Source organism: Enoplosus armatus, chromosome 7 (genome assembly GCF_043641665.1).
Source record: "Enoplosus armatus isolate fEnoArm2 chromosome 7, fEnoArm2.hap1, whole genome shotgun sequence".
In the NCBI taxonomy this organism is placed as follows: Eukaryota; Metazoa; Chordata; class Actinopteri; order Centrarchiformes; family Enoplosidae; genus Enoplosus; species Enoplosus armatus.
Genome location: NC_092186.1, coordinates 14,782,641 through 14,843,588, shown reverse-complemented (window position 1 = coordinate 14,843,588; position 60,948 = coordinate 14,782,641). Strand labels below are relative to the sequence as shown.

Sequence of the window (60,948 nt, the reverse complement as noted above, 5' to 3'; positions counted from 1 at the left end):
ATGTTCACGATGAGCACACACCCAGCACACTCAAGCGTGTTTGTGTGTCTTTTTGTATGTGTGGAAGGGGAAAGGTTATGGGAAAGATTAGAAGAGGTGGGTGACTTCGATTTAGGGCAAACGTTATAGTAGAAATAGGATTCATTTTAAATTTTAATTAGGAATAAGGTTTTATTAGGTTATGTTAAGGTTACGGTTTGAAATGACATGGTATGGTGATAAGCATGTGTGTGTGTGTGTGTGTGTGTGTGTGTGGATGTGTGTCTGATCACCGTAATCGGAGGAATAGCCTGAGGAATGTGGTCAGCTCTGTCAGCTCTCTCTCCAGCACCGTCCATCTTCATTATGGCCGTTCCCACATACTGGTCATGTGATTTACAGCTACGGGCCCCAACTCTGGTGATATAGGGCAAATTCCTGACCAGGATCAGTGAAGTTTCGTACACACAGCAGGGGTCAGGAAGAGAGGAGGAGTGGAAGGGGAGAGGAGATGAAGAGATAAGAAGCTGGAAAATAAAAGAAAGGAACAGAAATATAAAGACCTTATACATCTTTGGAAGACGTGGCATGGCGCTGCTAGCAGGAGTTGTTAGGAGGGTTAATCTGATTAATGCAGGAGATAGGTACACATTTTCTGACAACAATCAAAGGCGTCACTGGAGAAGAAAGAGTAAAAACTGAGGGGAGGTTAACAGAATGAGACAGAACAAGGGAAAAACCACACAGAGCAAGAGTCACTTCCAAGTCCAGGGTTTTCTCTGAGAGGTGTGAGGTTTTACAGTGTTTAAAATCTCCAAAGCTTTGTTGACATAAGGCCTCAGCAGAGATCGCAGGCCAGTTTCAGGGAAACAGCCACTTGAGCACCTCTGCTGTGTACTGTGGAGGCGGCGATCAGATTGAAATGTAACATATGCCATTCATGTATGCAGTTTGGCTTTTATCCAAGATGTCTTGCAGAATATTTTCACCATGGGAAGCAATGTCAAAGCCAAACCCCACTCACCATACAGATTTACAGAGCTTTACATGTAACACATGCAGCTAATTTTATACCAAACAGACGAGACGGTCAATCACACAAATAGATTATTCTTTAGCATGCGCATAAGCTGAAAAACAATGCATACAATGTAAAAGGTTTGTGAGTGGTCAGTGTGGCCCACCATGAAAAACAACACAGTCATTACCTACTTGAACAAAGAGCTGATGGGGCTTGTTACACGTGAGATAATGGAAAAGACGTGGTGTGCCATTGCCTCAAACCACTTCAAAACCAAAAGGATAAATAAGTGAGGTGGTGGAGGGAAGAATCAAAGCAGCAGCTGGTGAAACGCAGCAGTCAAAAAGGTGATATATCTGTAGTGAGAATGATGACAGCAGTTAATCATAACAAGATGATCAAATTGATTGTTACTTATGTGATAATGATAAGGGAAGGGCAGATTCTGTCACAACATTTTCTCAGATGATTAGAGTCCAGTAACAGCAACATTTTTCCATTGGCCTCCAAAGTATGCTCCCCCAACCAAACTACCTTTCCATCCTTCTCCACCCTCCACACCACCTCATCACCACCTTTCCTCCTGTTATCCCCATAGAGGTTTATTTTCTCCTGGCTGGGAAGGATGTCGGCCAAATGTGATGCAGTCGGAGAGACCTTAATCGCGGTATGATAATGATAATCATTACTGAAATGATGATGAAAGATGTGTTGCTGTGAGTAATTCAATGATGTCACTGGAAGACAATGAGAAGCTGAGGTGGGGAGAGGCAGCTGTGCACGTCCCGACCTGTAAAGTAAAGGGACGAGGCTGAGGACAGCTGGGATGAAGGAGGACTCACAAGACAGAGCAAGAAGCGCTACAGAGAAGTTCATTAAAGGAGGTATCCATGCCAATTTTTTTTATATTTATCCAGATATTAATGTAATCAGTATGAGGTCCGTTGAACTGTTGAAGGACATGTTACAGAATGATTGGGTAGAAAGGTTGTTGGGAGAGCAGGGGACATTTTCTGTGGATGAGGGCACTTTTTATTTTAAACTGACATAACTGCAACAAAATTGAGCTCATCTGGGAATTAGCGCTAAAAGGAACAATGTGTGCAAATATAACATGGCAAGCAATGATGGTTTCCATTTGACTTTGGAGTCTTCTCTGGATGCCAGATTTGAGTTTTTCTTGTTTCCAAATATCAGTTTGATTGCCCCAAACAATATGAACAACACATGAACACACATTCATTGTTAAAGGATAAGGCTGGCAAAATATATGCTATCTTTATCTTATTATCAACAAATCCCCTGAAAAGACCGAAATCAACAATGAATTCATCCTACTAACAAGTATTTTCCGCGTAGCTGAAGCCTCATGTGGCTTGTTCCACTGTCACATACCACTGTTGTCCAAAAACTATTAAAAACACCAATGAACCACAGCTTTGCACTGGGTGACATGTTCCTTCATCACATGTACTGTGGATTATCTTGAGTCAATGGCACATGCACCGTCCTGCTAGCAAAAATACTGTGAGTGTGTATTAATCCACGCCTGAAAATAGTCCCTAACAAATTCACTTTGATTTGCATTTCTATTTGAGTAACATTTGCCGAAAGGCTACAGTGCCCAGCTGTTTTAGGAAATGACTGAGTCTTTTTTAGAAGTGAAATTATTTATCTGTGATCAGTTTTTTTACATCCTCAGTCGAAACAAATTGGTTTGTGTCTGAGTGCCACAGACAGGGTAGGTTAGTCAGAAAGAACTAAGAGGCAGACGAATGCATTGTTGGTTTTGGTGTTTTTAACATATTGTAATATTAACAAAATTATATGATAACCTATAATGATATAGGATAACAGAATAGAATCAACTTTATTGTCCAGCCGAAAAGCGTCCTTTAACAACAGCCTTATCCTTTGAATTAAGTGGTAAGAACTACTTATACATAAGTGGACAATCTAGTTGAATTATTTCCAGTCAGGAACGTTACCGTTCTGTCTACAGCTGTATACCCCTTATTCCCTTCAATAGATGTCTCAGGTATTGTCTCCATTTATCATCCCTACTGTCTAATAGAGTGTGAAAATGTTAAAATGGTGGTGGATGAAGCACAAATGTCATGTTCTAATCTGTCAATCACCTCCTTTTGCCTTAAGGATTTTTTAGAACATTACATGTTTTCTAGAGTTCTTCTAAATCAGTCTTTCACTGAAAGATGAGAAGATGAGAATAAGAAGAAAAATCGGACAGAACTGAGTAGCTAAAAAAATACGACAGCATTCGTTGCTGAGGAATGCCACGACACAGACCTGTACCTGTGAATACCTGTGACCTTTAACCCAAACAAAAGTAGCTGAACACCAGCTGGACGTAGGTCATTAGTGAGGTGTATCGTTAGCAGGGAAAAGAGGCCATGGCTGATAGCAGTGATTTTGACAGAAACTGCTGGTTTCTCTTTCCAGACGTTTCAGAGCAGTTGGGTTGAAGACCTAGATACAAGTTAATCATGAAGGTGAGAGTCAGGGCTCCTCTGTTATCTCCTCAGAGTCTTTGTCCAGTATCCAAATATCAAAATTACAAACCTGGGTCAAACAATTTGTGTGAGCACAACCTGGTGCTGGGTGGGAGACTTTTACCACAAAGAAAATTACATGAAATAACAAAATGTTTAGTCTTCGGGCGCTGTTCACCTTGTCTTATACTTGTCCTGGTGTTCTGAGACCTCACCCATCTGTGTTTCATGTTTTTTGAGATAAACAATACTAAGTATTTGCAAATGCAATACATGACTCAGGTTTGTTCATTTCTGTTGCCCTCAGTTTTAATATAGTTATGTTTCCAAGGAATTTCCATTTCACATTATGTTCTTTTTTGTCCTTTTATAAATATGGTACAAATTATACAGAACATTTTGGGTTGGACGTTTTTATGAATTGAAATTGTCTTTCATGGTTTTGTTTTGCAGATTGAGGCTTTTTTTTTTTTTTTAACCAATCACTTTTCTATTCTGTTGTTAATTGTTTCAGCGGTTGACATTGTTCCTATTCACTCTGGCATGAAGAACACACCTGCACATAAAATTAAAATAAACAATTTGACCTTTATAAAGATTTCTAATTAGATTACACCAAATTAAACTTGTATGCAGTGTTCCTTTGTTTTTTACCTCCAATATTTTTCTGTTTATAAGAATAATAACCTCTGAAACTGCATCCCATTATTGTCAAACGATGACGCCAATACTCAGCGTTGGTTGGTTGTCTGGGAGGTTATGTCTTATGACCTCAGGGTCTCTTAAATACTTCCAGAGTGAAGCTATGAGAGCCTGACCTCCAGCCTGACACAACTGATGACATAGCCTCCATCTGACTTGAAGTTTGCCTGTTAATTGAGGCTGTAAACAGGTGGGTGAGAGAGGCTTTGTAGCTGACTTTATACTTGACAATCAAACTTCCTCACTTGAAGTTTAATGATGTTTACCCCCTCAGGTCCCCTTGAAGGTTGGAAATGTACCTTTCACCAACACACAAGCACACAAACACACGTCTGTACGCATACACACAAAAGCATGCAATATGAGGAATACCCTTACAGCTGGTTGTTGTATTAGGTCAAATGTTCCACAGCAGAAATTAATTAACACAAAATACACCCATTGTTCTCTTGGCACGCATAAGGTACCTGAAAATAATATTGCTTATTGTACAGTTACAGTTACACTTTTTTTGGTGGTGTTTTCTGTCAGCAGCAAAACAAATAACTCAGTCACAGAGAATATCATGCAACTTTGTATCATTTTGAGGGAAAAATTAACTGCCTTTCTTATCTGGGTTTTTGCTGTATATAATAGAGATAAAGATACTTCTAAAAGCGTGCATAATTTCAGTATAAGGTAAATTGGAAAAAGCTATAATTTTTGAAGAATAAATGAGCGTGTTCACTCTAGCTGAATGATGGTGCTTGAATTCACTGTGAGCTGCAGAACATGTTGATGTAGACAGATTGAATTAATTAATCAATTAATTAAAGGTTAGAGCTCCAAAACTGTGACTTCTATGGTTTAGACCTTTACATTGTGGGAGAAAAGATGCCTATGGGAACATTTTTATGTATAATAGCATCTGAACAATGAACACTGTGGGACTGGGAACAGTTTTATCCTTTAACTAAAAAACTAAAACATTTTCAATAAAAACACAAATTATGATATGTTTTGTATGTAAAATTTTAATTGTCAAAGTAACCAGTAACTCGTTGTCAGATAAATGTAGTGAAGTACAACGTATAATATTTCCCTCTGAAATGTAGTGGAGTAGAACTTTGCATAAAATGGAAATGTAAATAAAGTAAAGTACCTCAAAAGTATACTTAAGTACAGTACTTGTGTAAATGCACTTAGTTTCATAGGCCTACCACTGTTGGGGAAAGTGAACTGAATGTTTGACATCTGCCGATCCTGCAATGTCTGGCGCCCTCTGCTGGAATAAAGTGGTGTCATTTATTAGTCCAGCATAGGAATTAGGTCAAACCTTGAGGGAGACATCCAATTACCCCAGGAGCACCATTTGTACTGAGTGCCTCCAGTTGTTGTGTTAGCCTGGTCTCAGATAGAGTGTCTGTTAAGAAGAGGAGGCTTTGCACTGTTGTCTTTAGAGCTTAGAGCTGGAGAGTTAACTGGCTTCACTGTGGGGGTCCGAGGGAGAAGTGACACCAAAAACAACAGACACAAGAATGAGAAACAACAGTGGAGAGCTCGAGGAATGCTCAGAGAGAGAAATTGATAGAGGAAGGAACAGAGAGAGAAACGGAGAACGAGGGGAAACAAGAAAGAAAGAGGGCATGCATGTCAGAGCTTTCCAGCCATCTTCCACAGAGAGCTGAGAACAGAGGCCCTGTTGTGTTGGCAGCCACAGGGTGCCAACACAACACCTGGCAGAGGGAAGGAGAAGGGAATGACAGGGAGTGTCAAAGCTCAGAGACACCAGGGGGATATGAGACAAAAAGAGGATCTGGAGAGCTTGTGCTAAGGAGACTGTGTGTCTGTGTTTGTGCTAATGAAAGACAAATAAAGAGAATGAGAAAATCAGATGAAAAACAGGAACATCATCATGTGAGTAACCTATAAAAATGTGCCTGCATATGCTCTTGTGTGTCTGGACAAACAGCTAATGGGTATATGTGCATGTGTGCTTTAGTGCGCACTGTAATCCCCAGTCAGGGTCCTGTGAGAAAGCTTTGTGTGTGTGTGTGTGTGTGTATGTGTGTTTCCTGGGGGAGCCCCCCTGGCCCCAGCTGAAACGTGACTGTGCTCCAGCCAGGTCTTGAGCGGCTCAGCTCAGCTCAGCGGGCTCAGAGCATCCACCACTGCTGCTGCGAAGCACTGGTTTCCTGTGCACATTCCCCACCTCCCCGGCTGTGTTATTGTTGGCCCAGACAGAAGGGGTACACAGCTAAGAGCCAGGGGTCTTACAGAGGCCTCCACGGTCCCTAGTTCTCAAGGTCTGCGGAGCCTAGAGAAAGGTGGTTGGATGTGGATAGTGGACCATGTGGGGTGTATAGGGTTGTCGGGTGTAGCAGCATGGCTCTGATGGCAATGTCAGTTGGTGGGTCAGTCCACCACTTTGGTCCAGACTGAAATATCTATTAATAACTATTGGATGGATTGAAATGAAATGTGTACAGACATTCCTGGTTCCCAGATGATGAATCTTAATAACTTTGGTGATCCCCTTGACTTTTATTCCAGCACCACCATCAGGATTACATTTGTGTTTTTAAGTGAAACCTCAACAACTGTTGATGAATTGCCATTAAATTTGGTAAAGATTCATGTTCCCATCAGGATGAATGACAATAACTTTGGTAATCCCTTAAGTTTTCATCAAGCGCCATCATCAGGTCAAAAGTTTTAATTAGTCCAATACTTACCTGCTAAACTAATGACTAATGACATTGACTAATGACTAATGACTAATGACATTCTTCAGCCTCAGCTGACTTTTGTGTTAAGGGCAAATTAGCAAATGTTAGCATGCTAACATGCTGAATTAAGATGATGCACACAATAAACATACCATACCATGTTAGCATTTAGCTAAACCACCACTGTGGTGACTTTTTCCACTTTGCTAATCGTTTTCAGAGATCACACTGAGTTTGTTTGCACTGTATTTTTATCCAAATAGTTTTTGCATGTTGAAGCCCCCTTGTGGCTGCAAGCCATGCCAAGAACAAACTGCATTCAGCCAGCAGACAGCAGAGAAAGCTTTCATCACAGAGGAGAGGATGGATAAGAAAAAAGGCCAGAATCGAACAAGGTAACTAAAGAAAGCTGTGAAAGTCATTAGGAGTCTATTGGGAGCATAAGAAAAGGCAGCAGGCGTTCAATGTACATAAATAAATACATTATTTACACAGACTAGGCCATGGTCTGAAGTTGAACAAATTCAATGTGTCTTTTGTAACACTGATTAATATTTATCACCTTACTCGCTGTGCCATGTTTGTGCATCTGTTGTTGTGATTGGCTGTAAAACAGGAAATGAACTCAGTGGCTGTCATACTTGTTTGGACACCAATGCTCCGCTCATTATACCAATTATATAGCAGTTATCCAACACACACACATACCTAGTCACACACACCAACGTCCGTGAGAAAACCACTCTATAAAACCACATTTCATTTCTAAACCAACATTGCGTTCACTGTTTGCCTTACAGCTTTTTTAAAATCCATTAGATTCAATTGCTGTCTTTCTCTCTTTCTCTATTGCCTGTGTGTATGCTGACGTCCTTGTGTGTGTTTGCTTTCTACCAGCCTGATCGACTAAATGAGGTAACTTGCTATTATTCCAGACAGCCTGCATTCCACCTCTGGTGTTGAAACATAATTACGTCTCATAGATTTGCTGATGGCTTACTTTAAGGAAATTGATTAAACCCTGTGTGTGTGACAATGAAGTAAAAAAGAGGGCATGTGCATATCTGCGCATGATAGGAGTGTACATACACACCAACCAGTTCATGTCAGTACACACCTGTGGATATGCTCGTGTGAGCATACAGGAAATGGGTCATCCTACAGGTATGAGGACATAAAAAGCATATGTCTTGCAAAAGCTGGCCAACACAACAAACATGCAGTGATAACACAGGATACACACTGGGGGTTAGGATAGTGTCCCTGTCCTCACTGCAGAGATGATATCATGGCAACACAATTACACCTGTCAACCAGCGGGCTTATCAGGGTTTCTGTGGTCCAACCCAGCAGATTAATCATGACCCCCTGAAAAGAAACCTCTGACTGTAAATCACTCTCCAAAGCCTGGAGGACAGTGTGCATCTGTGTGACTCCAGTTTACTGTACACTCACTGGTTCCCACAAAATGATAGTATATAATCGACCTCCTGCAGGACCTGTCACACATATCTCAAGAATTCCAGAGGCGCAGACAGAGAAATCTCTTCATCTCTCCATCAGTCACATGTCCTGTCTGCATCACGCACAAGTCCTGCAAAGTGAAAGACATGCTTAGGACAAAAAGGAAAGTTAAGAGAAGAGTTGGTTGGTTTAGAGAAAGCATGCACAGAGAGCCGGGCATTCTTCGACATGATTAATTAAAGCAAATAGCACAAGCTCTACAGTGAAGTTTTGAATTTACTGTCTGGCATCCATAAAGACAATAACTCTGCCAGTACTCACAGATCTAGGGTTACAGATACAATTACAATATCATTCATTTAATTTCCTTCAGGCTTCAGCAGACGAAACTGCCAGTCATTGTCAGTATAGAGGTGAATAGGACGTTTTAAAAGAAAGGAGAGTTTGCATATATTATCTGCATAAAGAACTGCTGGGGTGGGTTTTTTTCTCTGTATGATTGGAATGAGAGGCTGCGTCATGTGAGCACGGCTCTAAATCTTATCAGCTTTCTTAATGTTCACTGTTGGTTGGTCAAAGATATCAGAGATAGTAAATATCTCCATACTGCCTTTCTTTCTCTGCCTGCCAATGTATCCTAAGGCCACGAGTAACACAATACATAAACTGGTGATGACAAACACGTTGTTTAAAGTTTAAATACTCAGGTAATATCCCTTATTGTCATAAAGATTTCTATTGTAAGTGTGAGATGTACCCACAGCTAAAATAATAAACTCTCTAACTGCAAAAAAGCAAATTAATTTCCCTGAATTACTTCCCATTATGTTCTTCTCTGTTCGTCTATGTTGATTATTGATTACGGCAATGAGAAACGTCCTGAAACAAATGGCACAGAACAGAAGGTCTTGTGCAGTGCAACATTGTGAGACAAAATATGACACAAACTGATGTGCTTTTAGGGGGGCTTTGTTTGTAAATGACAAGATGTTGTCACATTTGTATACCTGCGTCTCTCGACAGAAGCATGCTGTAACACTGTATCATGATGGTTGGCTCGGAGAATATGTTTTGGCTGCTAAGAAATGACGACCATATGCTTATCTCATGCAGGGTGACAGAAAACCAGCGAGAGGAGGAGGAGGAGGAGGATGGTGATGATGACAGCGCGTGCCTCCCTCCGCCCTCAGCAGGAGCAGGTTGCGTCAAACACGCTCCTCCTCTCATTTTCCGCTGTAAGCTTCTCATCCCCATCACAGGAGCGCGGACAGGTAACCGCAATGTCGCATCTATATGCTGCTATGGAGCAACAATGAGGCTTTACTGACATTTAGAGCAGATCCATGTGATGAAGGAGGCTGTTTGTTGATGGGGCTGTTCAGCTCGAGGCTGTTCGGCTGGATGGGAGAGGTGGGCTTCCTTCCTGTGGCTGCGAGCCTTCATGCGATTATTATGAATAATAAGCGGCGTGTTTGTAGAATAGAACCTGATTTGTTTGTCTCTGTAGAGAGGGAGCGTGTCTGTTGTGTTGCTGGTGGCCTCGCTGTTAATGCGCAGGGTGTCTTAGTTTGTGTGGCCAGCAGGCTGCACGGAGGCTTTAACACACGCTGTCACGCTGCGCCGCTATAATCAATATTCAAATCAATGTGACGCTGAAGGAAGCAGCTTTTAAACTCGGATCGATCCGCTTTGAGCATGTCATTCCATAATCGCAGGAAGAGATGTGTGTTTATATGTTTGTGTCTGCGTGTTTATGAATGTGTTGACGTGTGTGTGCGTTTGTGTGTGGGTGTGTGTCTGCGCGCGTGTCTGCGTTTTTGATAGTTGAAGCCTAGCGTGCATCAAGGCTGCGTTGTTCAGGTTTTGATGGGATACATGCAGAGACTCGTGCTTAGATCGAGGCCCACTGAGGTGTTTTGTTGTTGTTTTTTTATTTATGTGTTGTTGTGCACTATATTGTCATATACTGCTGTATTGGTGGTTGTTGTTGTTGTTGTTTCCTGGACAAACCAATAACTGTGTGGTGCAGAGCTAAAACAAGCTGCAACTATTTTGATAATAGGTTAGTTGTTTCTGTCATTTTTCAAGCAAATATGTCAAACCTCCTCTGTTCCAGCTTCTGTAATGTGATGATTTGCTGCTTTTTCTTTGTCATATAAGATCGTAAACTGAATATCTTTGGGTTTTGGTCGGATACACAAAGGAATTTGAAGATGCCACCTTGGGCTCTGGGAAATTTAAATAGCATTTTTACCCTATATTCTGATATTGTATAGAATTAATTAAGATCAAGTTAAGTGTGAACATGCCAGACGCTTTGCTCCCTCTGTCTTTTAATGTCTACTCTTGAGGGTCTCAGCTGCTGTTTGACTTAAATATGAATAAAGAATTAATGTTTTAACAGGTCAGGTCTGCTTGGGAGCAAACACTCACATGAAACACGGCTCTGCTCTCCTCTCCTCAGGATGGAGGCCCTGTTAAATGAATGGCTGTGGCAGGAGGAGTTCTGGCTTCCTCCCGGTACCCGCTGGCAGGACATTGAGACGAAGGAGGACGAGGGCCGCTTTCCTCTACCCAGGGATCTCATCTACACCTTGCCACTGGCCTTTGCCTTTATAGCCCTCCGATATGTCTTTGAGAGGTGAGACACACCTGCCTCCACCACAGCTGGACCATGAAATCACAGATGCAAGATCTTCTTTTTCATTGTTGTCATTAACTTTGACATCTGCTGTGCTTGACTCACTGGAGCAGTAAGTTTTCAATATTTATGGTGGACTGTGATCTTAAACCATGTGTAATTGATTGAATGTGTTCCGTCAGTTTCAAGAAAACAGTTAAGCATGATGGTGACTTCTTTGAGTCTGAATCCAGGTGAGAGCAAATGTTTAAACAAACTGGCTGGCTGGCAGTCGGGTTGGTTTGCTGCCTGCGTGGCTCAGGATAATGGCTCCTTTACCCTTCGTTAGTGCTCCCAGTAGATGGAGGGTGTAGATCAGACATGCAGTGGGAGGCAGGCTTCATGAGTAGACAGTTTTTAGCTGCTGACTGTGTGAAAGCCCTCTCTCTTCCCAGAGCGGGCTGGGTTCGGCCTTACCTAATGTGATTTATATGTTGGAGGGAAAGGAGGATATGGCGATGATGGTGGTGGTTTCTTGAACTGAACTTTCTAATGTTGAATGGCTACTGATGCTGTGCTTATTCACTGTACTAATTGCTGTAGAAACTAATAGCCTCTGTAACCTCTTGTAGGGTGGAAAAAAATGCAACTTTAATGTAAATCCCCAACAGTATGTTGTTCTTATTATGAGAATCCTAGAGACTTCTTAGATAAAGTCTGAACACCTCTGTGGCCACGACGAGGGAATTTCATCTTATCTTGTTCAGACACTTGATGAAAACAAAAATGGCATTCAAGTATGAGATCAGTATGTGTTAACCGAACAACCTTTCACACTACCATTTTTCTGCACCAGTGTAACAACAAAAGACGATGTAATATTATGGACAATAAATTTGGACATTATGAATCGCTTACTGACCTTAATTTACACATATCATAGTTTTTAAGAAAATGTTATAATGTCATATAACCAGAGAGTCCAGAAACCCAGAATCTGGTGACATTGTATAATTAAACAAATCAGAAATGAGACAACATGAGGAAGGAAATACTATACACTGGTGTGTTAAAAACATTTTGCTGGTAGCAGGACAGGAATTGAGAGTGACAGCAAGTGGCTGCAGAGATGTGGGATGGATGAACAGATAGGAGGCCTGTTTTTGCATGCTTTACCTTATCAGCTGCTGTATTACCTGTCCTGAAGTTGAAAAACTATGTGAGCTAGCTCGGCGTGGACTGTGTAAGATTAGCACCATTGTTTTCTCTAAAGCCTTGTTTGTACCTTCATCAGGTATTTATTAGCAGAGGAGGGGTCAGTGAAGTGTAGCTTATGTTGAATACCAGCATGTACCTGTGTCTTCGGTGGTCCAACTGTGTGTTCGTTGTTGTGGTGGACAGTGAGGTATTAAGGTGTTACTTACGTCTGAGGCGCTGTCAGTCAGCTGGAAGGTGAAAAGGTGTGTCTTCATTTGATCATCCCGGGCTGCAGCTGTTTCCTGCATTGAGATAGGTTTGTGTGTGTGTGTGTGTGTGTGTGTGTGTGTGTGTGTGTGTGTGTGTTAGAGGTTCCTGTAACCAGAGACCATGTTTGTCTCTGTGTAAAGCTGTCCTGACCTTCTCATACTCTCTGATCTCTCCCTCACTGCCCACTTATCTCTAGCTAGAGTTACACACATGTGATTATGCATGTTCACACACACACACACACACACACGTTTATCAAAATCATCTCTCCGGTGCTTATACACTCACATTGTCCTTATTCTTTGCTCTGACTGTCTCCATCTCCCTGTAACACACACACACACACACACACACACATGCAGATCAAGTGTCTCTTGATGCCATATCAGCTAATGACAAAGGCCGTCTAGCCAAATGTCACAATGCGCCCATGGGAGCGGCTCTACAGGCTGTCAGGAGCAACATAATGAGCTATCTTGTTGCCATTACTCTGTACTGTACTGCGGTACACATTAGCCAGCTGTCGATGTCTTCTCACATTAATCCCTTGGGAATAATAATCCAGTTTGGTGTACTATATGGAAAAAAAACATGTTTTCTTTTCTCTCCTGTTCTCTGTCCTCTCAGGCTTGTCGCCGTCCCATTAAGCAAACGTTTAGGGGTGAAGGACCGGATTCGGATTCGAGCCGCTTCTGTCCCAAAGCTGGAGAGCTTCTACCAACAGAACAGCCGGCAACCATCGCAAGTTCGTATTCCTGTTCTGCCTTCCCTTTTTCTGGCAGAAAATCTCTCATGCCTCTAATCAATCATTTCCAAATCCTACTTTAGTTCCCCCTACTTTTACATCTTCAGTTTGGTTTACTCACTAAAATCTCCCAACAGTGTCGCCTCCAGTTATTACCATGCGTTCACAGCAATAAGTTTTTACGAGCAGCTTTGTGGATTTCACTCTCGGGCTTCATACAGGCTGCTCTAACCCTGTTGTGGCTGTATGCAGCCTGAGAGGAGGACCTGCAGACTTAGGGCTGAAAAAAGTACTGGCACCTCCTCTGTGTGTTTTTCAGGTAAAACACAACATTTTATCTATATTTTGATTAGTTAATATTCTCCCAAAAAAGACACTAGAACTAAACATAAATCAGTAAAAAGGCAGTAAAGGGCAATGCTCTTTTTAGTTATGATGCAAATGTATCTATTTATTTATATTAAATTTATTTATTATTTATTTAAGTAAAGGACAGTAATAAACATTTCTGTAAATGCTCCTGAGGTAGCCAAAAGTATATTTATCACTAGTAGTCCCTGAACAGATGATACAAAGTCATCCTAAAAAAAAAGACATCTTTATACTATTATAAAAGTATTTTTATTACACTAACAACACATCAGTTTACAGAGCAATTCAAATGTTTTGTGAGATGACCATTACTATCAAAAGCATGATAACCAGTTTTATCATAAGGTATTATTTGCTGGATTCATATAAATGTATATTTTCTTGATCCTTGATGTCATTATGTCAAACCTGGTTAGAGAGGGAGGAGATTCAAAGTAGTTCTTTATATCAAACTAGTGCATGTCTCCACAGATCTGCTGTATAACCCTGTAGAGTGGATGCAAAGCTTAATGGGAGTTGTCACCATGAGCCACCCACAATTCTCAGTGCGTTTGAAATAGTCAGGAACACTGAGGAGAAAATGTGTAATCTGCTAATCCTAGCATGCAGAGGTTTGCATACATTTACAAACCAAAGTGCAGACAGTGAAAAGATGTGCCAGCACAGTTTTATACATGTAGTTGGTGCGTTGTGTGTGGTTGCATCTTGGCTGAAAAGCATCATTGTTTGGAAGTTTTATTTGGATGAGTTGTCGGCTGTCTCAGAACAAGGAGCTGTTTAAGTAGTCCGGAAGTCCCTAGAGAGATTCACCAAATTCACATGAGTCACTCTGAAGTGGTAGATGTGTTAAAAATCGACAATAATTAGTCATGATACAAGAAAATGTTTTGTGTTAGGTGTGTTACTTCCTTTAAACAGCTCCACCATCACTATGCGTGTCTGCTGTCCTTAGTTATCAGTATCCCCTTTTGTTGACATCATTTCATTTTGTGAAGCTACTGATCAGAAATGTTACTTAACCTCTGCATCAAATCAAATAGCACAGCCACCATGTAATTACTGTATAATTGCAATTGTTCCTTTGTGCAGAGAACATTTTATTATTTTCCTTTAATCAGTGAGCAGGTGCACACAGGTTACAGAGTCGTTTATGGTCACATGGAAATTCTCCGCCCTCCTTTAGGTGGAGCACAGTTCTGTGTTGTGTGTGTCTGTGTATGTGCATGCATGTATGTTCGTTCATGTTTGCCTGTGTGCCCTAACTTATTTGCCAGGCCAAATTTCCACATGACCTGCACTAGAAACAGTCAGGGGGAAATCAAATGTCTTCAAATGTTAGTAGAGTGCTACACATAGCCAGTGAAAGATGTGAACGTTGTTGTTTTTCCTTTGACTATTCTCAACACAGTAATTAAGTTTCTCCGAGCACAAGGACCTGACAGTAACACAGTAACACGGTAACACAGTAACACAACCCAGTGCAAAGTATCAGGATGCAGAAAGAGAGAGCAGGGAACCTCAGACAAACAGTACTCTTGTTACAGACACAAATGGTTGGACAAAGCATATTTATTATTGTATTAAATATGCAGCTTGTATGATCTGCATTTTCCCATAATGAAGTAGTAACACAGCGGTCAGGTTGATCAGCAAGGAGTTCTGGTAATAGTATCACACGTGAAACATTGCATCTCAGCCAGCAGCAGGCAGCATAAAACGTCTTCATCATTGTCTCGAGTGCAAAGTTAAGCCTAACCCTGTATGTGTGAATATGTGTTTGTGTGTGTGTTCAGAGTGAAGTGGCAAGCTTGGGGAAGCAGTGTGGACTCTCCCAGAGAAAGATCCAGACCTGGTTCAGGCACAGAAGGAACCAGGACCGACCCAGCAACACCAAAAAGTTCTGCGAGGCCTCGTGAGTTAATATTTACTTTGTATGTCTGTCCATTAAAGGCACCAATCTTGTCAACCAAGGGCCTCTGAGATGCTGTAGATTTGCACTATTTGGCAAACTGCAGGTGTGTTGTGTGAGTGAAGTGCAAACTGTCAACTGAACATCAGCGAGTGCTTTGTTTAAAGGAAACTGCTTCCCTTTAGGTTACTGATGTCGTGCTACATGATGTAAAGTTTGCTTGCCTGCTGTTGCTTACTCTGTCATCGGTGTGCAAGTTGCCTGATACAGGTTTCACATCACAGAGTGATGCAAATTATATCTAAAGTGTCATGATTGGATGTAAAATGCCTTATTTCGAATTGTTATGTTTTAAGTCTGAGCCATGTTCCAAAACATCAATGCAATTCAGCATGTTGGAATGAAACACTGCCGTACAACATGCCTCTTTGACATTTCTACAATTTGTTCCTGATAAAAACTAATTCACAAACTTGATCTAGACCGTAGCCTCTAACAACTGTTGGTGCTTGTTTTTTTATTCTGTGCAGCTGGCGTTTCGTCTTCTACCTCGTAGCGTTCACTGCAGGGCTCGGCTCTTTAATTAATGTAAGTCACTTGTATTCCTTTTAAAAGAGAAGCAGGCCTTCATTACAGATACAACATGTAGGAATAGCAATGTTGTTACAATTTTCTGTGTATTATTTGGTGTGAGCTATAATACAAGTGAGCAGCAATACATATTCTTTTCATAATCCCTCGTGGTGTCGTAGTCACAGACTGCATCATTTTATTTGCTTACGAGGCTACAAGGAGTTAATATTCTGGCTGACGCTTGTATCTTGTGGAGACTCTGCTGACGATTGTTTGATCTTCCAGACTCCCTGGTTCTGGGATCACAGAGAGTGTTGGAGGGGTTATCCCAAACAGGTGAGCAGGAAATAGCTAAATGATTTGAAAAGAAAGTGTTGATGTTGAAAAACATTGTCAGGCAGCACTTCAAGGAAACAATCTAACATTATATGCTTTTCTTTCATTTCAGAAATGCCTACAAGATTATTTTAGTGGCTTGATATCTTGTTGTCTTTTAATTTACGTACAACTGAATTGTAGAAAGTTTTGATAATCGATTAATTGATCAAGCAAAAATGCCAAACGTCCAGCTTCTCAAATGTGAGGTTTTGCCTCTTTTCTTCATTTTATATGATTGTAAGCTGAATATCTTTGACTTTGGACTGTTGGTTGGACAAAACAAGACATTTAAAAACCTCAGCATGGGCTATTTGAACTTGCACTATTTCCTGAAAGACATGAGTAGAAAAAACAAAGGCTGGGAGGGATCCAACAAAACTAAGTCTTTAGTCTGTGTAGAAGGATTCAGTCTCAGAAGACTTTGGGTTTATAACACAGTTTGGTCAGAACATTTTCCTTAATAGCTGGTCTGAATGCTTTTTGTGTTTCCAGATTTGTTTTTTGAAAAGCTAATATCTCTGCTGTGTTGAGGACAGTTAGTTAGTTGATGGCAGTTAGTTATGCTTGCAGGTCAACATTCCTCTGGGGAAGACAGCCCTTCCAACAGAAAACACTAGAAAAAATGCAAAGCTCTCTGTATCTGCAGTTTGACTGATTACAGCTCCTGCAGGCAACACTGCCTCTTCTTCTTCTTTTTTTTTTTTCTGAGGTCTCGTGGCCTCTGACAGAGAGAGATAGGATGTGTTTTTAAGGGTTAAATGCCTCTGTCAACTTCCTACCATTGTGGTGCTGCAGACTTGGAATGTTTTTATTTGAGATAGTACACCACCACTTTCTTTGAATACAAACACTTCCTCTTTATGAAAGCGGGTTGTTAATATACAGTATGTTCTTTATGGGAACGTGAAGGAGTTCCTATATGAGCTTTGGAAACACTTGCACTTGCTCAGGGCTTACAGGGAGAAGCTGTAAATGCTCAGTCATGTGGAATCCTGGGTAGTTTTAGGACAAAGGGTACTTTTGGGGGTCCCATTACCTCCAACCCACCCCCCAAATCTTTATATCTTTCTCAGGACACACATGCAGGAGGGACAAAGTCTCTCTGCAATATCATTTCATTCTACTCTTTTAGCTTCAGCATACATCTACAGCATGTTTTCCTGAGGCTACACAAATAAGCAGGATGATGGACGTGTTTCTGTTGCAGCCACAAACCACTGAAAATAAAAGTTCATTGTCTCTCTCCTCTCACTCTGTAGCCGGTGGCCGAGGCTCATCACTGGTATTACGTCTTGGAAATGGGCTTCTATTTGTCACTGCTTCTGTGTGTCTCTGTGGATGTCAAGCGAAAAGTGAGTGCGAGCTTGATTTTCAAGGCTGTAACACCCCCACTCCACACACACACACACACACACACACACACACACACACACACACACATCCTGTTGGTTTCTACTGCATTTCTTCTCATTTTGTGCCTGAGATTTGAACTTTTAGTCATATGGTCAAAACCAAAAATAAATGTCATCACTCACTGCCTTTTTTTATTTTTTTCTACTGTGTAATCCAAATGTTGTTTTTCTCTTGCACGATTACACTAAATGCGGATTACGCACCGGATTATCTACTGTTACATCATAAATTTGTGTACTTTTGTTTTCGTTTGCTCTCATTTTAAAACTGAGTATTGCAGTATTTTAAATCTTTAGTAGGAGATTAGCACATACTGAAATAAAAACACAAACAACTTTTAAATGTGCTCTAAACTACTCAGTTAGACTTTGCTGTATTGCTAAGATGCTTTATAGACAGTAAATTTAATGTAATTCCTCTATTTTCCATGTTTTTGTGTTTAAGGAAACCACTTGAGATGCTTGCTGCTGCTGCAGCTTTCTAAGGACATTTCCTAAATTCTGGAAAATTAATGTGGTTTTGTTTGATTCACCAGAGGCTCCAAGCTGCTGATCAAAGATATTTGATCTTCAAACACAACAACAAATCACTCCAGACAACATGTAAATCTCCCTTTCTAATATTTGGACACAAGTGATGATGAGCAGGACCACAGATGGAGATCTGCTGAAGTCTTGGTTACGCTTCTGTGCGTCCTCCTCACACTGTGTGGTCTCTGTGTGTTCATGTGTGTGTGTTCCAGGATTTCAAGGAGCAGGTAATTCATCACATCGCCACCATATTCCTCATCGGTTTCTCCTACTGTGGCAACTACGTGCGGGTTGGCACTCTGGTGATGCTGGTACACGACTCTTCTGACTTTCTTCTTGAGGTAAAACACTCAAATTACAATGTGTGTGCATTGATTCATTTCAACAATGCTGAGGAAAGGGAAGGAGGAAACACAAACTGCATCATTGAAATGTATTCAAAGCTGAATGGATTCTGTTTACTCACGTAGGTCACAGGGAACTTGACTTGAATACAGGCATTGTGTATTTACTGCGGACGTTTTCCTATACTTACACCCTAACACATCATAATCATACGTCCGGTGTGAACTGAGCTTTGCATAGAAAAGCGTCATGTTCCATGGTAAAACTAAAAAATACCCTTTGTGGTTGAAAATCATTACCTGCCAGTCCCTCAGCGAGACAATAGGTCCGTTGTCCTTGGTTTCATGAGGCTGATTTTCCTTGAGTGCAACATTTCACTGATAAGGTCTGAAAATCAAGACAGTCACCGTCATCTCAGCGCCGAGGAAATATGTAGAGCTAGTCATGTGACCTCAGGCGTGACTCTGTGTCATCAGGCCTCTGATAAAAGTCATAAAGGGATAATGATGTGGGTGTAATATTCAGCCAGTACCTCTGTACAGCCAGGCATGGCAGGAGGGGAACTGTTTTGATATATTAGAAATTGCTAATCCTATCATTAGTAATGGCATTTTGGCTTGTGAAAGTCTATTCTGAATTAATTCATCTCCGTCGTGCCACTCATTTTAAAATAGGTAATGCATTTAAATAATGGAGTAAAAGCTTTTTAATTTCTGCTTCTAGGATTTCAACTTCAGGGAAGACTGTATTCAGCATCTGAAGTGTTGAAGTTCGAAGTTTTTCTTGTTTTAAAGCGATAATTCTTTTTAATTGGACCAGTTTATTGAATGGCAGTGATATTTCCTTTGTTACACCAAATCAAAATAGATGAAATGAGGTCAGGGTAGGTGAGGGGTTAGGGAGACTATCCTGCTGTAAGTTTGAAGCACTGAATTTGAATTTGATTGTATGCAGAGATTAATTATAGATGTAAACTGTAAGAGTGTTTGATAACTAACAGGCACTTTTTCGTCTGAAAGTCTGCCAAGATGTTTCACTATGCTGGCTGGACGAAGACATGTGACTCGCTGTTTGTCATCTTCTCCCTGGTCTTCCTGGTGACGAGGCTGGTGGTGTTACCTGGCAGGTAAAACATAATTTTGGAATATGACACATTATTTATGTTTTTTCCAGATTTCTGCACTGAATTGAAATTGTGTTACCAGATGTTGAGATTTCCCAGAAACAAACACATGGCATTGCATATAGCCTCAAACTTGGGAGTAACCAAGTTTTTTAATGCAGTGGTCATTTGGTTTGCCTGTGTCCTGTAATAATACAACAATACCTACATATATTCATACATTGACACTTTTTGAATGTTTTATTATGTGAACGGGTTTTCCGTCTATCCCATTCTTGTGAATGCGATATCTCAGGAATTTCTTCAAACGTCCACTTGGACACAAGGATGAACTGATTAGAATTTGGTGGTCAAAGGTTAAAGGTCACTGTGACCTCACAAAACACGTTTTTGGTCATAACTCAAGAACTGGTGACCATATTTCACAGTTGGTAACAAAATTGATGGAGTAATTACGACACAATTTCACACAGATGTTTAATGGGATATAACAATGAAATGATGACTGATGATTTTTTACCCAAAAGGTCAAAGGTCAACTTCATTGTGGAAAAACATTTTTTTGGTCATTACACCATAACTCAGGAACAGAAGGGGAGATTATGACCACATTTCACGTTGTGTAGCTATACTCCATAAGAATCCATCTTTACGTAGTAATCAAGTACATGTGTACCTGTTTAGCTATGATATGATAATCCTTCATTAATCAGTTCAACTATGTATATTCACTGGAATCATACATGTGTATCATCAATATAGTGATAACTTACAGTCATCTTTGCCCTCTCCTCCCTCACATCAGTGGTTTCTTTGCTGAGAGCAGCAGGTTTACAGTCCCTGGCAAAGAGTTGATTTTGACATTTGAGAACAGGACTCTAAACATTTCAAGAGTTGGTGCTGGAGTGAGACTAAAACTGACTGTGTCTTACTGTGTTTGTTTCCCAGAGTGCTCCACTCAACCCTGGTGGTGTCTCTAGAATACTTCCAGCCCTTCGGGGCTTATTATTTCTTTAATATGCTCCTGTTAGTGCTTCAAGCTCTGCACATCTTCTGGGCTTATCTCATCCTGCGCATGGTCTACAAGTTTGTGTTCCTGGGCAAGGTGAGAAGAGTGCAAATGAAAAGGGAAGGGAAGCTGAGTGCCGTCACTTTGGCACCAAAAAATGTTTTATTCATCACTTTGTTCTCTTTAGGTGGAGCGTGATGAACGTAGCGATGAGGAGAGTGAGGTGGACGATGAAGAGGAAGAGCCTGAGGAAGAAGGGGACGAGTGCAGCTGGGAGCAAAGAAAGGGTGCAATCAACTCCAAACTGGCATCGCTGGCAAACAACTGTGTCCTGAACAACCTGACCAACCAGAGGAATATAAACAGCAGACTGCCCAAAGCCAGATAGTGGAAAAGCTCCACGTCTACCAAGCCCCAATGGAAAAATAAGTTATTTCCCCCACTGTCTATTGGAGATGAACTCGTTTCTGACATGTGATACATACATATGGCTTGTGTACATCCAACACGGTCCATTGATGATTTCAGATCAGGATAAGTCTGCATCCTGCTTACCTTGAAAAAAAAGAGGGCAAAGACGCACATATGATTGTAAATCTGCTCACCCCGTGTGAGATTAGGAAGAAACGCCATTGTTACTGTCACCCATACCACTGCATACTGTAATATTTGTATTTGGCAGACCGTGAAATTTCCTTTACAACAAATCATGTGTTGTTTTTGCAGGTTTTGTATTTATGCTGTTTGTTTTTATTGTACTACAATAACTTGTACATAAGGATAGAAGTACCTGGACTGTGTTATAATGCATTTATCCTTTGTTCAACAAGAAAAACGAAATCTTTTTTTGTACAAAATCAAACTGTTCTAATCTAATATGTGGTATAACGTATTTTAAACAGCGCAAACTAAAGCTAGAATTTAATAGTAATTCACTCCCACAGCTTTGAATCCACATAGATAGTATGGTTGATTTTACATAGACTAATACAATGATTGTAGTACATCTGTTGATAAACCACTTTATATATCTATTTTTATGAATCGTTTACTCAACAGGTCATTTTTATGTAATCTGTTGTTGTTGTAATCTGTGGCAGAATATAGAAGTCTTCTGCAGAAGTCCCTTAGGGATGATAAAGCTTTCCCTGATAGGATTTGATTTTGTCAGTTATGTTTAAGTTCACTTCTTAGAAAAGACATGGCGCCCCCTGGTGCACAAAAAAAGAACATGTCTGATGATGCCTTCACAAAATAATATACTGCTCCTAGATAGATGGACTTAAAACCATATGTGTGTGTGTGTGTGTTTTTATTTCTTTTTTACTTTGAATATCATTGTGACAGGCAGCATGATTTCTCAACAAGGTTTTTTGTTTTTGCTCTACTGGACTTTAGTTTTGTGCCTTGGCTACTGTTTTTACACTATTCTGTGACACGCACTTGATATTAAGCTCTTTGTGTAAGTAGGATTATCTTTACTGGACAAACACATGGGCCAGGCCTCACTGTGACTGGTTGTAATGCTTTGAAATGTTATTGAGGCTGGCAGGTAAGCCATGTGGCGTATGCACACACAGGTATGATGGGCATTAGTGAAGTGTGAGGTATTTTAGATTTAGTTGTCTACAGGTCAAATGCTTTATGGCTCAGATGAAGAAACGTCTTACTGAAATGTAATGTTGTCTTAAAAGCTGATGACATATTTTGATATGACTATACTGTGCTCGACTGCTTTATTAGGAACAAGAAGTAATCGGATTTTACATGTATTTAAACAGTGAAAAACTACAGTACACTCATTACCTACCAAACACTGGTATTACATTTTAATAGGTTGGTACAGCAATTCTTTAAGATAAGTGGTTGCTGAGTCCACTTACTGCATCTAACCAGATTTTATATTTTATAAGTGTGATGGGAGTAGAAGTTGGATTGTGTCTGACTCAACAGGGACTTGAGGGGCCCACAACACATGGTGGGATTTATGTAGTAGAGGGCTAAAAGGGCTGACCCACTGACTTAACGCACCCGTGACCCCCACTAGAATATTGCTTTTTTTAATTAAGAATAGGTATAAAACCAGGAGGGATGTCACGTTTCCATGAAAGTAACACTTGACTGTTCTCTTATGAGTGCACATAGATGCTTTGTTGACCGTGTGGCCAGTTGAAAAGTTTTAATAAATGACTTCTATTGAAATAAATTAGCACTGCTGTCTTCTTTTAAGCCTAAGATTTTACTACTCTCGAGTATGTGTTCACTCAATCCATTTTTTTATGAAACAGCTTTTCATTTTTGTATTTATTCCACCTAAATGCTGACCTCTTACATAAAAATCTATTTTGCAAGTGCTCTGTTTCTGTTCTGAGTTGTGTAGAATAGATTCATGTATGTTCGGTCACGCACCGTCACGTTACCATTCTCACAGTGACGCACCCTCTGAGGGGCACAGGGCAGGGTATGGCATCGTCTACCTCAATACAAGTGTCTATGTAAGGGTCCATCAGCACCATGTTTGGGAGTGCGTTGTTACTCTTCCTCTCGCAGACCAGGTATATCTGGCCGCTGACTGTTGTGCAGCCAGAGAAGAACTTCCTGTCCAGACATTCCTCCTCCAGCACAGTCCACTCATCGGTTTCCACGTCAAAACGCAAAGCTTGGCCTCCAAACAGGTAGAGGGCACCGTTGAGCTCTGTGGCAACCAGGTCGTATCTGTGAAAGGGTTAAAAAAAAAAGTTTAATCGTCACATAATTACCCTGCCAACTGTAAGGCCGGAAGGAGAAGCTATTTTGAAGACAACAGTATACATCAGTTTCACAATGTCAGAAAGAAGAGAAGAAAAAAGAGTCAGAAAAGTCAGAAAGTTCACTCACCGTGGAAATGGAGAATAAGAGACCACATCCCACTGATCCTCCTTCACCATATACCTCTGAATTCCACCATACGCCTCGCCGTTTTCATCCAGGCCACACGCCACGTAGATACACGACCCTAGAGCAGCAATGGCTGCCCTCTCCACAGCCCTAACCATGGGGCTGACCCCCTCCCAACCCTCCTCGGACCCCAGAACCAGCCTTTCTACATCAGCCACAAGCCCTTCATCCATGCTGCCCCCCAGGACATACAGTACTGAGTCCAGCCCAATGGAGCAGTGGCTGTGCCTGGACTTCTGCAGGGCCGGCCCATCTATCCAGCGCTGGTTCCCACACTCAAATATCCTGACCCAGTCCGCACTGAACCACAGCACTTCCCGGAAGTAGCCACCTGTCACGACCACATTGTCTCCTGCATAATGAGAGAATCCGAAAATGTAATGTTAGGAAATAGAAAACAAATATACGCATGTTGATGAGGCCTTACACACTCCACATGAAGAATAAATACACATTCAGCCCCTCGCTCATCAGTTTCATCATTATCCTCATCTTTATCACCCTGAACATCACCATTCTCATTATTCAACCATTACCTACTGCAGCTACCGAGTACTGTGTGAGGTTCTTCCTCTGCAGAGGTGCACAGCTCTGCCATCTACCACTGTGTGGGTGAAACTGATAAAGTGCCTGTTGCTCCTGATCGTGAGGCCCACCCAGGACGAAGAGGCTCTCTCCAGCCGTGGTCCTCCTCATTGACCTGCCCATTGACCACGATGTCGGAAAATGTTCATTCAGCATGCAGATGAGCTTGGCTCTGGGGTCAGAACTTTTCATTCTGGTCAAGAGTTCAGTGATAAATGGTAAAGAGAGCGACTCAGGCCTCACCAGCTCGATGAGCTCCAGAAAATGTTCTTCTCGCTTTGGGTCAAATGACACCCAGCGTAGGGTGGCCTCCAGGGCCTGATCGTCTTTCTGGATTGCCAGGTCATCACTGGCAAGAAGGTCTGCTATGGTCTCCTTGGACAGGAACAGGAAGTCCTCTTCAGCGACAACAGCAGAGAAGTGTGTGAGCACCACCTGTCGCGCTGCCTTGTAGAGCTGAGAGCAGCCCAGCTGCCAGGCGTAGGCCATCATTCCCAGACAGTTGCTGAGGTGCAGCTCACGCTCCAGGAACTTGCAGCACAGCAGCCTGGCTTGCTCCAGTTGTAAAAAGTCTGCGGTCTCAAGGATCCCCAGAACATTGTCTCTGTCCAAAGCAAGGCTGGATGTCCCGCTGTATCCCATCAAAACCCTGAAATGCTGCAGGGCCACACCTTTGATTTCAACTCTCCTCTTCCTGCTCTCCACGCCACAGCCAAAAAACAGAGCCCTGAAGTAGGGACTCTGAAGGGCCAGTCGTTGTCGGTTGACATGAAAACTCTCTCCTTCTACCCGTAGAACAGCATCAGGGATAACATCAGGCACAGAGTTACAGTCTTTCACATGAAAAGCAGATTCATCCTCCTCCAGTTTCCTTATCTGTTCGGAGAGAACTGTGAATTTAAAGCTCTGAGGTTTGAGCTCAGTGTCAGCTCTGCAGGCCATGTCACAACAAACAGCCACACCAAGCGTCTTCTGCATAGTGCCTCGACCTCGTTCTGGTTTACAACAGACCAACTGGTGGTATTAATAGACTTTCCCCCTGACTGAGGAGGAGGGAAAGGAAAGGAGGTCAGTTAGAAAACAGATGCTAATTATAACACAGGGAGGCCAGGAGTTTCTAACTTAACACGAATTCCTTGATTATTAAACTAAAACTGAAATTATTTTCTCCGGTTAGTAAATTGATAATAAAGTCAACAAACTAATAAACAACAAACTAGTGACGTCAGCTCCAGGCGCTCAACGATTTGATTGGTGGAACATTTCTGAGGTCAAAGTTTAACTTCCGTGTCACACAGCTAACATGGCGGTGAGTTCGTATAGTTTATTCTCTCATTCAAACATATTTTTACCTTTGCACCCATAAACATTGTCAGGGATATATTTAGCCAGTAAATGTTTATTCCGAACATGACCTGAGATGTAGAAGAACTATTAGAAAGTAACGTGTGGCGTTTTTCTTACATTTGCTAACGTGGCTAGCCTAGCAAAGCTAACCTCAGGCTAAGCCACTGTGTGTGAGTGTGTGTGTTGGCGGCTAGCTTGCATGAGTTGCAAACAATGGTCCTTTGCTCTGTGTAGGATAAAGAAAAGAAGAAGAAGGAGAGCATCTTCGACTTGTCAAAATACATCGACAAGCCGATTCGTGTGAAGTTTCAAGGAGGACGAGAGGGTATGTGGATTAATCCTGATGATAAGCTAATGCTAACCAGGTTAGCCAGTGGAAACGGTACATGTTTGGGCATTGTTTCCCCCGAAGCCAATGAAGTGGTCCTGACTAATTCAAGCTTTACACTGTGTATTTCCCTCTCAGCCAGCGGTGTCCTGAAAGGTTTTGATCCTCTGTTGAACCTCGTGCTGGACGGCACAATCGAGTATATGCGTGGTAAGTTAATCGGATACAAACTCAGGAGGCAATGTAACACGTATATGTAAATCAAAAAAGTTGTCAAACTGGCACCAAATTGGACTCGGGAGTGTACTGACTGTGACGAAGACACACTGTCGTGGGAATGTCATTGTGTACATGACACTGTAAGACATGTTCTTTTCAAATGGGCAAATTACTCACAAAATGAAAGAAACTTCATGGAGAGATGTTACAACTGTACTTAGCTAGGATGACCTGGAGAAAACAGGTGTGTAACCTGGTGTTTTGTAAAAGTCTGTGTTTCCCTTTCCCTTAACCTCAACTCAACTGTAACCCAACCCTAACTAGTCATCTCTGCAATGCCTAATTATAACCACCATTAACCTAATTATTCCCTAAACCCAACCAATGAGAGCAGCAATAAAGGAAACACTATTTGAAAGGGGTAATTGACTTTTATACACAAACTGAATACCAACGGTGATGTCTAAATTGGGACTATCCAGAATGGCAGCAATATGCCATTGCTGCTTGGCTATAGTCCAAACAAAAGTGGAAGAAGTGGTTACAAGATGGTGTCTCTATAGAGCAGAATGTCACTTTCAACTCCAAAACATGACTGTTAATTAAAGTCGCCTGCTTGTGGACCATGAAACATTAAACTGTTATCATCCATTGCCCTATATACAGGGTTTCATTTCAAAATGTGTCTATTAGTGATGGTCAGATGAAGCTTTTGGGCTTTCTTTCTATTTGTGCCACAAACGATTCAAAACTTCTGGGCTTCAAAATGCAGCAAGCACAGTGACATCTGGTGGCTTTTAAAACTTGCAGCAGCCATTCAATATTGGAGCCGAAGCGCAACAACATAGTTTCTGTCTCCTGTGGGTGCAATAAAACCCCAACAGCTGTTATTATCTGCATTAAATGTAGATATTATTTTTCCGCATGTTACCATAAAATAATCAAAATAATGCATCCTTCAAAAAGCCTAGATATAAATATTTTTGTTGATATAAAATATTAATGTACCTGATTGGTGTAATTCAGGCCCAGTGTCACTGTAGGCTTGTGTGTTTTAACTTCATGGTTGATATTTATGTTACATTTCTTATGAATCGCTAAGTGATGTGATTAGAAAATGATATTCATTAAATAAGCCTATTACTTGAATTACATTATTACTTGGTATCAGGTGGAAATGTTCTCATACTTAAGATTATTTCTTTCCAGTGTAAACATCCATATTTCTCAATTATTCTCCTCTCCTTATCCCACTAATGTGCCAATCACATGGTTTAGCTGCAAAACTTTAACAACTGTCAAACTGAAGGAAGTGTTTTCTGAAACACCAGCAATGATGTTGAATTGATTTCCCTCATAAAACATTTGCAAAGCAGGTTTTTCTTAAGTTAGAAACCTGCATTGTTTGCTCTCAGGTTTACTTGCCTTCACTCACATTACTGCCACCTGTACATCAGTGGAATAGGACTGTGTATCATTCATCCTCGTCCACATACATGAGACTGAACCGAACTGGGACCAGCGTGTAAAAGCATTGCTCTGTAACACTACTAGTGGTCAAAACTCCACCTTTAGTAAGAACAGGTTCATTTAAATGCATCTTCACTTCTGTGGCATGTAAACTTCTTGTGTGTCTGTAACCCTTTTCCATTGTTGTCTATCCAGATCCAGATGACCAGCTGAAGCTGACAGAAGACACCAGGCAGCTGGGGCTGGTGGTCTGCAGAGGAACCTCCGTAGTGCTAATCTGTCCTCAGGACGGCATGGAGGCTATACCAAACCCGTTCATACAGCAGCAGGATGGCTAACAGTCTCTCTCACACACATATAACCATGCACACACTTGAATATTTTGTTGTTTTTTTGTTGTTTTAATTTTTTAAAAACCTAACCGTAATAATGCGTACACAAAGCAAATTTCTGTTGTTAAAAATCATAAGTTGATCAGCAAAAGGACACTTTGAAAGCACTTCACTTTAGTTTCTGTCTGTGGTGTGCATGTGTGCAAAGATTTGAGTTGGAAAGAGTCCACAAGTTTGGGGAGTGTCAATAGTACCGTTTTCTTTTTATCCAGAACAAGTCAACTTTTTACAATTCTTTGTTGTTTTTGATAAGAAAATAAAATGAAAATGTATGGTGAGTGTTATTTTGTTCTCCCTTGTTGTTGTTCATGTTGGATGTACGGATTTAGAACGAAATGGACTAGATGTGATTCAGAAATCCCTGAAAGTCCAGCAATTTAATGAACATGGAGCTGCTGTTTTCTGTGTGGCTCAGCAGTCTTGAATCAAGCAGCCTTTTCCAGTTACGATCATATCAGATTCCGCAGTCTGTCCACTGGCCGCTGGTATTTTGTTACTCTGTCTGCCAGTGGTGTCATTGCTACCTAATTTGGCCCCCCTAAAAAGACTGCACATTTTCTGGTTAAATACAAGCTAAAATTTAACATGCACCTTAGCTAAAGCTAATTTACATCTGCTCTTCTTTAAGAATCACACAAGCTAATATATTATGTCCTATATCTTTTATAAACACTAATCAACTAGTTGAGATCACTTGGCGGCCTTTTTAACCATTTCATGGCTTCAGCTCCATCCCCTTTTTCGCGCAGTAACAGGAGTATTTGATTGTGATCTTTGGAAGTGTTTAGGAATAAGGGGAGTGTGTGTGAAGATAAGCCATTCAAGCCTGTCTGCACACTGACAAAGAGACATTTGTAATAACTGCTTTGAGTAGGAAGTGCTTTAAGCAGGGTGGGGGGATAATGTAAGTAAACCGATTTACCTTTGTTAGGATTGTTCCTGGGGGGGGGGGCTATTAGTAAAACACTAATTACAAATTAATTACAATTCAATTTTGCCTCTTGTAATTGATATTGAATATTTCTCTTATGAACAATCCTGAATTGGGCTCCAAGTTTCACTCCAGAGTATGAAATATTTTTGTAGTATCATCGAGTTTTGAATCAAAAAAAAAACTTAAGATGGACGTGAATGTAACTTCACCTCTCTGACTGCCCACAGAAGTGCAGCAGGTTAATAATGGCACCTTAACTGATTAGAGGAGCTGTAATCTCGGTGAAAGGAGCCCGATGGTTTTCCAGGTGGCATGAATTCCAGGAGGCTTCGCTCCTCCTCTGCTGCTCAGTCACTGTGTCACTGGAGCGCAGACAGGCAGCAGGAGGGAGTCGCCTGCTGAGCTCCACTGAAGTGCACTGTAGAGGCTTTTATGCCCGGTTTCGTTCTGGCATCACTTTTCTCCAACTTGCTGTAATGTGCGTTGCGTAAAGGAGTAGCCGATGTTCATTGTTTACCTGGAGATTATGGCAGCTCTGAGGTGACAGTAGAAATGTCTGTGCACATCGGGGTGTGATCACAGGGATCAAGACCGATGGGAGGAGGGTCGGCCGGGGGATTTCTGAAGCCGAGCCGACTTCCTAAAGTAAACTGAAAAGGTGAGTTACCTGCGGCACGCCCCTTGGCAGGTGGAACAAATAGCGGACCTCTTGGACCTTTCCCTTGTCTTCCTCCACCCGTGGATCTATTCATATGTGGCACCGAGTCATGCGCTGAGAACTGCGGGACATCGTGAATGTCAGTGTTCAGAGGAACGAGAGAAGAAAGAGGTGAGTGAGTTTACTTCAGAACAAAAAGCCTCTCTTGTTTGCTGATGCACCTGGAGACACCGTGCAACATGGCCTCCCTGCTCTATTTTACGCACGCCCGCACAGTCTCAGCCAGCTCTCCCGAACAGCTTGATGTGTCTGTGTGCTCTTACTAGAACTTCTCAGTCTAATGTTGTATTAAACAGCGTGCTCAAATATTTCAGGTCATACACCTAATTACAGAACAACCTGTACTGTGTTTTTACCAGGACTGGATCAGTTTGTCTGTCGGGCATCATGATACTGGGCACAGTGGAATGTGAGCTGTGAGGTTGGTGCTGAGAATTCAACATGGAGATGAAGAAGGATGGAGGAGGAGGAGGAGGGACGTGGTCTTCTCCAGGAGCCTCTTCTGCTCCCTCCAACTCTACCTGCTACAGGAGCACCCTCATAGCCTTCCTCCTCTTCTTCCTCGCTATAGGGGTCTTTGTAGGCCTGCTTATTGGTGAGTCCACATACAGTAATCACCACACAATCGCCTACTACTTTTGACATTTGAACAGATATTATACAGGTGTTACATGTCATGTTATACACAGTTTCTAAACCTAATTATTCTGTGAGAATGAACCATCTCTACTCTGCCGTTGTCAGCCTACCTGGTGCAGGAGCGGCATTATTTCATGGAGACGGTGGAGCTGAAAGGTCTGAAGTATGATCCTGGTCTGCAGGATGACAACTCTGGTTACTCCATAGTACTCTCCTCCGTTTTAAAGTCCAAGGTTAGTCCAGACTGTGACCATGTTGAGTTGCTCTCAACTCCCTTTTAAAAAGTGTTCAATTGTACATTTTCGCTTTCTTACAGATTAAAAATGTCTTCACTGCCTCATCAATATCACATCACTACGTTGATTGCAGTGTTGTTGCCTATGGGTAAGTGAAAGCTGAACTGAGGTAGATAATTCACTCCAAGTGGGGAAAGCGTCGAGAAAGATTAAACAAACAACACTGTTCTTCTGTCTTCCCAGTAACATTAATGGTGACGTGATGGCAACGTTCAAACTGGTCTTCAGGGTGTCCAAAGTCCAACAGTATTCAGACAACTTTGTTCAGGACTTGCTGAGAGCAGGGCTCAGCTCAGCAATGCACGGGAAACCACTCCAGGTGCCAGAATTCGGAGAGATCAACGCTATCATCTTACTGGGTAGTGAAACTATTCTGTCATCGTGGAAGTGAGAGAAATAGGCCACAGCTGTGCGGTGCATTGTCTCAGTCCTCACAGGATCTAATGTTTTTCTGTCTGCTCATCCATAGGAGCCAGTGGGAAGTCATTTTATGCTATTGGAGATGAGATGATTGGTGAGTGAATATGTTGTTAAAGTGTGCCTGCAAATTATCCTTCAGCACATGTTTACACCCCCTTGGAATACCAAATGGGTTGTGTTTTAATAGCAGGGCAGATTGTGTGACTTGTTAACAGACAAATGTGCTTTCTGTGAGCCAATTTTGCTGTCTTCTGTGACTTTTAAAGGATAATTTCCCATTTTTCAGATATTAAAACAACACGCATATGCCCATATGTACATCGAAAGAGTATTTGGACATTGTTCCTGCTGTTCATACTGGCTGTGAAGAGATCCTTTCATTATGCAATACAACACATGAGATGGGGGACAAAATCCACAGTTCTCCTTCTGTGCAAAAATGCATTCTAAAGTTTATCTGAAGCTGATATGAAACGTCAGCTGTCTAAGTGAGTCAAATCAAGTGGACACCTTCCAAAGTTACAGTATGCATGTCAAGAGGACTGTGGGCTTTGTCCCCCATCTCTCACATTAGAATCACATTAGGGATGGATCTCTTCATGCAGTATGAACAGTATAATTACAGTGGCCACATTAGTCTTGTTTTAAGAAAAATTTGAAAAATGTGAACCCATCCTTTAAATCCCTGTAATATTAGATGAATTGCACTAAAGCACAGCCATCTTTCTTGCATGTAAAAAGACCTTACGTGAAAACAAATGACATTATAAAGAAATATTACATGTATTGTTTGATACCAATCTGGAGTTTCCTCTCAAAAGATTGTTCTAATTCCTTATTTGTTCCTGTGATGCGCATGTTCATATTGTACTTTTTCTTAAACTCTTTTTCTACTATTTTTCATTTCCCTCCAGCCAGGTGTCCTGACAACACCTTCACTTGTGACAACGGAGAATGCGTCACAAAATTGAACCCAGAGTGTGACTTCATCCCCGACTGTGCAGACGGATCTGATGAAGCTCGTTGTGGTGAATGACTCTTGAAACTACACATTTTACTCCTGTCTTTTTAAGCCTTTTAAGCCCTTTTCAGTTGTTGTTGGTAAAAAGTATGCATGGTTACCACAAACTGCATTATATATACTGCAATATACTGGCATTGACAGGTCATATTGTAAATATGAGGTTACTGACATATCTGTAAGAAAAACTATCACTGCTTCATCTCCATCTCATCTGACTTTTCCCCCTCAGCCTGTGGTACACGTCCTGCTATGGGGAGTCGGGTGGTGGGTGGCGAGGATGCTCGGCAAGGGGAGCTGCCATGGCAGGTCAGTCTGAGGCTCCATGGACGCCACACCTGTGGAGCCTCCATCGTCAACGAACGCTGGCTGGTCAGTGCAGCACACTGTTTTGAGAGGTGGGCAGCAATCATCATTTCCAAGTCACTGAAGAGCTACTTATAAGTCTAAGGGACAATTTTATTAGTTAATCAGTAAATCTTTATCAGTGTAAATTGTGCTATTAAGTGACTTGCATGTATATCTAAATTTTGCCCTCTCTTTCCTTTCCGCTTACAGGGACAACGACCCCAAAGAGTGGACGGCCCTGGTAGGGGCCAGACTAGTGAGCGGCGAAGAGTCTGAGTCCAAAACGATTAACATCAAGTCGTTGGTTGTGTCTCCAGGATACAACCCTATGACCACTGACAACGATGTCACAGTGCTGGAGCTGGAGACCCCCCTTATCTTCAGCTCTTACATCCAGCCCGTCTGCCTGCCCTCCTCGTCTCATGTCTTTGCCCCCGGACACAGCTGTATGGTGTCAGGGTGGGGTGCACTAAACCAGTTTAATGGTGAGTCTGCCTGCAGGAGCTCACCTCAACAAAAAGAGGAGGACTTTTGAAGGAAAAGGAGCTGATTTTGTTTTTGCTATCCAACACTATGACGTCAGTAGTGTGTTGACTGTTTTTAGCTTTCAGTATTTTCCTATAAGATAGTAATGGCAAACATATATAGGTACAATAACTAAATAAGGCAATTAAGGCATTCTATGTCAGTCAGTTGAGATCCATCAACTTTAATGCAGGCTTTTAGACAAGGAAAAGATAACAGTTAAGCTATGATAACCAAAGTCCTGCATGACATCTAGTCTCATATTACTACATCCCTCGACTCTACATGTAGTTATTCTAGAGTTACACTACATGCTTATAATCTTGAAATCCATTGTATCTCGTCTGTTACGAATAAATAACTCATATTATTAATATTGACTATTTTCATCGCTGTGCAGCAGGACTGCATGTTGAAATCCGACCAGTATGAGTAATTCAGTTGTCCTGCGCTCTTCTGTCACTCAGCTGAGGTGCCTCCCACACTGCAGAAGGCGGTGGTGAAAATCATCGACTCCAAGACGTGCAACAAATCATCAGTGTACAGAGGTTCTGTTACTCCCAACATGATGTGTGCTGGATTCCTGCAGGGCAAGGTGGACTCGTGTCAGGTCAGTGCTGCTTCATTTGGTTTTCACATAAGGTGGCTACAATAACATGAGCTATCAACTTACATTTTCTTACAATACTTTCATGTCTCAGGGCAATGTTTGTATACGTACACTGATGGTCTAGTCCTCCTTTTCTATTTTGAAACTGTAAGTAAGGTCAAAGCTGTATGTTAACACTGGTCCCACCCTGAAAATAAAGGCCTGTAGGCTGTTGCTGTTATTTTCATCCCAGCGTAATAGAATGCGTGCAGTTCATATTACAGTGAGAAAACATGGCATTCCACCCCAGTAAAGGCTCAGTCTCTGACTGATTTGGTGCCCTGCTCATATTATGGAGACTTGAACCTCTGTCCCATTTGTTTGTAGCTTGTCCTTCATGGAAGGAAAGGCTCAAGGTTCAGTGTACTCATCCATAAAATTACAAATGCGCCCATCCTAAAACACTGATTACCCAAAAACTGAACTGTAATTAAAACAGGAAATCACTAAAATGACACTAACACGGTTTTCACATGACAACAGCACAGTAAGGTATTGTGTTTTCCCTGCAGGGTGACTCTGGAGGGCCTCTAGTGTGTGAGGGGGCCCCAGGGAGGTTCTTCCTGGCTGGGGTGGTGAGTTGGGGTGTGGGCTGTGCCCAGATCAACAGGCCTGGGGTTTATTCCCGGGTCACCAGGCTCCGCAACTGGATTCTAAGCCACACAGACCCAAGCTTGGTCCACGATTACTCCCAGTATGCTCCCACTGTGCCAGTTACTGTGACGGCAGGAAGCTTTAATAATCTGCCAGTACCCAGGACCACAGCCATGGATGTGTCACCTGCACCAACACTACCTGGTAATGTCACACTGAAAGCAGCTTCATTCATCAGTTACCAAGAGAAATGGAAGGAAGTCATAAATATAGTATCCCAAACGTGGAACTTGCTAATTTCTTGTTGTTGTAGTCTAACACTCATGCTACATGATCTGTCATGTCCTCCAGTCTTGAACTGCAGCGGAAACTTCCAGTGTAGCGCCTCCTCCTGCATCAGCAAGGTCAACCCAGAGTGTGACGGGGTCCCAGACTGCCCCAACCAGGCTGACGAAAGAAACTGTGGTAAGTCTACATGCATAAAGGGGTGCACATGCTGGATTTAAAGGAATTACTTCTACTGACGCGTGTTTTTGTTTCAGACTGCGGTGTACGTCCTGCATTGGGCTCCCATAGGATTGTGGGTGGAGTAACAGCTCGAAGGGGGGAGTGGCCTTGGATTGGCAGTCTCCAGTACCAGAGACTTCACCGTTGTGGTGCCACGCTCATTCACAGCAAATGGTTACTCACAGCGGCACACTGCTTCAAAAGGTACTGAACCAAAATTACATTCAGGTTAACCTAAACGTCACCACAATGATATCTTGAGCCTGTCATGATGTCATAATGTCTTCATCTATGACCCCCAGTGATCCGAGCCCCACTAACTGGGCTGTGAGTCTGGGATCTGTGCTGCGCTCTGGGGTAGGAGCCCTGGTCATCCCCATCCAGAGGGTTGTCATCCACCCAGCCTTCAACGGCACCAACATGGACCACGACGTGGCTCTGTTGGAGCTAGCGGTCCCTGTCCCGATGTCCTACACCATCCAGTCCGTCTGTCTCCCCTCGCCGGTGCACCGCTTCCTGAAGAACGCAGAGTGCTACATCACAGGCTGGGGATCCATGAGGGAAGGAGGTGAGAGATTTCCAGAAAGCATCATACAGTTGCATAATGATAGTTATGACTAACTGGACAATTGCAAATCAATGTCCACAAGTCCACAAGGTATGTAGCCATGCAGATAGTGTAACTTTTATGTTCTGAGGTTCTGACTTATCTACCACTGAAACTCCTGCTGCTCCACAAGAACAATAGAGCTGAATGGAGTTTGGTTTGTAGGGCTCCCAGCAGTAGAACAATGACAGCAACAACCCAGAAACAGTGTTGTAATCAGACCCACTAATATAATTATCATTCTCGGGCATAGGTTCATTGACCAACCTGCTGCAGAAGGCTGCAGTGAACGTCATTGACCAGGCAGACTGCCAGCAGTCATATGGAAACGTGCTGACTCCCAACATGATGTGTGCTGGCTTCATGGAGGGAGGCAGGGACACCTGTCTGGTAAGATGCAGGACATTATACTATGTGACACAAATACTTTTTACACAGCCTGGAAATGGGCTGAACATCTGGGTGGTAGTCTTGGCAGCGTCTGAGTGGTAAGATTGTGAATAATGTGATTGAATAATGTAAATGTTGCCCTTTTCTCTTTTAGAGGTTTCAACAACTTGCATATGAATAATAATAATTGAAAATACTTGTCGGATATTATAATTATGGTGCAAACATGACGGAGAAAACCAAGTGTGGCTTGTTCAGGAACATTGCAGCACTTATGTGTGAGATGCTTATCTGATGGGAGAGAGTAGACTCTCTTTCCTACAAATACAGAGCGCCCCTTTTCACCCGCTCCCTCTCTGTAATCTTCTTATGTAAGGAAACCCACATGCATTCCTGTCTCGGTCAAAGCACCTGGCATCTCAGCAGCGATCCAAGTGACATTCTCTTTGTACCTGCTGCATCTTACTTACTCCTCTGCTTCCTCATTCATCCTTAATCAATTGTTTTATTCTCTTTTACATACTGGAGAGCTCAGAGCGGTTATTTTAATTTCCAACTAATTATTAAAAGGCCAATCTTTTGTTCTTTCTTTCCTCTCTCATCCAGGGAGACTCCGGAGGTCCGCTGACCTGCCGTCAGCGCTCTGGCCAGTGGTTTATTGCTGGAGTGACCAGCTGGGGACATGGGTGTGGGCGAACTGGTTTCCCGGGGGTTTACACTCGTGTGACATCTGTCAGGAAATGGATATCTACATACCTGTCGTTCTGAAGAGGCAAAAAAAGGAGCTGAACACAGTGGATTTTCACAATACATCTTCTCCAGAAAAGTGTACTGTACAAGGACTAAAGTCATGCTAAAAGCCACTCACACATAGTTTCCACAGTATTGACCTGTGTGACCTACTGGTCATGGGTGCTGTTTGTAATACTGTGCAATCATCTGAACTGGGACCATCCTTTCATAATGTACTGAAGAAATAAGGACTGAGCTGTGGCTTATGGACATTCTGCTAGCACATGCATGATTGAAAGTATTTATTTCAGTTATTTATTTTCCTGACCGGTAAACTTACTGTACATGGTGGTGTGTATTTTTTTCCTTTTGTGTGGGGTTCAGAATATGTGGTTCACTTATGGGTACATTTCCTTGTCTTTTTTGTATCCATAGATAATAAGACAAAGATGCAATGTAATAATTGTTACTTGAAAAGTGAGTTTTCTATAGCTCTGTATGAAAGAGTGGTACTGGAATCGGCTTTAAAAGGAATCCATCTTTTGACATGAGTTTGATAAAGGCAACTACTGGTGATGTTTCACTGACAGATATACACTCTTCTTAATGAGAAACACAAGACCCTGATTGACAAGATTTATTGATTTTTCATGAAAATAAATTTGCTCAAAGTCACTGCAAATAATGTTCACAGGCTTTTCTGGCTCTTACATCTACATAAAATCATCATCAGGTTAGGAGGGGTGGGGGAAACGGATTGTGGTTCCCAGACATCTGACAAACCGTGCACACAAAGCTGAGAAATGTTCAGTAGCCCGTATACAGCAAGCCAGACCCTGCTGAAACAAGCCCACTACTGTGGAGGGCGGCAGATAGAGTGACAACTAGAAAACAAGTCAGACAAAACAGTTTTGTTCTCCAGGCGTACTTTGATATAGGACTGTTTGGAGGCCTGTGAATGTCAGGTTCACGGTTGTGAAAACACCCAAGTTGCTCCTCAAGTCTTCCTGGTGATTTTAAGTAGGTCTTTTATTGTCAGTAAAAGCATGTTAAGGAAAGCCTGTGTTGTCCCTTAAGGGCTCCGGTTGTGCTGCTTAGCACAAATATTTAGTCTCTCTGAGCATAAACACAACATGGGCACACTGCTGACTGCGTTTCAAGGAGCAATTGTAGTGACTGAGACTTAAGTCCTGTTTATAGTTATCTGTATCATGTGTCCTAATTATAGAGGCTCTTGAACACAAGAAATATTCAACCTTAGTTTGATGGCAGGACGGTGTGAACAATGTTATAATTACTCCAAAAAAAGAAAGCCATAGTGCTGCAGTTGACTAAATTAAGATTGCCACATTGCATCAGTATATTTATTTTCTAAACTGCTCATCCTATTCAGGGGCACTGGGGGCTGAAACATATCCCAGCATGCATAGCAGAAGACATTGGGTGCAGGTTTTCAGTAAATCAGAGCACATACATACATATGCACATACGCGCACACACATGTTCACTCCAACGGACAATTTAGAGTTTCCAATTCTTCTAACCTACATGTCTTTGGACATGCAGGTCCAAATTGCAGCTTGTTACAATGCATGTTTACTTGTTAACCAGAAGATACGTTATTTATAACATAAAAACACAAATAATCAAACTTTGTTACCGAACTGTTCCTCAGAGCAAAATGAAAATATCCAGTAGAGACACTGTTATGGCTAGAGTCCACAGGCTCTGCTAGCCTGTCTGTGAGGTATTATGACAGAAGTTGATGGTGTGCTGCTGCCATGACACACCTGTGCACAGCCTCCTGGCCTCCTCCTGCGGTGCACTGTGCTCCACCTCACTGTAAGCAGCAGCCTGAAGAAGGGAAGGGCGAAGAGAGGGATGTTCACATGCGAGCTCTTTCCTTCTGTAATCTGGAGTTGTATGTTCGGGACACGGTGTTCCAGGCATCCATATACCGGTCCATACACATGGCAATACATTTCTGTGAGGACGAAAGCAGTGACATTAACATGCAACTTAAAACAACTATTATAATTTCCAAGAACTTAAGCTGACATATTCAAATTGCATGTTTTGTCTGACAAACAGTCCAAAACCCAAAGTTCACTCATAGAAATCTAATAAAAGCATTAAATCTTCTCATGAGGCCAGAACCACTTTTATTTGAAATATGACTTACACAATTAATAAATTAATATAATTATTACAGACTAATCTTTTTGCATCTGAAAGCAAACTTAAAGTTCATTATGGCCCAACACATACCTGCTCAGAGTTGTCCAGCGTGCTTCCAGGTTTGCCTATGCACTTCTTGAAGCATTTGTCTGTCATTCTCTGAAACATGAAGACATTGCTCGTTTATTATAATGTATTACTAACAGCTCTCTTGCAGTTACAACGGCAGTTCACAACATCACCCGGAGAGCATTTACTTGAGGTTTTGTATGTGAGAAGAAGAAGAAGACGTCTAGAGTTACTATGGTTAAAGAGTCAAGGTTTTTGGACGTTATATTATGTCAACAGCATTTCAACGACTACTGTTGTTTCTATGAGTCATACATCTTTAATATGGTAATGTACGTAGTGGCAGAATTAATGAATGTGCTCACACCATCTCCAATAAACCTAACTATATTTAACGTTACGCTCTCCCAAGTACTAAGTTTTGGTTAGTCTTGCTAGCTTAGCAGCTGTGTCCATTGATTTACCTGCAGAAGCTCCTGCGCGTTAGCCACCGCGATCTGGACCTTGACCTGCTCCATGATCGCGCCGGGGTCCATTTTACCACCTGATCCACCTGCTGAGAAGTCTGACCCGAACCCGTCCATTTCTACTGGAGTCGTTACCGAAAACTGTAGCTTTACCGGTCTCCGTTACATGCACGTGCGGACAGCTACTGCTAGGTTTGGCTAACGTTAGTTTTCGATGCCCTTGACAGCGGCGGAAGACCGTGTACGTCATTTCCCTATACCTAAACCCGACACGGGAAATGTAGTTTTTGGTGAGTGGACAAGGTTAGGGTTACAGCGCAACAAATACACCGCTGCCAGAAACATGTTCTGTGTGATATATTTAAAGTCATGTTTATAATACTTAAGAGACACAGATGGCTTGTCAGCACACATACACCCGCCCACCATCCCACGCAACAACGCACGTGCGAGCACGCACGCACAATAGCCACAAGGTGGAGATATACTCCACTGAATCACTCAAATTTAAAGCTTTAATGGAGTGAATTAGACCCCAGTTTTTTTTTTTCAAGTATGCTACCAACAGATACCTAAAACTATGAATACAAATAGATTTTCTTTACATGTCATTAAATAGTTGAATGCACACATTATTAGATTTTGAGTTTTTAGATGTAATACAATATCCATCCTGTTATAGATAGATAGATAGATAGATAGATAGATAGATAGATAGATTGATTGATCACTGATTGCAAGAGTATAGCATCCAGTCACTGCACTGTAGTAGATCAAGGTTTGGTTGTCCAGCAATGAGGGGCCAGTTAAGAACTTTGTGTCAAAAAGTTTAAAAAAAAAAGTTTAAAAAAAAGCAACCATTTGTCACTATCTGATCCTCCACAGCAGGCTGTTTTGGAAAAGAAATTCAATAAAAAATAAATAACATACATCCACAGTGCGTAATCCTAATCAGGATATTCCATATTGCCTTTATCCATTGCATTATATTGCATTCATGTTCAGTCTGACATTCCAAGGTAGTTATTGTAAGATTGCTCTGCCAACAAACCTGTGTAGATGGAAAAATAAATTACAATTTCAGTTAAAACTGAAGTCATCAACTTGCCTGGGTAACTGTGTGCAAAGCAGGAGCCAACGACATAAATAGAAAGTCATAAGAACCTCTGCATTGTTGGTGTTGAGGCCTGGGCATGAGGATGACCCCCTCCGAGGACCCCTCTCCTTATGTTTCAGACAGGGATGACCTCACTGAGAAGACCACCTGCCTTGAGTGAACAAATGTGTGGTACAGTGAGTCCGCAGGCAACAATGGAGTGACGGTTACTGTCATCTAAACAGACCCTCTGTGAGTGGCTTGTTGCGATGCTGGGGGCTTTGAGGAATAATTGTGGGGGGTCTGATTAGTGGCGTGCCTGCCTAAGAGTAATTAATGACCAGTTACACAATGCTTGATCCCAAGCACATGCAAATACACACACACACATACACGTAAGTCCTCAGACCAGTTTGGCTTCAAGCCACGGGGCTGAACGGGGGGAAGGGAGGGTTGGGTTAAAGTGCAGCAAAATGAATTAACCCTAGATTACAATCATGAGTTCATTAATCTAATCTTCTTAAATTCTTAATCTCCTTTAGGCACACTTGTGTGTATGAAAGCATTTGGCCCAGTCAGCTACAAGGGAGGCCTCCACAAGCACAGGCAACAATGGTTATGAGAATGTGAATTACCCACGAGTGTGTTTATGGTGTCAAACTTTGAGGTTACACAAAGACGGTTGGTGGTTACTCCAGGGCTTTCAAGTGTAAAAAAAGATGGTGGTTGGTGACTTGAGATATGATTAGGAGACAATTGGAAATAGTAGATAAAAGGAAAGCTGAAAAACACACACACATGCACATACACACAAACTCAGACAGTCGAGAAACAGCAGCTTTTAATCTTCAAAAGCAGCTGTTGAGTGACAGTAAGAGGGAGAGGGAGACAGAGAGAGAGAGGGAGGGAGGGGAAACCTGAGCAGCATGGCATCCACTCTGGTAGTGGTGTTTGTGGTGTTTGTGGTGTTGAAGATCAGTCAGCTATGTGCACGGACAGTCTCTACCAGTCAGTCAGCCGTGAGAGGGAGTAATCGTCCCCCACAGCCTCCCTTGTTTGAATAAAAATGAGACCTCAAATATGATCCACTTTCCGTTTCAAGTGTATCTGCAGTATTCTATCTTCTTTTTCGCAGCATACATTTTGACTTGTTAAAGCATGAACCTATTAACAAGTATTAACGTTAACGATATCTCAGTGTCTCAGCCAGCCAAAGAGCCAGCATGCACCATAGCAGGGCCCTGGAGCTGGCACACCTAAATGGAATCAAGCCATTAATAATTACACCTGCAGACATGTTGGGACACATCCCAACAAAAACACTTGCACAGAAAAGAGACTTAATTCTTGAATCGGTTCTGAAATTATACAACTATCAAAGTACTTGCATACTTTTATCTATTACACATGCAGACACCTCTTTCCCCATCTACTTCAACATATTTACACCAGGTTTCTGTGTTGTATCATATTTTAAGCAGCCCCTGAAGTTCCTTGTATGTGCAGACTGACCAGGCTGGTTCTTGACTGACCTCATTCTCGTCCTGATAGCTCACGAGTACTTAAATCCTTCAGAAAATGTCAGGAATTCAGCTGGAGAAACGATCTCATGGTCCTCAGAAGGACTTTAACCTGCAATCATATGATCATTAAGACTGTTGGTTATGTGGAGCTGGCAAGCAGAGCAAAGACAGTGATGTGCTTGGTGCTGATCAATACTCCTGATGACTATAATATCAGAATTAATATCTGGGTAAGCTGAGGTCATGTGTCAGAGGCTTACACAGTTTTCTTTCTATTTAGCAACCTGGGGGAGTTTTCATTAATCACTAAACGTGTACATGGGTATTTCATAATCTGATTCCAGTTTTTTAGACTGAACATATTTCAATTTTACTACTTTTATGTCAACAAAATGATAAATAAATTAAGGCTTAACTATTTCTCCTCCAACATTTTATTCCTGGCAGAGCGGAGATGACATATTGACCTTCATGTTTGGCAGTAACGCAATACAATAAAATTCAAATCATTCAAAAATATGTGATGGTTTGTGGTCAAAATCACATATTTGGGGGGGGGGGGGGGGACTCTTCTTTTCAATTCTATAAATATTTCTTTTGGCCACTGCTTGATATCAAAATAAAATTTGGGGCTATTCATTCATCTCTCACTGTACTGTGTTTTTCTTTTTTTTTATTCTGTTTTATCTTATTTCATATCTGGTATTATTTTATTTTATTACTTCTAAATCTTCTTTATATGTGTCTTGTTATGTCTTGCTAATCACTTTGAACAAATAAACCTGCCTCGCCTTTGATACTAGTGAAAACTACAGATTCTCTCCTGTGAGCAGGCAGGTGAAACATACACAGACAGGTGTTTTAGTACCTCTTCTGGCAATGATATTTTACAATATTGACGTGCACTGACCCTGATGTTGGGTGAAGAAGAAAGGAAGCCTCTGCTGTGGTGTTTCAGTCCATTGGACAATAGCAGGGGGAGGAGGAGGAGCCAGCGGGAACACTACAGCTGCCTCTGCTCTTTCTCTCCTGTCGCTCTCCCGCAGGCTGCGTGGCTTCACGAGAACAAACCGAGCTACTAACTTTTTTTACCTACATTGTTTTTGCGCGTTTAATCTCAAAGCTCGCGACGGAGACAAATGGATCAACCATTTCCCAACAGTTTTGGACATGATGCAGTTTTGAACTCGGAAGGCGGATTTGTCTAAATTGTGCCACAACTTCAAACAGATCAACGACGGAACAAGTTGTAGCCGAGATAAAGGAATCCGGATCAGCTTTGCGCCTATCAAGGTAAGCATTAGACGCCTAATCCTCCTGAAGTATCCATCACCGAGATGCGTGCTTGTTTGACATTTCTCCAACTTCCGAAATGTGAGGCGTTTAGTTACAGGATGTAACATCGGATCCTTCGATGCTGGCTGGTTGTAGCAGCCTGGATGTTTGCAGGCTAACTTGGGAGGAAAGTTGAGCGCATGCTGAAGTGCTGACTATAGTTTCACATTTACTGCACAAAACGAATTGGATTTCACGCTGAGTCCCTCCACGGAAGTCCACCGTCCTCCTTTCAGTGGGATTGAATAGCCGACTTAAATTTATCTGCTTTGAAACAATGGAGGCTTTTAAGCGGAAGTTATTTATTTGGTCGTTTTCAAGTTGTGTGGACAGACTTTATTAACCTACTGTGCCATTGTTACAATTAACTTTCATAAGAAGGTGAAGGTGTTTAATGACAGCATGTTATTACATTAGAAATTCAACAAAGCTTCTCTTTAGCATGCAATAAAGGTAATCTTGTTTTCAATTCAGCACAAACATTTCCACCCCAGAATGCAATGGCTGCAGGCCCGTCCTCTAACCCCACTGCAGATGATCAAAAGAGAGATTGGGGTTTCATCTGTTGCACAGTGGTTACATAATTTTCTCCTCAAGGAGCTGGTCTGAGGTGTCACATCTTATGTGGGCTTGAAAGCTTTGCCTTTGGCACCATCTTGTATGCAAGACAGCCAGCGGAGGAGCAGAACAAGCTGGCAGGAATGTCTTGGCTCCGGCTGTGGTTGGAGGTGACTCACAGATCTGACATGTTTATAGGGGTGGAAAGATGCGATATAGGACAACACACCCAGGTGCTGTTTCTTTGCCTTTCATTAATTACAGTGGGAAGGTTGTAATAAAGGCCAGTTAATGTAGTTCATTTGAGTCTTGACACTGATGCATGTTTTATAGTGTAAATCTGTGTGTACACTGTGTGACACACTGGTTTTCTGTGGGAGTGCTCCTTATCTGATCTCCTTTCATCTCTAAAGTCTGAAGTTCATTTCCATTGTAGCCCAGCGTAGTGATAGGAGTAGTTTATTTCTGAGCAGCCCATTCATCAGCTGTTGGCATGGTGAGTTTTGTTTAATCATAAAATGGGAGGAGTGTTTATTGGAGTGTTTACATCAAAAGGAGGGTGCATGACCTTCATAAAATATCTTCCTCCTGTCAAACTGTTGAGTTCAACAAATGAAAAGGAGTGGCTCTTTCCACGCATGCGTATATATTTTCTGTCCTCTGTTTCCTTCTCCAGGTCCGAGTCAAGATGTCGGTCAGTAACCACGAAAACAGAAAGTCTCGCTCTAGTTCCGGCTCCATGAATATCCAACTCTTCCACAAGACGTCCCACGCCGACAGCCTGTTGACTCAGCTCAACCTGTTACGCAAACGGAAGGTCTTCACAGATGTCATCCTGAAGGCTGGAAACAGGTCCTTCCCCTGCCACCGGGCCGTCCTGGCCTCCTGTAGCCGATACTTTGAGGCCATGTTCAGCAGCGGGCTCAGGGAGAGTCGCGACGCAGACGTCAACTTCCACGACTCTCTCCATCCAGAGGTGCTGGAGCTCTTGCTTGACTACGCCTACTCTGCGCGAGTCATCATCAATGAGGAAAATGCAGAGTCGCTCCTGGAGGCTGGCGACATGCTTCAGTTTCACGACATCAGGGATGCAGCGGCGGAGTTTCTAGAAAAGAACCTCCACCAGTCGAACTGTTTGGGGATGATGCTGCTGTCAGATGCCCACCAGTGCCAGAGACTGTACGAGCTGTCGTGGAGGATGTGCCTGGCAGACTTTGCCACTCTCTTCAAGACAGAGGACTTCCTCAGCCTGCCCAGAGACAAAGTCCAGGAGCTGATCCTCAGTGAGGAACTGGAGGTGGAGGACGAGAGCCTGGTGTACGAGGCTGTTATCGACTGGGTCAAGGCCGACATGGAGCGCAGGCACAGCGAGCTGCCGGAGCTGCTGCGTTGCGTCCGCCTGGCGCTGCTACCTGAAACATACCTGCTGAATAACGTCGCCTCAGAGGAGCTGGTGATGTGCCATAAGGTGGGTCGGGAGATTGTTGAAGATGCCGTACGGTGCAAAATGAGGATCCTCCAGAATGATGGTATTGTAACAGGGTTCTGCGCCCGACCAAGGAAGGTCAGCCAGGCCCTGCTGCTGCTGGGAGGACAGACTTTCATGTGTGATAAAGTCTACATGATCGACAACAAGACGAAGGAGATCACCCCCAAAACAGACATCCCCAGTCCCAGGAAAGAATGCAGCGCCTGTGCGATTGGTTGCAAGGTATGTATGTGGTCTACAATGGAATATGTGCATTTCAATGTAATGTTACGCAGATGTACTCAAAATGTGATTTCTCTCCATGTGTCTCAGGTTTATGTTACTGGAGGGCGTGGCTCTGAAAACGGGGCTTCCAAAGACGTCTGGGTCTACGACACATTACACGACGAGTGGTCCAAAGCTGCACCTATGTTGGTAGCCAGATTCGGACATGGGTCTGCGGAGCTCGACCACATGCTGTTTGTTGTGGGAGGACACACTTCTCTTGCAGGATCCTTCCCTGCGTCTCCATCGGTGTCCCTCAAACAGGTGGAACAGTACGACCCTCAGACCAATAAATGGACCCTGGTGGCTCCGCTCAGAGAAGGGGTGAGCAACGCTGCTGTTGTCGGTGCCAAAAACAAACTCTTTGCCTTTGGGGGCACCAGTGTAAACAGAGACAAATACCCCAAGGTGCAGTGCTTTGACCCCTGCCAGAACCGGTGGTCTGTGCCAGCCGCCTGTCCGCAGCTGTGGCGCTACACTGCAGCGGCTGTGGTTGGCAACCATGTTGTGGTGATCGGAGGCGACACTGAATTCTCAGCCAGCTCTGCTTACCGGTTCAACAGTGAGACGTACCAGTGGTCAAAGTTTGGCGACGTGACAGCCAAACGGATCAGCTGCCATGCAGTGGCGTCGGGAAACCGACTATATGTGGTTGGGGGGTACTTTGGGGCTCAGAGGTGTAAGACATTAGACTGTTACGATCCATCGTCGGACTCTTGGGACAGTGTGACCAGTGTGCCCTACTCACTCATTCCCACTGCATTCGTCAGCACATGGAAGTACCTCCCAGCTTAGAGAGAGACGCACTGACTCTTTGAGGTTTCAACGGTGAGTAATTGTAGCTTCCTTAAACTGACACAAACAAACAAGATGTCAATTATATGTGCTATTCATAGAGTCCCTTGTATTGTCAGATAATATATGGGAACTCACTTTATGGAAGCAAAAATATCTTGTTACTTAACAGACCCAGGTGAATGTCGTTTGAACCAGACAAGGCCAGTTTAAAAACCCTCACTGTTTTCAGGGTTGCTAGTGGTTACAGTTACACATTATCTAGCTGCTGTGACGGCCGGGTGTTGGATAAACATGGTGAAGTCCTGGTTTAGAGAGCAGGAGGAATGTCAGCGGTGCTGGTAATTACAGAGCAAGAGCTACAACACAAGACCTCTGTCACTGACAGGAGCGAGGTGGAGAGGCAGGGATCAGGTCTATGCTTGCAGGGCCGGGAAGTCGAGTGGGCAGGGTGCTCTGCATGGACGGCTCTGGGTGCTAACTGACTGCCTATTATGAGTCAGTACCTCAAAAACCGGTGTAAGTTATAAAAGGTGATGTGACACTTGGCTTGGAGCCAGAGGAGCCCAAGGAGCTTTTGGTAAGCTTTAGATAAGAGACGAAAACATACCTTTTATTACATGTGTGATACACCACTTAAAATCTCAGCCTTTTATATGATTGAAAATCCAAATCTGTGCATCCGATATTAGTCCTTAATTCTATTTTTTGATAAAGATAATGCATCATCCATATAGAAGTACTTTACAGGATAAAAAAAAAAACTTCAGTACCCACTTCAGTACCATATGTGCTGCTGACAGAAGCCAGGGCACCTGTTCTGCTCAAAGTGAAAAAGTCAGATTAGTAATCTTATCAGGAATTCAGGAGGGGAGGAGGATTCGTCTCAAGGTTATGAAAATATGATTGACTGAAATGTAACAAACCATATCAGTGAGGAGTCGCTCGGCCTAATCTATCTGAAGGAATGACAGGTGGCAGTTTTCACAGCTTCGTGTGAGATAAGAGATGCTAAATCTTTCCTGAGGTGTTTTTTAGTCATTCGCACAGGGCGAGGAAGGAGGAACGGAGGGGCCAGCAGAGGAAACAGAAGAGGAAATACAGTGATATTTTGAAGGTTGTTTTTACAACCTTGCCCGGTGGTGGTAGAGGGTAGAACTAGTTTTAAGTTTCCTGACATGAGGCCTCTCTTGTGATCTCATTTTAGCACTGATGAAATCGATGGAAAACAGTTCATTGCTGCAGTAGTCATTGGATTTGAATTTTAAAAAGCCCAGACTCTTTTTATTGTTTTATTGTGGTTTTGTCTTTATTGGAGTTATGACATTTGAAAGTAAAAACAAGGCTGACACTGAACATTCACTGAGCTTTAATAAAGTACATGTCTGTCCTAATGTATTATTGTGTGCTATAGGTCAATGGTTAAATGCAGCCCATTTGCTTTTGTGGCTGATTGATCAGTTTCTGTGACTGGAGTTTGGATAAATCACACTCCTTTTATACTGCAAAACAACTGCTTTTTTTCTGTCAGGAGTATGGGAAAGTGACTCCAAACAAGCTCCTTTTACGCTGCCAAGAACTTTGAAAGTAAAGCTGAGCGGAAGCAAGTGAGAAGCAGAGGGCTTATGTGTGACTTGTGTCTACAGTAAACAGCTGGATATAATGGAGCTGGGGGCTTAGCATTATGAGGCTGCTGGTATGGACCGCTGTCTCCATGGTAGCCTAGGCTTCTTTGGCTGGGACGGAGACAGACAGGCTGGCTATGAAAGATCAAGGCGCCGCATCCTTATGAGCTCTTTCAGTTACGGTAGCTACCGTCCCGCAGCCGACCGCTTTTTATGTTTAATTACAGCAGACATGGAAAAAGCTCAAATTTCCAGCTTGTTATGCAGGCGTCGACCCTGACACTGATCGACTCTCTCTCATCCGAGACAGGGGAGGCTTGAAAGGAGAAGTGAAGTGGCAAAAATGTTAGGGAGTAAAGTGACGAAGAGCAGGACACTTTAACACACACACACATACATATATATGGAGAGATGGACAAGAGGTGGAGAGTGAGTAAGACCGGGAGAAGCAAAGCTATATTTTATTGTTTGGCAGCCGAGACTAACGCCTGCCTAAAAATACTTTGCTCCCGAGGTTGTCAACTTTCAGCTGGGGTCAGAGAGAAAAATAATTGTGTGTGTGTGTGTTCCTTTCATGTTCACGATGGGGCCGAAAACCACCAGTCAGCTGTTCAAGTATTCACTAGTAGTATTGTGAGTTTTTACGCAGCTGTGAAACCACTCTATTCCACTCGTACTACTCTGTTTCTCTCTCTCTCTCTCTCTCTCACACACACACACACACACACACACACACACACACACACACACACACACACACACACACACACACACACAGGCAGACACATTGCTGGCATTGCCTGTCCTTTAAAAAGCCAGCCATCCTTACTCTAATTTGGGAGGAATGAAGGTGTGGCCTACATTCCCCCATTAGTAAAGATTTGTTAATGGTGCCTTGTGGTTGAGGCCGTTCAGTTGTCCTGGCAGTCTGCATGGCCTGTATGGGATTACCAGCCTCTCCGCTCTTTTTGTCACCACCTACTGTAGTTTGTAGCCCTGTGCATTTCCACCAGATGTGACTAACCGCAGGCTGCAGGGCCAAGCCAGAAACCACTGTTGATGGAAAAGTATTTGTAAATGTTAAAGCATTATGGTTCACATTTGTTATGGTCCAGGCGGGAGAAGTAAATAACTTTTTAGGCTAAAAACATGAAGAACTAAAATTGTTCTAAATCGTTAAACAGATTTAATAGTAATATTTTTAGTCTTGCCAGTACAGTCTTTACATTTGCCAGTTAAGCTTTAAATTTTATATTTAGCCTGTGTTTTTTGAGATAGTAAACAGAATAGCATCATGGTGTAATCTGGTCAGTTGTTGGTGCCAGACTACAGTCAGACAGGATGTAACCGGAGATCTCTGTGCAAAGTTCCCGACCAACTCCCTCTCTGAACTGTAACGGCCCCAAAGATGACTGTTATCTACGCCTGAGCCCTTGTTTTCCCAGCCCCTCCCTCCTCCTCATCACCCCTCTCCGCTCCAAAAAACACAAGCAGCGTTCTCTTTTTAACGGCTTCAACTGAAGCCCCTTGTGAGGTGGGCATGGCTCTGTGTGATAGGGTATACCTGGAGAGGTCAGGGGCCGCAGAGGGAGTCCTCGGCGGGCTCTCTGCATCCCCAGACAGCTGCTGTAAAATGGAAAGGTTACGCTGGGATCAGGGAGGAGGAGTGCAGAGGCCCCAGTCACTCAATACTAATGTTTTATTAATGCCTCGCTGTGAGGGCCACCAGGAACACAAGCTGAATGAGGCTTTTATTGTGGCATCTGTGTACAACAACGATCCCCCCCCCTTCTTTCAGACGCACACATACACAGTTAGAGTTAGCACGTGCACACACACTTCGTCTCCGGTCCCTTGAGTAATCAATCTGCCACATTACAGCCCTCGGCACGGCTGCTTAAATTTGCATAAACCTAATGGAGTTTTTATTGGTCTTTTCTCCATGCTGCGAGTTACAGAAAGGAAAAGGGAAAAAGATGCCTAAAATGGCTGAATAATCACCCGGACTAATTTGATTATGCCTTTAAAAAGAGACGAGCTGTCATACAGTTACAGGGGCCTCTTCAGGAAGCCAGCTGGGATGGGACAGAGTGTGTCTGCCTGGTAATTAATCTGAATTACGTAATATTTGCGCCTCTGAAGTAGTACTGAAGTGGCGCGTATTCAGTCACAGAGACGCTCTTTGTTCTAGTCGTTTCTGCAAGGATTCATCAAGGCATGCCTCAATGTACTTTACCAAGATACTTGTGTCTATGAGCTCACCCTGGAGTCCTTTATCTGTCCCTGAAAACAATGCAAACTCATGTAAATGAAGTGACTGTGATTCATACGTTGGTCAATACAGTGGAATTGTTGGTGGTCATTAGTAAACATGGCACAGGCCCTGTCGGACACAAGGGACCGATAAAGAAAGAGGAGTCAGCTTTGTTGTGCTGCATCATGGGTAATTGGGCGTCTAGAAGACACAGATGGAGTCCAAGGTGCAATAAAGCTATAAAAAAAATGGAGGTGAATGTCATGATGCAGGTGTTGTTCGTTTTATAAATGTGACCTCGTCTTGCCGTGTGTGTGTGTGTGTGTGTGTGTGTGTGTGTGTGTGTGTGTGTGTGTTTAACTAGACTGTGTGTCATTTTTGAATCGTAGAAAAGTTAGAAAAGAGATTTGGTCATACATCTTCTCTTGTCAAACTCAATCTGGCATGATTCCCATGTGGAGGAGAAGATAAGTGATGGGAGCAGACAGACTGAGTCAGGTTAAATCCTCAGAGTGCCAGATCCCATCACTTCATATAGTTCCAGCCCATCTGTTTGGTCTGCTGAAGGACACATGGACTCCCTTCGTCCCTCACAGCAGCGCACTGTGGTTACTGCAGTGGACCAGACCAAAGAGGCACACGGGGCATCTGGGTACTTTCTGGGATACAGTTATTAACCCCGCCACCTGTTGACATCTCATACTCAAGACATCTCACTCCCTGTCAGCAGATAGAAGTCAGATTTGTGAGGGAATACATTTTGACAACACAGTCTCACCTCTAATACACTGTGCACCTTCTGGTTGAGATTATACTGGTGTCTTGGTGTGTGAAAGCCCTCTCTCTTTGCAGTAGATAGAGATAGATGACTAAATATAAAGCTGCAATTCTTATGAAACCGCAATGTTGTCGTAGTTGGAGCAGAGTGGCAGAGGATTTAAGATTCAGAGGCGTGCTCTTCATCATCTTCACTTGAGAGAGATTAGACCAGCAGCAGCAGAACTCTAGATGTGCAGGCAGTGACCCACGCACATGTACACAGAGAGAGAGAGAGCAGCAATGGAAACTTCCATCAGGCCTGCAGTTGCATGTGATACAGTAAGTACAGTGCTGCTACTGCTGCTTTACTTGGGCTTTGACCAGGAAGGGTGAGCTGAGTTTGTCTTGCAGCAAATGTTACTGGTTGGTTTCAGGGCTGAAACTGAAACTCTCAGGTACTGAAAGCTGGCACCGAATGTCTGGTCAGATTTGCACTCGTTTACTTTCTTTGATCAGTTAGGTCCTGATTTTGAAAAATGTTTTTTTGATTAATTATGTTTCTTCCTATTTCCACTCTTTGTGCTAAGATAAGCTAACCAGCTGCTGACTGTAATTTCATATTTAACAGATTAATATGAGAATGGTATTAATCTTCTTATAAAATTCTCGGCAAGAAAGCATATTTGCCAAACTTTAGTTTTATATTTTTCAAAGAAAGGCAGAAGGGAAGTAAGGTGTCAAAAAACAAGTAGTGTTATGGTACTAGAACTTGGGTATCGTATTAGCACTTAAACTTTTAAATGATACGCAGCCCTATAGCTGGTTTGTGCCCTTCAGCTTTTCAACTGATGTGGAAACGAGCAACATTTTTAACATTTTCGTTGTGTAGTCTATTTTTGCATTCAGGTTTATTATAAAATACCGCAGTTTGTATAGCATCAACCTGACAGAGGGTTATATTTCCCACTGCTTCTTACTCTGGAGCTTATTTGTAACCTCTCTGTTGTGGTTCCAGCAGTACGGTGCTCTGGCTGCGTCCTGCTGTGATGCCTCAGGCGATGTATTCAGAACAGTAACCGACGCATATGGATCAGTGGAGGCTTCTGTAGTATCAGCCAGCTTTGTCAGCCATGGAAATGAGAACTCATTAGGTTATCCAAACAAGCCCCCCCCCCCCCCCCGCCCCCCCCCCCCCAGCAGAGCCTGCCTGTAACTGTCGACTCTCTTTCTCCTGGAACAGAGAGCACACACACACATACTTCATCTGCTCCGACAGAGCCGAGTTACCATCAAAAATATGCAAATCAGAAGCAAACATCATGTTCGGGTTTCTCTCCAAGCTCCCCGAATATCCAGTGGAACATTCCTTCATAACAGCAGGGGAGGAAAATTAAGTGTCTGAGGTTGTAGAGATATGTGAAGATGAGCGATTCCCCAGAATTTATCACAGTGTTTGTAGTAGAAAGGGTGCTTAACACATTCAGGAATTTGAAAATTGAAGCATACGAAAGCCTCTTACAGTATGAACTATATCCGGATAAAGCAGATGAGCAGATGGTTTTGGAATATGTGTTTTATCTGAGTCCAGAGAAGCTTATTTTTACAGACTGGGGTCCTCTCCACTGCCACCCTCAGATATTTATTACCTCGCGACATAAATGGCAGCTTAATCCCACATGCCAGGAGGACTTTGGTTAAATAACGCCCCGTCCTGAGGCATTATTAACGCTATGTGGGTAAGCCTGATAAAATGGCATGGTGATAAGCTGATGTGTAGCCCTGGAGGACTGAAGTCTCCGCATTCCTCCCCTGCTCCCTGAGACTGTCCAGGCCGCCCCTCTGCTGTATGAGGACCGACCACATGACCAGAGTTCACAGGACCTAAACATTAATCTCTCTCTGTCATTCTCTGTCTCTCTCTCCCCAGATCAGCCGTGGTGTCTGGTATGCAGGCATGTGTCCCCCTTCACTGGCCTACACAGAGGAGGAGGAAGAGTTTGTGTGATCCTGCTGTGGCTCCATCCAGCCTGATTCGCAGTATCTTCAGCTGCAGGAAAGTGAAGGCCTGGAAACAGTCCAGAGACTGGAAGTCTGCCAGCCACCTGATCTGTTTACTCATACTTCTTGTGTAACTTTCCCATGTAGCCACGAGCCTGAGCTGGACTCCTTGCCATGTGTACTGCAGGAACTTCAGAAATCGTCTCTATATAACATGCAAAGTACAACCAGGAAACAGAGCGATAGCATAGACGCGTGCTCTGGGCATCTTCAGACGTTTCTCTTTCCACCTCCTGGAGCGAATCTGCTACTGTGACTGTATCGGCCCTGCACTGCTCAGCTGACTCACTCCTTCATCTCACCAGTAGATTACCAGTTTAACAGACACTGGAAGGACTTATTAGTGTCTCTCTCCCTGACATGTTGTTTTACAGTGAACTGAAGAAGGAAGTCGGTTGTCCCTTTTGTTGTGGTTTCTCTCCCCTGCTGACACTGGGCGTTTACTCAGGTGTAATTGATTTGGACTGCTGATAGACTGAATTAGACCTTTGCTGTGCCAGGCGTACGGGGAAGGAGAAGAAGACATTTGGGGAAGTGTATGATTTTGTGCACAGAAACAATCTTCCTGTCTGTATTTTTAGACTTTTGGACTTGGGCTTCCCTCAATTTTGGTGAGCTAAATTTGTATCTTCCTCCTCCGACTTTAAAAATACACGCTCGCAAGAGAGAATGTGGCCCATTACGGCTGAAGAAGATACTTTTCTGTTTCAAGATGTTATTTCAAAGTATGACTTTGTCATTTTTTTTTCTTGATTCTTGATTTGTCTCAGGGTTATGTATAGTTCTGCCTGTATTTGTTCAAGGAAGGGTAACGTCTTTGTTTGCTGTCTTCTGAATTTGTTTTTTTTAATGTATTATTTTGTGTTATGTTATGTTATGCTGTAACAATGTTACAGAATGCTCTCATTTTAAAATACATTCTTACATTGTTTTGCCTAGTGAAAACGTATGATTATGAATGCTTAATAGCAGCGTCAAATATAAATATTGCCAAAACCTGAACGCTAACATTAGTGTTATTCTGGACTGAAATAACAAAAGCTGAGTGTGTCCAAACAAATACTTTGTAGCTATAATATTATTTTTGAATTTCATATTTCAGGATCTTTAATGGAAGTCTTATAGCTGTATAGTTTGTATATTTGCTTTGTAATTAATGTGTAGAAGCCTTTGATTTGCACAATTTGTACAAAGAAATCTCTTAATGGTCTTAATTTTGTATCTTTGTCTTAACCCAGCTTGGGGTAGTGTGAATAATCAAAGCCTTTTTGTAGCAAATTATCGATTTGTTTCTCTTCTGTGTTCAAGTCTGCAGTTTTCCCAATATGTCAAGATGTCAGATATACTGATGTATGAAGCTATTACTGATACACCATCTGTTACTTCACGTTCTCATAACTCGTCAATAAATATCTTGTTGAAAGGCGTATTCCCTTGTTTGTCCTCCATTTTTCCAGGGAATGAGTGGAATTCAGCAGCTGTGTCATTAAAACAGCATGGGCAGCCATATAATCTCACAGGTACTCTTAACGTGCCTGGAATAGTTTCCAAACACAGGTTAGGAGTGGTATTGGTATTTACCAGGAACACCCGTCTCCTTCCTCCTGTCTGTGTGTGCACTTAAGATCCAGCGAAACAGTCCAGGCTCTGTCTCTGTTATAAACCCCCCCCCCCTTGTCTTAACAATATCACATATTCTGGTTATGTGGTATGTGAAGGGCAAGCCTTTGCTGCTCTGGCACTCACATGTAAGATGTGTGTACACGTTATGATTGTTAAACCTTGAAGAATGTGCTAATGCTGCTGTCAGGTGATGCTCCTCCACACCTCTCATTCTGCAGAAGCCAGCTTTACGTGACAAAGCGGTGGAGTCCAGACTGGGCGCGGGGTGGGAAGAAGTCTGGTTGGCACATTTGTGCGGGGAGGAGAAGCAGAGAGGAATGTACCCACACTCAAGATCAGGGAGGTGGCTCTGAATGTGCTGCCTGCAGGCTCTTTGTTTCTTTGGATTTCAGTAGCTTGTGGTATACTTTAACTTTCGAAGTCTTCTTCTACTTATTTCAAAGCCATCTGTCCCTCAGAAGACCCGGCAACAGTGAAGAAAATGTTAAAGCTGTGATTAAGTGGGTTTAGGTAAATGGTTTATAAATCAAAAGTGACTTAAAAGGTATGAACCTTCTCTGATGAACGAAGCTATCAAATCACCTCTTTTGTGACACATTTCCTGAATATGTTTTGCCTGTAAATAGACCTTGAGTTTGAGTTTTGTTCTTTGTTTCCTTAAATTGGTCGTTACCACATGGACTCCAGAGAACTGGTTAAAAACTTGATTCTGTCAACACTTAAACCTGTTGTCTTTGAGGACATGTTACATGGCTGCTTTGAGTCTGTGTGGACAAAATGTGGTTTGAACAGTGATGACTGACAGTATGACTGAGGGCTCTGGTAGACCTACATGTGGCCTTCATGGCATAGTTCAAATTAAAGTTCAACATTTGCAGAATCACACACTAACTCTCTTCCTCTCTCAGTTTTTTCTTCCTCACCCCTCCTCCATTTCCTCTTGCCACTCTGCCTGGATGGAGATGAGACGAGTTACCTTGAGGACGTTTGAGGAAGATGGATGGATGAGCGCATATTTCAGTGCGCATGTGTGTGTGTGTGTGTGTCAGACGGTGAGAGGGAGGGAGGGAGTGAAATGAAATGTTGGAGAGAGACAAGAGGGAAACAGCCTGCTGAATGTTTTGCAAGTTGTTTGCGAGTGATTTGAATATCAAATTAACATTTCCTCAGATATGTTGATCGCTGTAACATCCCATCCTAAATATTTAAAGAGTGAAATGTTCTAAATGTCTTCAAACTTGATAAACCACTACAAAGGCTCTGTGCTCCATTTACACGAACTGATCTGCCTATAAATTACATGATTTGTGTAACAAATTACATAAAATCTTTAGGGGATGCCCTAAAACAAACACTTGAGTGACATAATGCAGCTGCATTGTCGAACCTTTTCAAAGCCAGCCGAAAAAACCTCAAAGGATGCTGTTAATTGGATGTAAACAAGAGGCGGCTACAAAAAATCCCCCTCTGCCGCCATGACATCATGCCTGTAACAGGCAATGTCCAGTCAAGCGTGTGGACATGTTTGTGCCAGTGTGGCTTCAGGGTTTCATCAAAGGTTAATTTATGGATTTTTAAATACAATGCAGACGTGCATAAAAAGATGAAACCCGCCTCTCTGAAAAGGGGACCTGGCACTGGACAGCGGGATGAGCAGGCCGGTCAATGGCTCCTATTGTGATGCAAAATGTGCAAACTGAGTAATTTCAAACAGATCTTGCCGACAACACAATTAAACCACAGCCAATAAATAGACGTTTGAAAGTCGGATGGAGACAAAAGGACCTCAGAGATCGCCAAAACAAAAAAAAAGGGAGGGAGGGAGGAGAAGAAAGAGGACAAACTGCCACAACAATCAATCCTGGATTGAAAGATATGTGGGGTCTCTGTGCATGCATGTGTGTGTGTGTGTGTGCATGTGAATTTATGCTTAATGTGCACGTGTGTCTGTGGTGGTGGTGTGTGTGTGTGTGTGTGTGTGTGTGTGTGTGTGTGAGGTGGGGGAAGAGCTGTTATGGCTTTGTGTTAACCCCTAAGAAAGGAGGCAGCGAGGTGGAACGGACAGGGACGTTGCACTCTGCCTCTCCACCCAAATGTCGGCGTGTGTCTGCTGGCCTGAGACCCCCAGCTGGGGCCTCCGCCTGCTCTGGATGGGGACAAAGACGCCTTGATGAGGCCAGAATCAACCTCCCCCAGGGTTCCTGGAGGATGCCCCTGCAGGCCGGCTCAGGAAACCCCACAGTTGAAGGGCAGATCAATATGTACCTTCTGGCAGACACAGATCTGATGTGACAGATCTGCAAAACAGCTGCCTTTACTTCTGAATTTAAAACACTATAAGACTTACTGCTACTGGACTCCACTGTGGCTACAAACATTCAGTAAAACCTCATTGATCTGAGACCATGTAACCACCAGGTAGGAATATGAGCAATAAAATGTTGTTTGTGTTGCAATAGTGGGACTTTTATAGAGATTGTATACATTTGTTGTGCAGGAATCTGTGGATGCAGATCGACATGGAGTGTGTACAGTACATGCCTGTGTGTGTGTTCACTTCTTCACTGTCACTCTTGCATCCCTGAATCACTGAATCCCTGTCAGTAAACATCAGTCTTCCTCTCCCATACTTTCTTTCTCTCTCTGTTTCCAATTTGCTCCATTGTACTTTATTGGTGCAAACACTAAGAAAGACACCACGAGCCTGTCCAACCTTCAGGAATAAATAATTACTGAACAATGTTGTCCCCCGTCTCTGTGTCTGTGCTGGTCGTGGTGTTAAATGTGTCTCTACGTCTCTCTGCCCCCCCTCTGGCTGTGGGCATCTCTGCTGGCAGCAGCTCTGAGGTTTCAGAACTGATTGGGTAAGCAAATGAGGAGTAAACAATGTGTGAGACAGACAGACAGCCTAACCACTGGAGCGGAGGCAGGGGTTGTCTCGTCTCTGCTGTCTGAGCAGGAGGTGTGTGTGTGTGTGTGTCCTCTAGCACCAAGAGGAAAGAGAGACCTGAAGCCTCTACACCAAATCTGCACTCGCATATTCAGACTGCACCGCAGACTGAACCATATAAGGTGTGTTGTGAGATACTGATGTACAGTGTCGGAGCAACAGCTTGCCAGACTTTCTTTAAGATCATAAATATGTTAAATAAACTTCTGGCGCAGCCTCATAATTAAATCTCATGAGGTGAAGTTTTCAGCTGCAGCTTCTGAAAATTGAGGGTTTAATTTAAAAGAAATTAGACTATAAACTGCAGGTATCTTAACAATAAACTCTTCAGTCATTGGTTCTTGCTTGTTAGTCTTTTGATTTGATTTAATGCATGCTGACATGTGACATAGCAGCCATCATCGCTCTCCTATAAAAAACATGTACCTCCTAAATGTAAACTCTTCATGAGCTTAGAAAAACAGTCCTGCTCTCAGCTTTGTGACAGTGCATTGTTCACATATATTAAATGGTTTATTTACCGTTTGAAGTTAAAAACAAACCAATGTTTTTTCATCAAACCATGAAAATACATTTAATCCTTCAGTTTAGCTGGACATTTTAAAATCCTCAAAATTTCATATACATGGACAGAAACGCTATGCTGTTTCTTTATTATATCTGTGCACTTATAACAGCATCTCCGCCCTCCACAGTGTTTGTGCCTTGAGTTTGCCTGTTAAGCTCTCCATGAATACAAAGGCTGCATGTTCAGTGCAGTTGACCCTGCAAGTATTGTCATCTGGATCTAGGAATTATTTATTTGTCTATCTATTTGTTACTGTCGATGGTCCAGTTTGATACCATGACTTAAATTAAGAACACAGTATTGATCTTGCTTTTGCATGTCTGCCAAAATTTTTATACCACAATAACTTAAAATACAGGCGAACAGTGGACGAATAGGTGAGTTAAAATATCTTAACGGTATGAAAAGCTAAGATCCACTGCTACAAGTGGCCTTGTTATGTAAATAGTGTGTTGCCATTATAACTTGACACAGAGGTGTGAAATTATAATCAATGTGGATTACACACATTTTTTCCAGACTTGTTCCAACAACATTGACTCTCTCTCTCTCTCTCTCTCTCTCTCTCTCTCTCTCCGCACCAGATTGATTTCACGGCTTCTATTTTTGAGAGTCTGAGCAGTGAAGACCTGTGGCTTTGACAAAGAGCGAGAGAAATGTGAGCATTGTGACAGGAGAGGGCTTTCAGACTTGCCAAGATTGAGCCACAGTAATGGCTGTTTACACAACGGAATAATTACCTGGTAAAGGAGAGGAGAGGAGGAACTTTCTGGCTCTGGCAGACACACAGTGGCTCTGGTGTTGATTGTTCAGCGTTCAGGCCTTTGATGAGCTCAGTTCAGTGTGTTGGATGCCGTGCACTTCCACTCAAGCTCAAACATGCAAACACATATCTAATTATTTTACTGCAATTTGCCTGCAGATTCAAATTCCAAGTTGCCCATGATGATAACAAGAAAGCTTGTTATCTCCTCCCGTTGATGGAAGCAGTCCACGATCAGTGGTGGAAAGTAATAAGTACAATTTCAGAGGGAAATATTGTTCTTTCTATCCCTCTACATTTATTTGACAGCTATGGTTAGAGGTTACTTTTCAGATTAAGATCTCAAATGTTTTGGCTTGTGAAGAAAGCTGTGTCTATATGGAGCTCCCCATCACATAAACAGATGTCTATGAGTTGTTTCATTTAAATAACTGCTCAGGGTGCAAAGAGGTAAAGTCATCCAATATTTCACAAAAAAGCAGATTAGAGAAAAATCCAAATTTATGTAGTAGAACATTCTTTTTCATTCTTTCCTTCCACATTAATCATCTCGCGACTCCTCGGATTGATCCTGTGACCAGTTGGAAGGGGCCCAAGCCCTAGTTGGGAATCACTGAACTAAATTACCTAATTGTATGTATTGTAGTAAAAACTAGCTGAACCTTAACCAACTATGATGACTATAATGTCATATATAATGAAATACTGTATCAGTCATCAGAGTACTTTTTCTCTGATTCTTTAAGTACATTTTGCTACTACTACTTCTGTATGTTTATTTCAGGAGGATTTTGAATGCAGGACTTTTACTTGTAATGCAGTATTTTTATATTGTTATACTAGTACTTTTACTTAGGGAAAGGATCTGTGGACTTCCACCACTGCCCGCGATTTCATAAATGTGTAGTCGTGTTATGTTATGCCTCTCCGACAAATGGCATTTTTAAGATGCCTCTCCCCTCCCATGTTTTTCTCCCCCTTACAAACAGAGGTGGGAGGACCATCTGAAATATGCACTCTGGTACAAAAGCCACTGTGATCTCCCATCACGTCACAAAGTCAACACGAGGACAGTTTCATTCACAGGAAAAAGGACACAAAGGCTTCGTCCACCGGTCGTAGCTGATGAGCAATGACTGTGGGCAGAGCAGGACATTCCGGGCAAGCCTGGCATACTTGAATTCATGTGGTACAAAAAAATACATCTCTCTTCCTCTTTTTCACAGAGACACAGCAAAGCCCTTTGTTTTTTGCAGGAACTGAGATTTTCTTTTATATAATTGACACTTCCTCTCACTCTCATTAATAAAACATCTTAGAGATGAATTCCCAGTTGGGTTGGAGTGTGGCTCAAGGAGGGGGTTGCTGAAGGTTGGGGTAGCATGGAGGGGGTTGATATGTTGCCTGAGGTGACACATTTATGCACGCACACACACACACACACACACACACACACACTGCTAAATCAAAAACCCCTCTCTGCTTGGAGAGAAAAAAAATAAACTTCAAAAGCATCATCCACAGCTTGATGAGAAGTCCTCCGAGCTGTGGCAGATGTAAACCTGCCCTCTGGCACACACACACACACACACACACACACACACACACACACTCACACACACGCTTACAGAAAGACGCACCAAACAGAATTATGAAAATACGCCCCATGCATGTGTGTGTGTGTGTGTGTGTGTGTGTGTGTGTGTGTGAGTGTTTGAGGCGACCCCTTCTGTTGCACCGTGTCCGGCTGACCACTTCGGATGAGATGTGACACTGAGGATGAATAATACAATAGAGAGATACTCGGACGTGTCAGCAGCATCTGTCTCTGTCTGGGGCTGACGTGTGTCGTCCTCCCTCCTCATTCAGAGCAGAGAGCGGGGGCTTATACAAATCTAATGAAGCAGACACACGCTGTATTAACACACACACTCATGCATGCACGCACACATATAGAGACAGACAAATGGGTGTAGCTCTGATTGAACGAGGGGGGGGGGGGGGGGTGCCATGTGGCCACACCGTGCACCAGCATCTGAGATTCTTCA

The 60,948-nt window shown here is 42.6% G+C and overlaps 6 protein-coding genes across 7 annotated transcripts; 4 read left to right on the top strand and 2 right to left on the bottom strand.

Moving 5' to 3' along the window:
• The first annotated feature begins 9,659 nt into the window (after positions 1-9,659).
• Positions 9,660-23,074, top strand: cers4a (ceramide synthase 4a). 2 transcript variants are annotated; one of them, XM_070908433.1, is made up of 11 exons: positions 9,660-9,794; positions 10,849-11,025; positions 13,099-13,216; positions 15,382-15,500; positions 16,028-16,085; positions 16,356-16,406; positions 17,708-17,800; positions 18,604-18,732; positions 19,756-19,862; positions 20,808-20,964; positions 21,056-23,074. In XM_070908433.1, exons 2-11 carry the CDS (start codon positions 10,850-10,852, stop codon positions 21,254-21,256), a joined length of 1,209 nt encoding a protein of 402 aa, XP_070764534.1. In that variant the 5' UTR covers positions 9,660-9,794; position 10,849; the 3' UTR covers positions 21,257-23,074. The 2 variants fall into 2 exon arrangements, with proteins under 2 accessions (XP_070764534.1, XP_070764535.1); XM_070908434.1 differs by lacking the exon at positions 9,660-9,794 and having other exon boundaries at positions 10,847-11,025.
• Positions 23,075-23,279: 205 nt separating this feature from the next.
• LOC139288297 (kelch-like protein 23) lies at positions 23,280-25,368 on the bottom strand. The gene is made up of 3 exons (XM_070909579.1): positions 24,342-25,368; positions 23,746-24,157; positions 23,280-23,583 (listed from the first exon to the last, which is right to left on the bottom strand). Exons 1-3 carry the CDS (start codon positions 25,366-25,368, stop codon positions 23,280-23,282), a joined length of 1,743 nt encoding a protein of 580 aa, XP_070765680.1.
• Positions 25,369-25,672: 304 nt separating this feature from the next.
• lsm7 (LSM7 homolog, U6 small nuclear RNA and mRNA degradation associated) lies at positions 25,673-28,419 on the top strand. Its single transcript, XM_070909213.1, has 4 exons — positions 25,673-25,699; positions 25,972-26,062; positions 26,204-26,275; positions 27,950-28,419. The coding sequence occupies exons 1-4, from the start codon at positions 25,694-25,696 to the stop codon at positions 28,090-28,092; spliced, it is 312 nt and encodes a 103-aa protein (XP_070765314.1). The 5' UTR covers positions 25,673-25,693; the 3' UTR covers positions 28,093-28,419.
• A 1,820-nt stretch (positions 28,420-30,239) lies between these two features.
• On the top strand, positions 30,240-36,617 carry tmprss9 (transmembrane serine protease 9). The gene is made up of 15 exons (XM_070908914.1): positions 30,240-30,393; positions 30,543-30,670; positions 30,754-30,821; positions 30,917-31,092; positions 31,203-31,247; positions 32,068-32,181; positions 32,407-32,572; positions 32,733-33,007; positions 33,515-33,657; positions 34,209-34,494; positions 34,642-34,755; positions 34,833-35,001; positions 35,100-35,365; positions 35,658-35,794; positions 36,401-36,617. The coding sequence occupies exons 1-15, from the start codon at positions 30,240-30,242 to the stop codon at positions 36,560-36,562; spliced, it is 2,403 nt and encodes an 800-aa protein (XP_070765015.1). The 3' UTR covers positions 36,563-36,617.
• A 531-nt stretch (positions 36,618-37,148) lies between these two features.
• On the bottom strand, positions 37,149-39,443 carry timm13 (translocase of inner mitochondrial membrane 13 homolog (yeast)). Its single transcript, XM_070909002.1, has 3 exons — positions 39,238-39,443; positions 38,795-38,863; positions 37,149-38,510 (listed from the first exon to the last, which is right to left on the bottom strand). Exons 1-3 carry the CDS (start codon positions 39,355-39,357, stop codon positions 38,412-38,414), a joined length of 288 nt encoding a protein of 95 aa, XP_070765103.1. The 5' UTR covers positions 39,358-39,443; the 3' UTR covers positions 37,149-38,411.
• A 3,575-nt stretch (positions 39,444-43,018) lies between these two features.
• enc3 (ectodermal-neural cortex 3) lies at positions 43,019-52,960 on the top strand. The gene is made up of 4 exons (XM_070908878.1): positions 43,019-43,152; positions 44,429-45,463; positions 45,554-46,333; positions 52,866-52,960. Exons 2-3 carry the CDS (start codon positions 44,441-44,443, stop codon positions 46,298-46,300), a joined length of 1,770 nt encoding a protein of 589 aa, XP_070764979.1. The 5' UTR covers positions 43,019-43,152; positions 44,429-44,440; the 3' UTR covers positions 46,301-46,333; positions 52,866-52,960.
• Positions 52,961-60,948: the final 7,988 nt, after the last annotated feature.

Bases quoted from the DNA above. Each gene is read 5' to 3' on its own strand.
- enc3 (XM_070908878.1), top strand. From the start codon at position 44,441: ATGTCGGTCAGTAACCACGAAAACAGAAAGTCTCGCTCTAGTTCCGGC. The intron at 45,464-45,553 runs GTATGTATGTGG...CATGTGTCTCAG, and splicing joins CCTGTGCGATTGGTTGCAAG to GTTTATGTTACTGGAGGGCG.
- cers4a (XM_070908433.1), top strand. From the start codon at position 10,850: ATGGAGGCCCTGTTAAATGAATGGCTGTGGCAGGAGGAGTTCTGGCTT. The intron at 16,086-16,355 runs GTAAGTCACTTG...TTGATCTTCCAG, and splicing joins GGCTCGGCTCTTTAATTAAT to ACTCCCTGGTTCTGGGATCA. The intron at 19,863-20,807 runs GTAAAACATAAT...TTTGTTTCCCAG, and splicing joins CTGGTGGTGTTACCTGGCAG to AGTGCTCCACTCAACCCTGG.
- lsm7 (XM_070909213.1), top strand. The intron at 26,063-26,203 runs GTATGTGGATTA...TTTCCCTCTCAG, and splicing joins GTTTCAAGGAGGACGAGAGG to CCAGCGGTGTCCTGAAAGGT. The intron at 26,276-27,949 runs GTAAGTTAATCG...TTGTCTATCCAG, and splicing joins CACAATCGAGTATATGCGTG to ATCCAGATGACCAGCTGAAG.
- tmprss9 (XM_070908914.1), top strand. From the start codon at position 30,240: ATGGAGATGAAGAAGGATGGAGGAGGAGGAGGAGGGACGTGGTCTTCT. The intron at 30,671-30,753 runs GTTAGTCCAGAC...GCTTTCTTACAG, and splicing joins CCTCCGTTTTAAAGTCCAAG to ATTAAAAATGTCTTCACTGC. The intron at 30,822-30,916 runs GTAAGTGAAAGC...CTGTCTTCCCAG, and splicing joins TGCAGTGTTGTTGCCTATGG to TAACATTAATGGTGACGTGA.
- timm13 (XM_070909002.1), bottom strand. From the start codon at position 39,357: ATGGACGGGTTCGGGTCAGACTTCTCAGCAGGTGGATCAGGTGGTAAA. The intron at 38,864-39,237 runs GTAAATCAATGG...TTCATGTTTCAG, and splicing joins ACGCGCAGGAGCTTCTGCAG to AGAATGACAGACAAATGCTT. The intron at 38,511-38,794 runs GTATGTGTTGGG...TCGTCCTCACAG, and splicing joins CGCTGGACAACTCTGAGCAG to AAATGTATTGCCATGTGTAT.
- LOC139288297 (XM_070909579.1), bottom strand. From the start codon at position 25,368: ATGCAGAAGACGCTTGGTGTGGCTGTTTGTTGTGACATGGCCTGCAGA. The intron at 24,158-24,341 runs GTAATGGTTGAA...CTCATTATGCAG, and splicing joins GTACTCGGTAGCTGCAGTAG to GAGACAATGTGGTCGTGACA. The intron at 23,584-23,745 runs GTGAGTGAACTT...ACCCTTTCACAG, and splicing joins TCTTATTCTCCATTTCCACG to ATACGACCTGGTTGCCACAG.